Source organism: Diceros bicornis, chromosome 11 (genome assembly GCF_020826845.1).
Source record: "Diceros bicornis minor isolate mBicDic1 chromosome 11, mDicBic1.mat.cur, whole genome shotgun sequence".
Classification (NCBI taxonomy): Eukaryota; Metazoa; Chordata; class Mammalia; order Perissodactyla; family Rhinocerotidae; genus Diceros; species Diceros bicornis.
The window spans coordinates 65,263,803-65,335,891 of NC_080750.1; positions in this window are offsets into that span (position 1 = coordinate 65,263,803).

Below are 72,089 nucleotides of genomic sequence, written 5' to 3' on the forward strand. Positions count from 1 at the left end.
TTGGGGACATTAAATTCTACATGACCAAGGTTCCACCACCACCACCACAGGATAGCCACATAATGGGATTTCAGGGGGTATTTATTTTTGTTTTTGTCTTCAGGTAAATGAATTTACTCGTTTTTGTTTTTTATCTATTTATTTATTTTATAATTTTATTTATTTATTCCACTCCCCCCCCAAAGCCCCAGTAGATAGTTGTATGTCATAGTTGCACACCCTTCTAGTTGCTGTATGTGCGACATGGCCTCAGCATGGTGGGAGGAGCGGTGCATCGGTGTGCGCCTGGATCCGAACCCGGGCCGCCAGCAGCGGAGCGCCTGCACTCAACTGCTAAGCCATGGAGCCGGCCCAATATACTCGTTTTTAAAGGCAAACAGCATAGTTCTGAATTTTAACCTCTTACGAAAGCTTCGTCTTCTCCATATTTTTCTCTTTTGTGATTAGCAAGAGAATATTCAATATTGAAGAGCCATCCCAAAACAGCCACAGTGTCCTCTCCACCACCTTCATGTGCCTTGACCTCAACATCCCACAAGCAAGTCTTCTTCATCCCACGTGCAAGAGCCGTGTCTCTTCCCTCTCTTTTCTTTCCTCTGTTTCTTTTCTTTTACAATCTCCTGTCAGTTTACTCCTTATGTCCCACTTCCCACCCTCTGGCAACATACTAGGTCTTCTAAAAACTACAGATAAGAATCTCTATGGCGGATTCTTCTCTCTCCAAGGCACTTTGGATTAAAGTAACTGGGGGTTTGGTACCTACTAAAGCTAAACATACCCTCTGACTCAGTAATCCCATCCTGGGTACATGCAGTAGAGAAATGAGTGTCTGTGTCCACCAAGACAGGTACAAGAATGTTCACAGCAGCTTTACTCATAATAACAAAAAGCTCGAAACAACCAAATGCCCATCAACAACAAAATGGATGAATTGTGATTTATTCACACTGTGGAATGATATACAGCAGAAAAAGAGAATGAATTATTGCCATATACAACACCACATGTGGATGAATCTCAAAGACGATGAGAGAAAGAAGTCAAACACAAATATCTATTTATTTATCTATCTGTCTCTCCATGTGTATAAATCAAACAGACAAAGCTAATTTATAATGAGACTGGAAAAATGGTTACCTTTGGGGGGATACTGATGGGGAGGGGGCATAAGGGATCCTACTGGAGTCCAGAAACATCCTGTATCTTAATCTGGTTTGTGGTTACATGGTCGTAATATACCTGTAAAAAGTTGTCATGACGTGGAAGCAACCCAAGTGCCCATCAACCGATGAACGGATAAAGAAAATGTGGTGTATATATTCAATGGAATTAGTACACTTTACTCTATGTAAGTTATGCCTCAATTAAAAAGAAAATATATTGGGGCCGGCCCGGTGGCGCAAGCGGTTAAGTGCGCGCGCTCCGCTGCGGCGGCCTGGGGTTCGCTGGTTCGGATCCCGGGCGCGCACCGACGCACTGCTTGGTAAGCCACGCTGTGGCGGCGTCCCATATAAAGTGGAGGAGGATGGGCACGGATGTTAGCCCAGGGCCGTCTTCCTCAGCAAAAAAAGAGGAGGATTGGCGGATGTTAGCTCAGGGCTGATCTCCTCACAAAAAAAAAAAAAAAAAAAAAAGAAAATATATTAAAATTAAAAAAATAAAGTAACCCATGTATTATCATGAATTCCAAAACAGAAAACAAGCTGTGCTCTGTCCCTCTTCCCCACGTTCAAATTTAGCTGCCTGCTTTTGTCTTTGTGCCAGGATGGCATATGACGGCGCCGTTAGCATATGACGGGGCGGAATGTGCAGAGCAAGCAGACCGCACGGCAGATGGAAGCATGCTCACCTCGTGAGAGGAATAGACCTGGAACCTTCCTTCTGCAATCTCCTCAGCTGTGGATATACAAGATAAGCATATGCCTTGAGAAAGGTGGTGGAATAAGCAGTTTCTCTACGATTGTTTTCTCCCTGATTTCGTCCTCATGATCTGCCTCCTAGTCAAGAAAAACTCTCTCAAAGCACCAACACCCATGCTCTAATTTCTACCCATTTCACGCACTATGGACATGTGGGACAGTACTCATCACGCCTGTTTTCTCTCCCTTTACCTCTTCACTACCTATTTTATCCTCTTTTCCTCACACCGTTCTCCATGCCTTCCTCCCCCGTGTCCTTCTTTATCTTCCTACTCCTTTTTCTTCCCCCACCCCTCTCTGTGATTCCCTCTCTCTTCTCAATCCTCCCACTCATTTCTCTCCTCTAGAATGTGGAAGAAAGATCTTACAATTTTCTACAGCATTCTGAATTATTTAATTTTAAAAAAGAATTTGGGAAAAGATAGATTTTGTTTTACAAAACACCTTTGCTGTTAATTTAGACTCATGTGTACATTATTACATGGAAATCTGATTTTTAAACTACATAGCTGTCACTCTAAAAGTTAAAAAAACAAAAACAAAGCCTGTTGGAACTGCAGTGTGGTGGGCTTGCTGTTTTCTCCTCGGGAAAACAATTTCCAGCAACACTGTTATTAAGTACTGAAAAGATTTACTCAAAGTGAAAGTCACATAAAATTTCTAAATGACCTCAATTTATATACACAATAACTTACAAAATGCCTAGTGGTAGAAAAGCAGTAACGGGATATAGTTGTTTCATTCATACTTTACGACCCACAGAGAGAGGAGTGGGAGGGGGCGTCGTGTGGAGGGAGGAGTGAAGCCTCCCCGGGAGAGGGCTGGACTGGAGACATGAAGGGATGTGTGTGGAGACCGGGCAGGTGAGAGACGCAGGTGGAGCCAGGGCGGGACTGCCCCTGCCTCCGGAGGCTCACGGTTCCCCCGGCCTGCAGACCCGCGGTCTTCACCGGCTCAACATTGGGAAGGGAGGGAAGCGCTGCACGGTGTGGACGGGGCGGGCTGCAGGGAGGAAAGGAGGGCGCTCTCTGGTGGCAGCCGCTCAGCCTTTCCTCTGCCGTCCTGAGGACGGGCTCTAACCTTGCACACCAACTTAGCAAACCGAAACCCTGCGTTAACCCGACCCTCCCCGCACTCCGGACGGCCGTCTAGTAACCAGGGGTTATACCTCTACCCCATCCCCAGCAGCCTATCAACTATTACAGCTATTTACTCTACCTTCCCCAAGAGAAGTACTGAAAATAACCCGTTCTCTATCTCCTTACATTTCCAGGGAGGGAAGGGGGCATCTCTTTAGAGACTGACGTCTGAGCAGCTACCACGGGCCCCGCCTTCGATTCAGCTCTGCAGGGAGTTATCGTGGGACCATTTAGAAAATCCACAGTACGAATACGGAAAAATCACGTCATTTAACCTGATTCTTGGTTCCCAAATCTTCAGAATTAGGGATGATAATACCTACCATCCATGGCTGTTTTGAGGGCTAAATGAGACGCAGTGCCGGGCATATAGTAGGTGCTCAGAAAATGTTGGTTCCTTCCCACTCCCATCCCACTCCATTCCATCCCATGTCCCTTAAAAAAGATGAGTTGGTAGTTTATTTCCTCCATGCTCCTAGGCCTGCGATCAAGATACACTGCCCCCACGTGGGCAGTGCCAGCTTATTCTGGCCTGATGGTCTCTCTGAACTAGTGGTCTATTAGGGTTGTGACGGTTTGGTGCAGCTGCTGTGACGTAGGGGCATTGAGATACAGCCTAAAACGCCATCATTGTTTTTTACCTTAAGAAATATTACCAAATAACGTGAGAAACAGACATCCTCCCTCCTTCCTTTAGACTCCCATTGAGGACTTCCATCTGCCATCCCCAGGCGGATATCAGTTCTGCATATTACCCGGTAACAAAACAGACAGACAAGCAAACAGCAGCAATTTGACATTTGGACGCTGCTGAATTATGTCACATAGCGCCTCAGTCAAACAGCAACACCAAACCAGCTGCAAAAATAGGTGGCGACCGAAGCGTTCTGCTTTATTACAGTCATATTCAGAAACTGACAGAGTGGTTACTGCTTCAGAAAATGGGAATCCTGTGTAGGGTGTATTTTAAAAACATCTTACCCACTTTTCAAGAAGAGTGGTCATGTTCAAAGGCATGTCCTTTTATTCTGCTGAGCTTCTGATGGTTCTGGCCACGCAAAGGTGGGCCTGGAGCTAAGCTCACCCACTAGGGCCAGAAAGTGTTTTACACACTTTTTTTTTTTTTTTTTACCAGAACGCTTATTATTTATATAGTATGATCAAAACAATTTCATAAAACAATAGTTATTTTTACCATGCACACATTCATATTTTCTATTCTATTTCATGTACAAGAAAATCTGACTGTGATTCTGTAAACTGATTCTACTGTCCACTAATAGGTTATGACACAGATCGAAAAACAGTGGGCTAGGATCTGAATTACTCTATAAAATAGAGAAAAATAAATGTGTAGTTCCCACAAATAACTGAGAAAAAGCATGTGAAGAAGAGAGAGGAAATGGAAGAGAGAGAACTGTGACGAGGAGGTGAAGACAGAGCAATATGGGGGTAAAATGACCAGGAGCCAGCAACCTGTCTCAGGGACTTTTAAAAAGAGAAATTTCTTTTTCTTCTCTCCATCTCTATCAAGATACAAGTAACATGTAACATTGTGTAAGTTTAAGGTGTACAATGCGATGGTTTGATACTTGTATGTATTCTGAAATGATCACCACAGAGTCAGGAATCACAGAATTGAGGGCAGACTTCTGGACTTCCCCCTGGGGCATGCATAGGCATTCAAACCAATCTCCCTTGGATCTTAAGGGCAGGATCCTGCCAGGATTTTCTAGGCCAAAGATCCCAAATCCTAAGTTCTCAGGAGCAGTTTCATACCTCAAATAGAATCTCTGTCAAAGAAAGAGAGATGGATGAGAAAGGCATAGGAAAGTGTGTGAGGAGGGAGAGGCCCATGAAAAGAGAAGGAAGGGCTAGTGGTTGGTAGACTCAGGAGCCTTATCCGGGAAAAGGAGGGAAGGGTTGAAATCGAGACTGGATGTCAATGCATGAGGACCGAAGAGCGAATGAGGGATGGAGAGGGTAGGAGAGAGATAGGGAAGACGTGAAGGTTAAGAGAAACCTAAGGAGGGAAGGATGTAACTTAGGGTGGAAGAAAGGGGGGAGTGTTTGGGGGCAGAGAATTGAAGGAGAAAACAGGATAATACTGGGAAAACCTATCTATGCCATAAAAATTGTCCTTAGACAAAGAAACAGGACGCATCCCAAACTGGGTTAGCACTCAGGCTCTGAATGTGGAGGTAACGTTCCGCCAATCACTAAAGGGAAAATAGAGAAAACGCTTCACTGGAGCCCACGTCCCTTGGAGCAGGCACAGCTTTCCCTCTTCTCTTCCCGTCCTCCCTGGACACGGTGACAGTGCACGTACTCAGCTCTCAGTTTTGCAGAAGGAAGATGATCAAGTACACATACACATCACCCAAGTGCCATCCTCAGATTTGACATCTTTGGCTCTGTGAGCTGCCCCTGGGGGTCATTTCTGCCAGGGATGGTAATCCCTTCATCAGAGGGTGGTTTGGGGAGTAAGTAAGATTTCTGCTGCTCTGCGTGCCCTTATCTCCTTGACTATAAAATCTGGAAGCAAATCTCTGACGTATTGAGCAGATGATCCATAAACTATATCTCACATGTATTTGAGAATTGGGAATTTGTGAAGCTTTTGGAATACATTTCTCTTGAATTGTTGATTACAATCCTGGTGCAAAATAAAATACAGATATTTATTTCATGTAATACTGAAGTACTAATGTTTCAGTTTTGGGAGAGGCAGTTGATGTAGTGTTTAGGATCATAGATTTTGGATCCAGACTGCATAGATCAAATCCTAGCTATACCAGTACTAGCTGTGTAACCTTGGGAAATTTAGTAAATCTTCCTCTACTTTCCCAATCTGTGAGATGGAGATGATAATAGAATTGTGAGGATTAAATGAGTCAATATGTGCCAAGCATTTAGAACAGTGCTTAGCGCATATTACATATATATTTTTTTAAAAGTTCAGAATTTATAAAACTAAATATCAGTGGAACAAAAGTTTAATACATTTCAAGTTAAAAAATTATGAACACACAAAACCATCAAGTAGAATGTATATATTTATAAATGGTATTGTATTATTCTAAAATAATAAAAATGAAAATAATCATGAAAAATTGAACATGAAATAATATAATCTCAGCTTTAAAACAAGTGAAACATTAAAAAGCAAAATACTCCAATAGTACTATTGGTCACTTACGAGAATATTTTGTGCAAATTTTCCCAGGTGCTGAAAAAGCGTTTTCTAACTCTACCTTAGTTGAGGGAAGAGTAAGTAAACAATAGTTATAAGCTATTTCCAAATATTTCCCTCTGAATGCATCTTCAAATTATACAAATTTTTTGTTAAGTTTTATAACCTAGAAAAAAATCTTTTAGGACAACTTTTTTGTGCTCTTTTTTTCAGGGACTGCAATCATTTTATTGAGTCTGGGTTATAGTTTTTGTCTGGATTGTTTTTATCTTTGCTTTTCTCATGTATAGTTGGAGATTTTAACACAGAGTTATCTACATCAATTTCAATACTGTCATGTTCATAGTTTGCTTGTTCAAAGTCTTTGAAAACTAAGACTTACTCTTGCGAGAGAGTCTTCATCAATAATTTTTCTTTCTCTTCTTGAAGATTATAGAGGCATAAAAGAACACTTCCCAGATGAGTATACCTTTATTCCATTTGAAAGTTAATGTAGTACTTAACTTTCTAAATACATTTCAACGTGTAAATGGTTCAGATTTTAAAAATACCATGATGGCAGCCTTATGCCAACAAAAAAACTGGAATATGAATACAGCAAAATGTCAAAACACCAAAATGTGGGATTGCAATCCATACTCTTTTTTGTGTGTGTGTGAGGAAGACCAGCCCTGAGCTAACATCCGATGCCAATCCTCCTCTTTTTGCTGAGGAAAATTGGCCGTGGGCTAACATCTGTGCCCATCTTCCTCCACTTTATATGGGATGCCGCCACAGCATGGCTTGACAAGCAGTGTGGCGGATCTCGGGCGTACCGAGATCCGAACCTGTGAACCCCAGGCCTCCGAAGCGGAGCGTGCAAACTTAACCGCTGTGCCACCGGGCTGGCCCTCATACTCTTTTTTTTTCAATTATTTTATTGAGGTCATATTGGTTTATAACATTGTGTAATTTCAGGTGTATATTATTATATATCAGGTTCTATTACCACCCCCTTCCCCTCTGGTAACCGCTAATCTCTTCTCTTTATCTATGTGTTTGTTTATCTTCCACGTATGAGTGAAATCATACAGTGTTTGACTTTCTCTCTCTGGCTTATTTCTCTGAACACCATACCCTCAAGGTCTACCCATGTTGTTGCAAATGGGGGGATGATGTTGTCTTTTTTTTATAGCTGAGTAGTGTTCCATTGTGTGTGTGTGTGTGTATGTGTGTGTGTGTATGCCACATCTTTTTCCTTTCATCCATTGATGGGCACTTGTGTTGCCTCCACTTCTTGGCTGTTGTGAATAATGCTGTGATGAACATAGGGTGCATAAATCTGTTTGAATTGTTGATTTCGTGTTCTTTGGATAAATACCCGGTAGTGGGATAGCTGGATTGTACAGTATTTCTATTTTTAATTTTATGAGAAATCTCCAGACTGTTTTCCATAGTGGCTGCACCAGTTTGCATTCTCACGAGCAGTGTATGAGGGTTCCCTTTTCTCCACATCCTCTCCAACAGTTGTTATTTTTTGTCTTGGCAATTACAGCCATTCTGACAGGTATAAGATGATATCTTATTGTACTTTTGATTTGCATTTCCCTAATGATTAGTGACGTTGAACATGTTTTCATGTGCCTGTTGGCCATCTGTATATCTTCTTTGGAAAAATGTCTGTCCCTATCCTCTGCCTATTTTTTGATTGGCTTGTTTGTTTTTTTGTTGTTGAGTTATACGAGTTCTTTATATATTTTGGAGATTCACTGCTTGTCAGATATATGATTTGTAAATATTTTCTCCCAGTTGGCAGGTTGTCTTTTTGTTTTGTTCCTGGTTTCCTTTGTCTTGTAGAAGATTTTTAGTCTGATGTAGTCTTGTTTGTTTATTTTTTCTTTTGTTTCCCTTGCCTAAGTAGACATGGTATTTGAAAAGATCCTTCTAAGACTGATGTCAAAGAGTGTACTGCCTATATTTTCTTCTAGGAGTTTTACGGTTTCAAGTCTTACCTTCAGGTCTTTAATCTATTTTGAGTTAATTGTTGTGTATGGCAAAAGGTAATGGTCTACATTCATTCTTCTTCATATGGCTGTTCCGTTTTCCCAACACCATTTATTGAAGAGAGTTTCTTTTCTCCATTGTATGTTGTTGGCTCCTTTGTGGAAGATTAGCTGTCCATAGATGTGTGGTTTTATTTCTGGGCTTTCAGTTCTGTTCCATTGATCTGTGTGTCTCTTTTTCTGCCAGTACCATGCTGTTTCAATTACTATAGCTTTGTAGTATATTTCGAAGTCGGGGATTGTGATGCCTCCAGCTTTGTTCTTTTTTCTCAGGATTTCTTTGACTATTCAGGGTCTTCTGTTGTTGCATATAAATTTTAGGATTCTTTGTTCTATTTCTGTGAGAAATGTCATTGGGATTCTGATTGGGATTGCATTGAATCTGTAGATTGCTTAAGGTAATATGAACATTTTAACTATGTTTATTCTTCCAATCCATGAGCATGGAATATCTTTCCATTCCTTTATGTCATCTTTGATTTCTTTCAATAATGTCTTGTAGTTTTCAGTGTATAGGTCTTTCACTTCCTTGGTTAAATATATTCCTAGATATTTTACTCTTTTTTTATTGATGTTTTAATAGTTTATAACATTGTGAAATTTTGGGTTGTACATTTTTGTTTGTCCATCACCATATATATGTCTCCCTTCACCCCTTGTGCCCACCCCTGACCCCCATTGCCCCTGGTAACCACAATACAGTTTTCTCTGTCCATGTGTTGGTTTATATTCCACATATGAGTGAGGTCATACAGTGTTTGTCTTTCTCTTTCTGGCTTATTTCACTTAACATAATACCCTCCAGGCCCATCCATGTTGTTGCAAATGGGGCAATTTTGTCTTTTTTTATGGCTGAGTAGTATTCCATTGTATATATATATACCACATTTTCTTGATCCAATCATCAGTCGAGGGACACTTAGGTTGCTCCACTTCTTGGCTATAGTGAATAATGCTCCAATGAACATAGGGGTGCATAAGCCTCTTTGGATTGTTGATTTCAGGTGCGTTGGATAGATTCCCAGCAGTGGGATAGCTGGATCATAGGGTATTTCTATTTTTAATTCTTTGAGGAATCTCCATACCGTTTCCCATAGAGGTTGTACCAGTTTTCATTCCCACCAGCTGTGTATGAGGGTTCCTGTTTCTCCACATCCTCTCCAACATTTGTTGTTTTTCGTCTTGGTGATTATAGCCATTCTGATGGGTGTGAGGTGATATCTTAGTCTAGATATTTTACTCTTTTTGTTGTGATTGTAAATGGGATTGTATTCTTGACTTTTCTTTCTGCTAGTTCATTATTAGTGTATAGAAATGCAACTGATTTTTTTAAGTTGATTTTGTACTCTGCAACTTTGCTGTAGTTGTTGATTATTTCTCATAGTTTTCTGGTGGATTCTTTAGGGTTTTCTATATATGGAATCATGTCATTCACAAACAGCGAGAGTTGCACTTCTTCCTTTACAATTTGGATGCCTTTTATTTCTTTTTCTTGCCTAATTGCTCTGGCCAAAACCTCCAGTACTATGTTGAATAGGAGTGGTGAGAGTGGGCACCCTTGTCTTGTTCCTGTTCTCAGAGGGATGGCTTTCAGTTTTTCACATTGAGTATGATGTTGGCAGTGGGTTTATCATATACAACCTTTATTATGCTGAGGTGCTTTCCTTCTATACCCATTTTATTGAGAGTTTTTTAAATCATAAATGGATGTTGGATCTTGTCAAATGTTTTCTCTGCATCTATTGAGACAATCATGTGCTTCTTATTCTTCATTTTGTTAGTGTGGTGTATCACTTTCATTGATTTGTAGATGTCGAACCATCTCTGCATCCCCGGTATAAATCCCACTTGATCGTGGTGTATGATCCTCTTAATGTATTGCTGTATTCAGTTTGCCAATTTTTTTTTTCTTAGGGAAGATTAGCCCTGAGCTAACATCTGTGCCAGTCTTCCTCTATTTTGTATGTGGGTCGCTGCCACAGTGTGGCTGATGAATGGTGTTGGTACATGCCCAGGATCTGAACCCATGAACACGGGTTGCTGAAGCAGAGTGCACCAATCTTAACCACTACGCCACAGGGCCTGCCCCCAGTTTGCCAATATTTTTTTTTTAGGATTTTTATTGGCGATATTGGCCTGTAATTTTCCTTTTTTGTGTTGTCCTTGTCTAGCTTTGGTATCAGGGTAACATTGACCTCACAGAATTAGTTAGGAAGCATTCTGTTTTCTTCAATTTTTTCGGAATAGTTTGAGAAGGATAGGTATTAAATCTTCTTTGAATGTTTGGTAGAATTCTCCAGAGAAGCCATCTGGTCCTGGACTTTACTTTACTTGTGATTGGTCTATTCAGATTCTCTATTTCTTCTTCATTCAGTTTTGGGAGGTTGTATGAGTCTAAGAATTTACCCATTTCTTCTAGGTTATCCAATTTGTTGGCATATAGGTTTTCATATTATTCTCTTATAATCCTTTGTATTTCTGTGGTATACATTGTAATTTCTCCTCTTTAATTTCTAATTTTATTTATTTGATCCTTCTCTCTTGTTTTCTTAGTGAGTCTAGCTAAGGCTTTCTCAATTTTGTTTATCTTCTTGAAGAACCAGCTCTTAGTTTCAATGATCCTTTCTACTGTTTTTTAGTCTCTATTTCATTTATTTCTGCTCTATTTTTTATTATTTCCCTCCTTCTGCTGACTTTGAGCTTTGTTTGTTCTTCTTTATCTAGTTCTGCTAGGTGTAGTTTAAGATTACTTACTTGAGATTTTTCTTGTTTGTCGAGGTGGGCCTATATTGCTATAAATTTCCCGTCTAGAACCACTTTTGCTGCATCCCATGAGAATTGGTATGTTGTATTTTCGTTTTCATTTGTCTCAAGGTATTTAAAAAAATTTTTTTTTCCTTCCCAAAGCCCCAGTGTGTAGTTGTGTATCCTAGTTGTATGTCTTTCAAAGCTCTTCTATGTGGGACACCACCACAGCATGGCTTGATGAGCAGTGCGTAAGTCTGTGTCCAGGATCCTAACCAGTGAACTCTGGGCAGCCAAAGCAGTGAACCTAACTGCTATGCCACTGGGCCAGCCCCTCCAGGTATTTTTTGATTTCTCCTTTGATTTCTTCATTGATCCAATGGTTATTCAGTAGCATGTTGTTTAGTCTCCACGTATTTGTGGCTTTCCCAGCTTTTTCCTTGTAGTTGATTTCTAGTTTCATGGCATTGTGGTTGGAGAAGATGCTTGACATGATTTCAGTCTTCTTAAATTTATTGAGGCTTGCCTTGTTTCCCAACATATGGTCTATCTTTGAGAATGTTTCATGTGCACTTGAGAAGAATGTGTATTCTGTTGTTTTTGGGTGGAATGTTCTATATATTTCTATTAAGTCCATCTGGTCTAGTGTTTCACTTAAGGCCACTGTTCCTTTTTGACTTTCTGTCTGGATGATCTATCCATTGATGTAAGTGGGGTGTTGAGGTCCCCTACTATTATTGTGTTGCTGTCAATTTCTCCCTTTTGGTCTATTAATAGGTGCTTTATATACTTTGGTGCTCCTATGTTAGGTGCATGTATATCCGTAAGTGTTATGTCCTCTCGGTGGAAAGTCTCTTTCATCAGTATATACTGCCCCTCTTTGTCTCTTATTGTCTTTTTTTATCTTGAAGTCTGCTATGTCTGACATAAGTATCACAACACCTGCTTTCTTTTGCTTGCCATTAGCTTGGAGTATCGTCTTCCATTCCTTCACTCTACGCCTATGTTTGTCTTTAGAGCTGAGATTTGTCTCTTGGACACAACATATTGTTGGGTCTTGTTTTTTAATCCATCCAGCTACTATGTGTCTTTTGGTTGGAGAATTCAATCCATTTACATCTAGAGTGATTATTGATATACGAATGCTTAATACTGTCATTTTATCTCTTGTTTTCTGGTTGTTCTATATTTCCATTGTTTCTCTTCCCTTGTATTTCTGACTGCCGTTTCAGTTTGCTGGTTTTCTGTGACGGTTTTCTCAGTTTTCTCTTTATTTAGGATTTGTGGCTCTGCTCTGATTTTTTGCTTAGTGGTTACCATGAGGTTTGTATAAAAGATCTCATAGGTGAGATGGTCCATTTTCTGATAGCCTCTTATTTCTATTAGCCTAAACAAGTTCCACCCCCTTCCTTTCCCCATCTGAATTATTGTTGTTGCAAATTATTCTTTTTTATGTTATGAGTTTGTGACTAAATTGAGGTGTTTATAGTTATTTTTGATGCTTTCCTTCTCTTTATCTTTTATGTTGTAATCGTTTGCTAACTTGTTCTGGCAGAGAGCTGCAATTTTCTGATTTTGTCTGTCTATTTATATCCTTGTTCAAAGCTTTGTAAATCTTTGCCTTTTTGTTTCAGATAGGAGGGCTTCCTTCATCATTTCTTGTTAGGGAAGTCTAGTGGTGATGAACTCCCTCAGCTTTTGTTTATCTGGGAAAGTTTTTATTTCTCGATCATATCTGAAGGATAGTTTTGCTGGATAGAATATTCTTGGCTGAAAGTTTTTGTCTTTCAATATTTTGAATACAGAATTCCATTCTCTCCTAGCCTGTCAGGTTTCTGCCATGAAGTCTGCTGAAAGCCTGATAGGGGTTCCTATGTAGGTTATTTTCTTCTGCCTTGCTGCCCTTAATATTTCTTCTTTGTCATTGACTTTTGCCAGTTTTAATATTATATGCCTTGGAGAAGGTCTTTTTGTGTTGATCTAATTAGGAGTTCTATTGGCTTCATGTACTTGTAAACCCAGTTTTTTCCCCAGGTTTGCGAAGTTCTCAGCTATTATTTCTTTGGACAAGCTCTCTGCTCCTTTCTCCTTCACTTCTCCCTCTGGAATACCTGTAATCCTTATATTGCTTTTCCTAATTGAGTTGGGTATTTCTTGAAGAATTTCTTCATTTTAAAAATCTTAGTTCTCTCTCCTTCTCTATGTGTAGCATTTCTATATTTCTGTTTTCTAATTCACTAATTCTGTCCTCCATAACATCAACTCTATTTTTTATGGTTTCTAAATTTTTTTATCTCATTAATTGTGCTCTTCATATCCAGAATATCTATTTGTTTATTTTTAGAGTTTCAATCTCTTTGGTAAAGTATTCATTCTGCTCATTAATTTTATTCCTGAGCTCATTGAACTGTCTGAGTTTTCTTGTAACTCATTGAGTTTCCTTATGACAACTAATTTGAATTATCTGTCATTTAGATTGTAAACTTCTGTGACTTCAGGATTGGTTTCTGGAGACTTGTCATTTTCTTTCTGCTCTGAAGTGTTATGTAGTTCTTCATGGTGTTTGACAAATTGATCCTTTGCTGGTGCATTTGTGGTATTATCAGGTCACAGATACCATGTGATACCATTGGGGGGAACAGGAACTGTGTTTTCTGATTCTGCCTTGTCTGTGGAAGCTGTGCAGGTAGAGCTACTCTGCATTTGTGTGGGCTGGCCACAGCCACTCTGCAGGTTGTTCTCATGTGGGCAGGACCTCTGCGCTGGGCAGGCAAGTCAGGCACCGTAGGTGAGGCCTCTGTGGTTGGCAGGGGACTGGCTGAGCTGCTGCACGCTAGGCGGGAGGGGCACCAACACAGGGCTGAATCACCATTCAGTGGGTTCTGTGAGATGCTGTTCTCCTTGGGCAGGATGCCTTCTGAGTGGGCAGGGCACCTTCTTGTCCGTGCTGTGCTGGGGGGAGGGGCACCCACATAGGGGCTGAGCCGCCACTCTGTAGGTCCTGTGGGCTGCTGTGCTCCTCTGGCAGGGCACATTCTGAGCAGGCAGCGTGCCTTCTCACCTGCACTGTGCTAAGGGTGAAGGGTACCCATGCAGAAGCTGAGCTGCCTCTCAGTGGGTTCTGTGGGCTCTGTGTTCCACGGGCAGTGTGCCTTCTGAGTGGGCAGGGCACTTTCTCACCTGCATCATGCTCAGTGGGCAGGTGACTTCATGGGGGCTAAGCCACCACACCTTGGTGTAGAGCATTCCCACTCTACTTGTTGGGGCTGCCACGGCATGATGGGCACTCCTGCAGGCCAGGCTGCAACCCCAAAAGTGTTTGCACAGGCCAGGCTGTCCCTGCCTCCTCTTACAGTCATGCTGGCCACTGTGTGAGGATCTGTGACCTGGCTCACTGCTGCTAGGGAGGGGGAAGGCTGCGCTCACCTAGTTCCACTGCCTCCCGGGGATGCAGTCCACCCACCTGCAGATGTATAGCTGCGTGGATCTCTCAGAAGTCCTGTTGTGCTGTGCAGGGAATCCTCTGGTTAATGAATGTCCATGTAGTTGTAACTTAGAGGAAAGAGACTAAGGGAAGAACTCACTCCACCATGATGCTTGTCATCATCCTCATTGACTTTTTCCTCCAGTTTTTAGGTATGTGCTCCAGCCTGGCCAAATCCTTGTTTATCAAAGGCTTTGCCATCTCCAACATTACTTTCATCAATTTTATGTAAACATGTCACCTAACAGGAAACAAAGAGAGAGGAACAACCTGCGATCCATACTCTTGAACATCAAAGATCTGCTCTCATTGTTGAGGAAATCAAGGAGGGTCTCATATTGCTCAGATGACATAGTGTCAGACCTTCTTGTTTCCTCTGCTTCTCTGTAGCCACCTATCCTGACAGCCTAGCTTGCTGCTGAAAATGAATCCTGTGCATGGACTCAAATTCCATTAGGTTTCTTGCCTTTTGGCTTACCTTCCTCCTCCATGCGGCATGCACTCTGAAACTGTGACACTAGGGGGAGCGATTATGCTCCAGATGTCAAACTGTCAATCAGGAAGCTGTTCTCGTTCACAGCTGTAGGCTCATAGGGGGAAAATCAGTTGTCAGAGATAAGTGAAAAAGTAGCCAACAATGAACCCTCATGAAGATTTTTTAGAGAAAAATATAAAATATCCAACTCAGTGGCTTTTAAAATTAGGAACATAATTAGGGTACCTAAACCTTATTTACTGAACACATGACAATTATTAGTATTCAGTTTTGTATTCTGGCCAGTTTTTAGGGAATAAAAAGAAAGATAGCACGGGGCAAGAAACAAAAGACAGGAGAAAGAGAGAAGGCATGAGAGGAGAGACGGGAAAGACATTGGCGGGGGGAAAAATGGTGATAACAGTACAATAGCTGGAATCCTAAGGGGGCAGAAGGAAGGTCGGAAAGGAGGAAAAGGGGGCAAAGTCTAGAATAATGGTTCTTAATGTTTTTCTCATCACAGTGCACTTTGAGAATGTGAGCAACTGTGGGCTTTTTCCCATAAAATAGACATATGTGTATATATTCAAGGGATCCATGAACCATAGGTTAAGAATTTCTGATCTAAACAGGGCTCTAGAGAAGTGAAAGCAAAGAGGAATGTTCAGACAGGCAGAAAGACAGAGAGATGGATAGAAAGGGCCCCAAGGAAAGAGAGCAAGCAGCAGAGAGAAGTTTCTGCCTCCTCTCACATGCCGAGACTAACCCTGGGCTCACCTTTGAAGGTGGGCATTCCTCAGTGCTGTATAATCTCCTCATCCCATCTTCTCTCTCATCCAAACTTACTCCCCTCGTTAAAGGGGAGCACTATGGCCTAAGACTTATTGATGGGAGCCATTCTAGAGTAACATCAAAAGGAAGCCCACACTCCTGAGCAGGGTTATTTACAAGCAAGTCATTTACCTCTCAAGTCCCCTGTTTCTCATTTGTACAGTGAAGGGGTTCACATAGATGAAAATGGATATTTTTTAATCAATATGATGTCAGCTCAGAAGTCATCCAGGGGTCAGTAGGAGTCCTAGGTGTCAGGGACAGCAGGAGCAAAGGCTGCCAGAAAGACAAGCTAAGGCATCTCTCCCGTCCAGTACCTGGGGGCCACAGAAAGGGGGGCAAGAATGAAGAGAACCCCCCCATTTTGGGGGGAGGAAGAAACCTCCCTTTTTGCGCTTCTGTATAGTGTGGTCTTATGATTAAAGAAGGTGGCTGTCTATATTGAAACCATCAACCTAAAGCATCTAAATCTGACCTTTGCCCTTTCCTTGGCTTGTCAGCTGGGGATTGCCCAGGAAGGCATTTTGGAGTTGAGCTCCATAAATTCCAACTTAACTTTTTTGTGTGTGTGAGGAAGATCAGCCCTGAGCTAACATCCTTGCCAATCCTCCTCTTTTTGCTGAGGAAGACTAGCCCTGAGGTAACATCCGTCCCCATATTCCTCCACTTTATGTGGGACGTGGCCACAGCATGGCCTGACAAGCGGCGTGTCGGTGCGTGCCCGGGATCCAAACCCAGGCCGCCAGCAGCGGAGTGCGCACACTTAACCGCTACGCCACGGGGCCGGCCCCTCAACTTAACTTTCAACTTCAAATATATACACTTGGCCCTGGGGTTTTTGTTCTAGAGTTCTTACCAAGAGATGAAGAGCTATAAGAAAAAGGTACTGTATGGGGTTTGAAGCAGGGATAATACAAGAAATGAAGTTTCTGGATTAGGTCAGCCTCTTTACAGGAACAGGGACTCCTGACAATATTCTTAACTTCATGTTGTTTTCTTAGGGGTTATTTTCCCTAAGCATCTGGGAGTTGGGGGGCAGGAATTGCTTAAAAGAACAGGGGCTTTGTTTTGGACGACTTGAAGCAGACAATATCCCATTCAAGAGATCAAGGTGGGCTGGGCAGGGGTAATGGGTTGAGGAAGAAAGGAAGAGATCAAGTGTGAACATTCTGTGCCAAACAGCCTCCACAAGCTTTCTTCCAGCTAATCTGACCCTTTTCAATGAGAAGTGTGAACTAAATTATTGCTTTGATGATCTTTCCACTTTTTTCCACTGAGGTGAACATGGAAACCATATGGCATCCCTTCATTTGCAATCCTACAAGAGAAGGCTCTGGGCCAAAAGTGAATAATGAGCTCCTCCCCTCAAGTCAGTCAACAGTGATGCTCATTAGGAAAGCTGACTAAAACTGCCCCGTCGCTTCCCTAGAGTTGTCCTTCACCCACTAGTCTGGCTGGCAGGCGTCTGCATACTTCCCACATGGTCCACCCCGTGGCACAGGCAAGCTGCTGCAGAGCAAGGGATTCTGGGGCAAGGGGGAAGGAAAAAAATCTAAAGAAGTATTCAAAACCCCTCATCATCCCCTGCTTATTTGTCCATCTGTGATACAGAGGATTTACTTGTTACCTAGGGGATTCAAGAATCCACGATGCGGAGAAATGTTTTTCAAAGTGTGGCCCTTCGGCTGTGGGCATGACTCTGATCTGAATCTTAAATTCAGATTCCTGGGTCCTACTCCAGACCTACAGAATGTAAGTCTCTGAGGAGTGGGCTTGAGAATCTGCTTTTTTGTCATTTTCTTTCTTTCCTCCCCCAGGTGATGTTTATGCAAAGTAAAAATTTGAGACTCTCTGTTCTAGTAGGATGAGCTCTTCTCTGAGACTCAGGGGAAGTAGGTTCCTAGTTCCGGCTTTTCTTCAAGCTAACCAGGCCTCAGTTTTGTCACCTCTTGGGCTGGATCAGGGGTCAGCAAACTACAGCCCTTGGACCAAATCTGGCCCAGTGCCTGTTTTTGTAAATAAAGTTTTATTGGAAAACAACCCCATCCATTTATTTATGTGGAGTCTCTGGCTGCTTTTGTGCTACAACAGCAGAGTTAAGAGACCTTTGCAATTAGAGAGCCTAATATACTTATTGTCTGGCCTTTACAGAACAAATTTGCCTGTCCCCAGGTTAGACGATTTTTAAGGACTTTTCCAACCCTGCGATTCTTTAAAAGAAAGTTAATTGCCCCCACCATAAACATATTGTTTCTGTATCAATAATTTCTTTTATCTTAGACATGGCTAGGGAAGGTGAGGGAAGCCAGAGACGGAAGAGGGTGCAGACAACCTTTGGAGACTGAGAACTAGGTGATTAGTATCACTGAAAAGACAAACAAAGGGGAATTCCAGAGAAGGCAAGGTTCCCTGCTCAGAGGAACCCCGTCTGTTTGTTTTAAGCTGGTGAAGTGTGGTCTAGTCTAAAACTATGAAGTAGGGCCGGCCCCGTGGCTTAGCGGTTAAGTGCGCACACTCCGCTGCTGGCGGCCCCGGTTCGGATCCCGGGTGCGCACTGACACACCGCTTCTCCTGCCATGCTGAGGCCGCGTCTCACATACAGCAACTAGAAGGATGTGCAGCTATGACATACGACTATCTACTGGGGCTTTGGGGGGAAAAAATAAATAAATAAAATCTTTAAAACTACGAAGTAGATGAAATTGGTTTTTGATGCTTACAACCTTTGGCATTGAATGGTACCCTCATTCAAAGCATTTTCCCATAGAGTTTACATCCTGAGGGTTAAACCATTACATTTCCACTTTACAAAATCTCCTATCTTTATCTCAGCCATTCAGAAATAAAGTTGTTAATCTATAAGTGAATCCATGCTGATAAGCTAATGAATGAGAGAAAAAAAGCAAAGGATATTTTAGCTGCATCTCTCTGTTTTCTAATGGTTAGACTCCAACCTATTAATAACTCTCAGTTACCTCATCTCCAATGACTATCTCCCAGTGCTCCACCTTGGTGACGTACTCCCCAGAGACATACCCCTGGACTTCTTATCTCCATTCTATCTTTGTCCCACCCTAAAAGGTTTTCTTCCTCACCACTCCAAAAATCAATGGCCATTTCTCAGTCCTCATCTTATTTGACTTAGCAGCAGTTGACAACAGGGAGAGTTGATCATGCAATTCCCCTTGAAAAAACTTTCTTCACTTGCCTTCCAGGAGAATACATTGCCCACCTTTATGGCCACTTCCTCAATCCTCCTGCTGGTTTCCTCTCATTTTCCCATCTGCTAAATGTTGGAGTGTCACAGGTCCTTGGACCTCTTCTTTATCTATACTCACTCTTTATGTGATCTCATCCAGTCTCATCGCTTTAAATATGATCTACATGCTGATATGTCACAAATTTATATCTCTAGCTCAGACCCCTTCCCTAAACTTCAGACCCATATCCAACTGCCTACTTAAGATCTCCACTTAGATATCCAGTGGGCATCTCATACTCAGCACATGTAAAAACTAACCTCCTGATATTCTTCTAAAACCAGCTTTTCCTGAAGTCTTCTCCATTTCATTTAAGGGCAATTTCATTCTTCCGGTTTTTTCAGGCCAAAAACTTTGATCATTCATGACTTCTTTTTCTTCACACTCCACATCCAATTTGTCGGCAAATTTTGTCTGTTTCTACCTTCAAATGTATCCAGAATCAGGCCACTTCTCACCATCTCCACTGATACCATCACCTCTTTCCCGGATTATTGCAATGCAGTTCTAATTGGTCTCCTTGCTTTTGCCTTGTCTCTTCTGTAGTGTATTCTCATAACAGCATCTAGAGTGGTCAGCTAAAATACAAGTCAACTAGAGCCAAGGAAGCAGCCGAAGCCAGTGAGGCCTCCAGTGCTGTGGCCAAGGGAGTTGTCAGGAGCAAGGAGGTGACTGGCAATTTGAGAGATTGATTACATACAAAGGAATGAGTAAATGATTGAGGATAATCAGAGCCATGTTTCTCACTGTCAGAAAAAGGAATAACAACTATGAGAAGAGTGAAAGCTAGAATGAACTGTGTCGTGTTGGATTAGAATTGGAGGCCATGTTTTCGATAGATAGATAGAGTGATATAAAATAGATATAGATACGTGTTTGTGTGTATATGTATCATACATTTCCTAGCTCAGTCCACTGAGAGAGCATAGAAGCAATGACACGCCATTAGTAATGAATAAACCAAGTGCCTGTAACTTGGTTTCTAAAACATTCTCCGTGAAAAGAAATCAGGGATCCCTGGAGAAATGACTGACTCCAGGGCGGGTGCAATGAAACTTCAAGATGAACTTGGGAAATCTGGTGCCAGAGAGTAAGGAAGGGCTCAAAATTATGGGAATACGACAAAAGGAAACAGGAACCATCCTGAACTGGCCAAATGTGGGATAATTCGAGTAACAATATAGAAATGATTGTAATGGATTATAGTCTGACTAAAATAAGAATTCTTGAGTCTCTATTGGTATAAATAAATAAATGGGTAAGAAGAAAAAGCTCTTCTTACAGTAAAAGCCAACTAATGAAAGTATAGGAATGATGTAAATTAGCAAAATCACAATTTAACAATCATCATAGTAATACTTTGCTTCCATTTATTTGGGCAAAAATCATCAAAGGATGTGGGTAAAAAGCAAGTGGGTAAAAATTTGTTGAGGAAACAGAATATACACATGGACTCAAAGTATCTGCTTACAATTTGAATGGGGTTTAAGGATTGGATGGTAAGACTGTAGCAATGTCAATTTCCTGATAGTGATTGTTGTACTGTAGTGTATAGGGGAGAAATGTTCTTATCTCTTAGGGTATACACTCTGAAGCATGTGGGAATAATGGTCATCTTGTCTGCACTTTTAACAGATTTAGAAAATGATAATAATTATTGTTATCTGTCAAGAAAGAATAATAAAGCAAATGTAAAATGTTAATTGGGCAAAAGTGGGTGAAGGATACATAGGAATTGTGACTTTTCTGTAAGTTTGAAATATTTCAAAATAAAAATAATTAAATAGTATATATGTGTGCATATATATGTTTATGTACATAGTGACTCTCAAACAGATATAAAGTGAGCACATATCTAATATTTTATTCAACTCATTAATTAATGAGGAAATCACTAGATGTTACAACCGTCTTTCGCGTCCTTTGATGATTTTTGCCTGAATAAGTGGGAGTAAAGTATTACTATGATGATTGCCAAATGGTGATTATGTGAATTCCATTACTCCTGCCTTCATTAGTTGACTTCTATTATAGAGAAAAGCTTCCTCTTCTCCATTTATTTTTTTTCTTTCCCCCCAGTTTTACTGAGATATAATTGACATATAACTTTGTATTAGTTTTAGATGTACAACATAGTGATTTGATATACACATGTGATATTGTGATTTATAACAAGAAATGTATATTTGGTCTTTGTCCCTGTTTCTGACACAGAGCTCCTAAACCCTTGGAATTTCCTAAGTGATGAGAGCAATAAAGTTATCTTTTGTTAGGTGAATGAGGTGACTTTTGGGAGCACCTAAGGATGGGGGGCTGGTTGCCAGGAGAACCAACCATGTGATTAGAGGGTTGGAACATTCAGTCCCACTCCCAACCTCCTGGGAGAGGAGAGGGGCTGGAGGTTGAGATCAATTGCCAATGGCCACTTGTTTAATTAATCATGCCTATGGAATAAAACCCTCTGTTAAAAACCAAAAGGAGAGAGTTTGAAGAGCTTCTGGGTTGGGTGAACACATGGAGGTACTGGCAGAGTGGTGTGCCCAGAGAGGACATGGAAGCTCCGTGCCCCTTCCCACATACCTTGCCCTAGCCATCTCTTCCGTCTGGATATTCATCTATATCCTTTATCATATCTTTTTATAATAAACTGGAAAAGGTAAGTAAGTGTTTCCCTGAGTTCTGTGAGCCACTCTAGGAAATTAATCGAACCCAAGGTGGGGGTCGTTGGAACCTATGATCTGTAGCCAGTTGGTCAGAAGTACAGGTAACAATCTGGACTTGCAGCTGGTATTTGAAGTGGGCTGAGGGGTAGCAGACATGTGGGGACTGAGCCCTTAAACGCTGGGATCTGATGCTATCTCCAGGTAGATAGTGTCAGAATTGAGTTGAATTGTAGGACACCCGGTTGGTGTCATGGAAAATTGCTTGGTGGTGTGGGGGACTCCCCCTCCCACACACACACCCACACACACACTTGAATTGGTGATCAGGAACAAAAGAGTGTATATATTGGGAAATGATTATCACAATAAGTTTAGTCAACATCCATCACCTCATATAGTTTACAAATGATTTTTTTCTTGTGATGAAAACTTTTGAAATTTACTGTCTTAGCAACTTTCAAATATGCACTAAAGTATTGTTAACTATAGTCCACCATGCTGTACATTACCTCCCCAAAATTTCCATTTGTTTATCTTTAATGAACAAGGACTTAAGTTGTCAGTGATGACTTTGTAGGCATTGACTCCACAAAGTCAATCTGTTTTTTCTTACCTTTATTGAGTTATAATTTGCCTCAAAAAGTCACCTGTTTAGTAATTCAAAGATTTATAGTAAAGTTATAGTTGTGCAACCATCACCACAATACAATTTTAGAGCATTTCCATCATGGTCAAAAACTCTCATGCCCATTTGTGATAACTCCCCATTTTCACCCTCAATACTGGGCAACTGCTAATCTGCCTTCTCTCTCTGTAGATTTGTTGTTTCTGGACATTTCATATAAATGGAATCATACAAAATGTAGCCTTTTGCGTCTGGCTTTTTCTGCTCAACATAATGTCTGTATTACGTTATAATATATATCAGTAGTTCCTTCTTTTTTATTGCTCAATAGAATCTCATTGTATGGCTATGCCACATTTTGTTTACCCATTAACCAGTTGATGGACATTTGGATTGTTTCCATTATTTGGCTATTGTGAATAATGCTGCTATAAACATTTGTGTGCAAGTCTTTGTGTGGACATAGTGTTTTAATTTTTCCTGTGCAAACACCTAGGAGTGGAATTGCTGGGTTGTATGATATGTTTATATTTATCTTTTTAAGAAACTCCCAAAGTGTCCTCCAAAGTGTATGTACCATTTTATATCCCCACTAGCAGTGTGTGTGGTTTCCAGTTTCTCCACAGCTACACCAACACTTGCTATTATCTGTCTTTTTGAATATAGCCATTTTGCTGGGATGTGGTTTACTTTGTAGTTTAATTTGAATTTCTCTAATAACTAATGAGATTGAGCATCTTTTATGTGCTATTAGACAAGTGCATATTTTCTGTGGGGAAATGTCTATTCCAGTCTTTTGCCCTTTTAAAAATTGGGTTGTTTGTTTCTTTGTTACTGGATTGTGAGAGCTCTTTATATGTTCTCTATATAAGACCTTTATATGATCTTTGAATACTTTCTCACAGTCCGTGGCTTGTCTTTTAATTTTCTTAGTGGTGTCTTTTGAAACACAAAAGTTTTTAATTGTGGCAAGGCCAATTTATCAATTTTTCTTTTATGGATTGGGCCTTTGGTGTCATATCTAAGAACTCTTTGCCCAACCTAAGGTCATGAAGATTTACACCTGGGAGCTTTTTAGTTTTTGCTCTTACATATTGGTGGACACTGTATTTTAGCTGAATGTTTGTGTATAGTATGAGGTTAGGGTCTAATCTAAGCTCGTTTTTTTTTGCATGTGGATATCTACTTGTCCCAACACAATTTGTTGAAAAAATTATTCTTACCCCTCTTGAATTGACTTGGAACCATTGTTGAAAATTGATCAACCATAAGTTAAGGATTTTTTTCTGGACTCTCAATTCTGTTCCATTTCTATCTGCCTATCTTTGTGGCGTACAAATAAACAAAATAAAAATAAACAATACCATATGGTCTTGTTTATTGAGGCTTTATAAGTTTTGAAATTCAGTAGTGTTAAGTCCTTCAACTTTATTCTTCTTTTCAAAATTGTTTTGGTTATTCTCAAGCCATTATATTTCCATATAAATTTGAAGATCAACTTGTCAAGTCTTACAAAAAGGCCTGCTGAAATTTTGACAGGGATTACATTAAATTTCTAGGTCAATTTGGAAGAATTTCTATCTTGATAATATTGAGTCTTCCAAACCATGAAGATGGAATGTCTATTTAGATATTCTTTAATTTCTTTCAACAATGGTTTGTAGTTTTCAGTGTAGTTTCACATTCCTTTTGTTAAATTTATTTATATTTCATTCTTTTTGATGCTATTGTGAATGGACTTTTAAAATTTTTATTTGCAAATTGTTGATTGCTAGTATATTAAGAAAATCAATGATTTTTAAATATTGATCTTGCATTCAGTGGCATTGCTAACTCATTTATTCATTCTAGTAGGTTGTTTTTGAGTATGGATTTTTTGGGATTTTCTACATACAGTATTGTCATATGCAGACAAAGACAGTTTTATTTCCTTCTTTCCAACCTGAATCCATTTAGCCATTTTCTGGCCTTTTGCACTGGCTACAACCTTGTATAGTATTGAATAGAAGAGGCAAGAATGGACGTTTTTGCCTTACTCCTGAATACTACTGGAGCTTTGAATGAGTTGGCTTGAGTCCCTCCTAACTCATATGTTATTGCTGTCAAGTATTTTAGTTCTATCATTTGTTTTCAATACTCAGTTTAAGTTGTTTGCTTTTGTGGGAAGTAATTTTTTAAAAATTTTTGTGGTAAGAACACTTTACATAAGGTCTACCCTCTTAACACATTTTTAAGTGTCCAATACTGTATTGTTATGTATAGGCACAATGTTGTATAGTGATCTCTAGAATTTATTATTATATATTATTGCATAACTATAATTTTATACCCATTGATTAGCATATCCCCATTTCCACTTCCCCCCAGCCTCTGGCAATCCCTGTTCTACTCTCTGTTTCTATGAGTATGACTATTTTAGATTCCTCTTAGAAGTAGAATCATGCAATATTTGTCCTTTTGTGACTGGCTTATTTCACTTAGCATAATCTCTTCCAGGTTCACTCATGCTGTTGCATATGACAGGATTTCCTTGTTTTCTAAGGCTGAATATATAATACTTCATTGTATGTATACATCACATTTTTAAAAATTCATTCATCCATTGATGGACATTTGGGTTGTTTCTACCTCTTGCCTATCGTGAATAATGCTGAAATGAACATGGGAGTGCTAATATCTTTTCAAGATCCTGATTTCAATTTTTTAAAGATGAATACCCACAGATGAGATTGCTGGATCTTCCCTCCCGCACCCCAAATCTTCAGTGAGAGTCTACCGTACACACGCTAGGCTTAGGCTGGGTGCACTTAAGGGAGTTGCAGGACATGGGGCTGGTCCTTCATGTATATGGGAGAAGCTTGGAGAGAAGAGAAGAGCTGCAGGAGGTGAGAGGCAAGTGACGTGCAGAGATCACTGGGAGCAAGAGATCAAAATGAGGTGTGACCACGGCAATATGTTCCCTCTGGGGTCTGAAGACAGCCTGAGGAGGGCCCAACCAGTGAAAAAATTAAATACGCAAAAGGGAAGGGCAGAGCCATTTAGGTAACAGGAGACAGATGGAGTTGGACAGAGGAAACACCCACCCAGACATTTCTGCAAGATACAGAGAACCTCGAAAAAGGGAATCCTTTCTCCTTCTCCCTGTCTCTTTGTCCACGTGAGGAGTGCCATTGCCTGACCAGCCAGAGAGTCAGGCAGGCTGTCCCTTGTCCACAGGTGCTGATCAGGGGGTGGCCTGGGTCCTAGCATAATTCTTGCCATCTTTATACATCCAGAGTCTCCGGAGTTCTGAAGGAGATGCAGGAAATGCAGAAAAAGCAGTGGGGTGGGGCCTGGCCTTGGCACGTTGCATTGAATTGTCTCCACAGGAAAAGGCAAGCAGGGCCAGAGACAGACACATCTGGGTTAACATGGTTCTTCAACATGAGGGAGAGTAACTCGCAAGACATGGCCAGTGTGTGTTGGCTTTCCCCTCAAAGCCAAGAACAAAATAAAGATGACTGGTACACACTGCTATCAATATAACCTTGTTCATGAAAGTTCTCTATCACTCAACCAAGAAAGTGAGGGAAGTATAGTTGTGAGGAAGGAGAAGGAAAAATTATCATGACTTACTTACAGGGAATACAATTGTCAACCTAGAAAACAGAGAAGAAATTGAAAAACTGAAAGAACTAATATAAAGTACCTGGCTACAAAATAAATATTCAAAAATCCATAATTGTCCTAGTAATAATTAGATAGAAAATATAACGAACTCCATGAACAAATAGCAGTATAATTTATAAAATACTTAGGAGCAAACTTAACAAGAAATTGGCTGGATTTTTATTTTTAACAATGGTATGTTTTTTACTGAGGGACATTAAAAACAACTTGAATAATGACGAGATAAGCCTAGGCAATGAAACAGTTATTGCCAAGATATCAATTCTCCCAAAACTAATTTATATTGAATGATTCTAATGAAAATACAAGAAGATCACTTTTGAACTTGTTGAGTAGATTTAAGTTCACCTGAAAGAATAAATGCTTGCAAAGAGCTAAGAAATTTTTGAGGAAATAAAAATAATTATGCTAGCACTTATGTTACGAGTATTGGCTGAAAGCTACAATAATTAAACCAGTTTGGTCATGGTTCAGGAATAGACAGATAAACAGAAAAGAAACTAGATATTTTAAAGAAATTAGTATGTGATAAATGTGACATTTCATGGCAGTAGGTAAAATAATATTAATTTTTAAAAATTGAAAAAAAAAAGCTAGAACCTCAGACATATACATCAAAATTAGTTCCAGATGGATAAAATACTTACATATGAAAATAAATAAAAATGTTAAAAATGAAACCATAGAAGTACTATGAGGAAATGATGCTATTTGTATGACTGAGTGATCACCAGAATGCAGGTTTTATTGTTCCCTGCTCTGGCCCAGTGCCTAGAGCAGCACCTGACTCAAGAGGACCAGCAATACATACTTGTTGAAAGAATAAATGAATAAACTTCAGTGCACACAATTCTAGTGCTTTTGCTGCATTTAAACAACAACAAAATGTAAAAACTCAAGTGACCAATGGAAAAGATATTTGCAGCACGTGCAATAAAGAAATAATATTTTTAGTTTATGAAGAGTACTTCCATATCAATAAGGAATGATAATCCTCCCCCAATAAAAATGAGCAATTCACAAAGAAGCATTAAAATGGTCAATAATAGGAGAGTGTGCTCACACTTCTTGGAAATACAAATTTAAACAACAAAATACCAATGGGAAGATATTGACTGTTGGTGAGGTAGGAGGAACATAGACTCTTTCAAATGCTGGGTAGCGATGGGAGACACATTTCCTGGAAGGTAATCTGGTATTCTGTAAAATGTCACTGAAATCGATGTATGTGCAAATCATTTGACTCAGCATTTCTTCTCTTAGGAATTTTATCTGCTCTCATAGATGTGCTCAAAGATTTAACTATTAGAATGTTCATGGAAATGGGCCAGCAATAAAAAATTGACTATATACACTATGGTAAATCCATATAAGGAAAGAACACAATGTTCTAGAAAAATGGTCAAGATAACTCTCTAAGTATAAGATGGAGCTCAGTGTACATGCTGTCTTATCCCATTGTTGTAAAAATTTCAGTTATATACGTATTAAAATAGACTGAACAGATGGGTTCTTCATCTATGCATAGCAGGATTATGGATTATTTTTACTTTCTTCTTTTTGCTCTTCTGTAAATTTCTAAATTTCCTATGATTTGTGCAATAAGACTTATGTGATTAGAAAAAAATAATTATGTGATTAAAAAAAGAAAAGTTGAGGTGCCTGGCCAGAGGAGCTCATCATATAAAGGAAGGGGAGACACATGATGCCTGGGAGTGAGGCTGTGAGTGAGGCCATACGAGGAGGAAGGGCCCAACGCCATCAGCAGAAGGGCCAAGGCATCCCAACTGAGGTCTTGCTCAGCAGTGGTAGTCCTGGCCCGGTGCCTTCCTTAGCCTGCCTCCCCCAACAGCCCTTGGTCCTGAGGCCTATTTACAAGAAATCCCAGAGCCTGAGCCTGGATGGTTCTCCAGAACCTTCCTACCACCACCCACACATCATTCCTCCTGCCCTAGGACTTCTGACCGCTGAGACTAGTTTAACTTCATGCCAGGCTGAATTATTCTTCAATCCCTACTTTTAAAAGGAGAACAAATTTGTCATTTAGCAAGAGAATTAAAAAATGCACTGTACAAAATATTTTCTTCTCCATGAAGATTTACCTGGTTCTCCCAAAATGTATTTGCACCTCTGATAGCATTGGTCTCTGATAAACTTCTTTAGTGCTGTTTTCTTTCATTCATTCATTTTTTTCAAACAATGGAGAATGAGATTTCCATGTGACATGACAGAGACCCATATACCTTGGGTGCTGGAGGGCATCTGAGAGCCCATGTGGATCAACTCCTATCCTCAGTGCCTGTTTTACATAGGAGCACATTGAATCCCAGAGACTTAAGTTAATTTCTTATTGTCCCAGTCAGTTGGTGGCTGAATCAGTGTGACCCCCAGGCTAGGGTTTTTCCATTGTTTTCCCTGAACTTGGTATGTTCCTGTCCTCCTATCTCTTTTCCACCTCCGCTCTTCTTTTCCACCTTAAGTTGCTCCTTGGCTATGATGTCCCACCAGCCTGCCTCCCTGACAGGTCTTCTAAACAGTTAGCATCTCGGGTTCTATATCTTTTCTCCTCCTATGAGAAATCTTTCCTGTGATCCTGACAGAAAACTAGATAAAATGAGCATTGACTCTGAGTTTTAAATTACTTTAAATCACAGTATGTAAGAAGTCAAGATTGTCTAGTGCAGCATCGCATTTCCCGAACCCCTTAACATACTCAGAGAGGGTGAAGAAGTGACTTGTTCAAAGTCACACGATGTCAAGACTGGATCTCATGTCTCCCATTTCACTGATCTTCCTCCTTATTTTCTCCTGTCATTGGCACTATCTTGTGGTTTCTAAAAACAAAAGAAAAATATTGCTCCTCTGTGTCTTTAAATAATTATGTATTGTAATGTCATTTATGATGAGATGGCATCTTTTGGAATATATTTGTGTGTGTGTGCTTGACCAAAGAAGGCATTCCTTTGCCTTCTTGCTGAATCCTCTTTATGTGCAATAAACTTGATTTAATTCCAATATGTCATTTTGACAATCTCGATGTGTTCTAAGTCCCTATCATTTATAATACGGTTCTCATGGCTGCCATCTTTATTATTTTATATGTCATCATTCTTTTATATTCTACATAAAACAAGCTCAAGAAATCCAAGGTTTTGGATAGGGAGGATATAAGTTACATATCTGCGGGTAAGCATATGGCTTTCCACCTTTCTAGTGACCTTCGATTATTCATTCAACAAATATTGATTAGATTCCAGAAAGTAGAATGACTAGGACTTCATGAGCAATTAGATACAAGGTGTGGGGATATGACAGTGATTAATGCTGGGTCTCTCAGGTTTCTGTTGGTGTGAAATATTGACACTGGGAAGAGAGATGAGGGAGCAGGTGGAGGTGTGGGAGGAGATTTAGAGTTCAGGTTTGGACATGTTCAGTTTGAGGCATCTATGGCATCTCCAAGGGAACATATAGGGTTGGCAATTGCGTAAGTGAGTTACGAATTCAGAACAGGGAAAATGCGGGATCACTAGTACACAGATGACAGTGGAGGATGAGAATGAAGGGGAATGGAGAGAGAGAGACATGGGAGGGCCCAGGGAAACTCCAGACTTTAAAGGTTCATCAGAGGGAGCCACCAAAGGAATGTGCAGAGGGAATAAGAAGAAAGCACATGGTGTGTGAATTCAGGGAAATCAAGGAATGGAGGGATTCAGGGTGAGGTCAAGGATGCTCAAGACTTAGGATGCTTGGTTAATAAGCGTTGGAGGTGAACAGTTTCAGAGGAGTTTTGGGAGTAGAAACCACAAGCCAAATCTGATCAGCCATCCATAACTGAAAATAGTTTTACTGGAACAGAGCCACATCCATTCATTCACATATTGTCTGTGGTTGCTGCCCTGCAACAATAAGAGAATTGAGTAGTTGTCATAGAGACTGTAAGGCCCGCAAAGCTTAAAATATGTACTATGTAGCCTTTACAGAAAAGTTTTCCCACCCCCTGAGCTAGTGGGTTGAGAAGCGAAGGGATGGAAAGGGATGCAGACTGTGAATGTAGACAATTCTTTAAAGAGCTTTAAGAAAAAGAGAGAAATAAGGTAGTAGTTTTTGGAGAACATGAGATGAGCGAGAGGATTTTTAAATTTTCTCTTTGCTTTTTAGATTTGAGTATGTTTAAATGTTAATAGAATGAAGATGGAAGAGTGGGAGATATTGAAGATACACCTGAGAGTAAAGAAACTGAGAAGGCGAGACTGGAGGGCATCCCAGACACAGGTGGAAGGGAGTGGATAGAAGAGAGACACGTCCTTCCTGGCAGTGGTAGGAAGGGCGTAAAGGTGAATGCCAGGGCTGGGATGTTTAAGGATTTGGGGGCGGGATGTTGAGGTAATTTCTTTTTGAATGTCTCTATTTTCTCTGGAAGTTAGGGCATAAGGGAGATGAGATCATGTGTTAAGAGTGGAGAGGGAGTAGGCGGGGAGAATTTGAACCTTTGTCCATACTCACCTCCATTCCTGATCTCCACCGAGCACAACTCTGTTCACATCACTTAACAACCCACGTCCCAGGATGAGATGGAGCTGATATCAAGAAAGGCAGAGGTGGCCCTTGGAGTGTGCCTGGAGTCCACTCATCCAGCGAGTGACAAAAGTGAGACTCAAATCCAGGTGCACAGGAGAGCTGACCTGGGCTTCATGCAATTCTTTTTTATTTTTCCCTCTCCAGCTGGTTATAGATTTTGGTGTATATATTTTTTCTCCTAATTTTAATTATTTTTAAACTCTTCATCTCTTTCCAGAAATTATGAGTTTCTAATTCTTTGAAATTCATAATAGGAAAGTTCCTATTAGGGACTTCCTGGAACTTCCTACTATCCTGGAGGGTTGCCTCTTTTCTGATGGCTCAGCCTGTTTTCATCTCTGTGCTCCCACTACCTCCTGCCCAGCATTTTTTGTAGTGATACTCCTGGCAAATATCTTTTTTGCCTTAATCTGATCATTTTATGCAATGTTTTTTCCTTTGGTAACAGCTTTATTGAGATATAATTCACATACCATACAATTCACCCATTTAAAGTCTTCAATTCAATGGGTGCTAGTACAGTCACAGTTAAGCAACTATCACCACAAGTCAATTTCAGGACATTTTCATCACCCATCAGGAAAAAACCTCCACCTATTAGCAGTCATACCCCATTTCCCCTCAAACCTCCCAGTCCTAGGCAATAAGTTATCTATGTTCTGTGTCTATAGATTTGCCTATTCTGGGCATTTCAGATAAAAGGAATCATATAATACGTGGTCTTTTGTGACTGACTTCTTTCACTTAGTGTAATGTTTTCAGGGTTCATCCGTGTTCTGTCAGTACTTTATTCCTTTTATTACAGAAAAATGCTCCATTGTGTGGATACACCACATTTTCTTTATCCATTCACCAGTTGATGGACATTTGGATTGTTTCCATTTTTTTGGCTATTATGAATAGTGCTGCTATAAACATTGTAGCATAAGTATTTTTGTGGACAAAAACTAAGAGTGGAATTGCTGGGTCATATGGTAACTCTATGTCTAACCTTTCGAGGACCCGACACTGTTTTCCATAGCGGCTGCACTGTTTTACACTCCCATCAGGAAGGCATGAGGATTCCAATTGCTCCACATCCTCATCAAGACTTATTATCTGTCTTTTTTATCATAACCATCGTAGTGAGTGTGAAGTCTTTCTCATTGCGGTTTTGATTTGCATTCCCCTGAAAGCTAATGGGGTTGAGCATCTTTTCATGTACTTATTGGCCATTTGTATATATTCTTTGGAGAAATGTCTATTCGGATTCTTTGCCCGTTATTCAATTGGGTTACTTGTCTTTTTATTATTGAGTGTTAAGTGTTCTTTATGTATTCTATACATAAGTCCTTTATCAGATATATGATTTGCAAATATTTTCTCCTATGCTGTGGGTTGCCTTTTCACTTTATAGATGGTGTCCTTTGAAGCACACAGTTTTTAATTTTGATGAAGTCCAATTTATCTTTTTTTCCTTTTGTTGCTTGTGCTTTTTGTGTCACATCTAAGAAATCACCTTCGAATCCAAGTCACGAAGATTAACGCTTATGTCACCGTGTACGAGTGTTGTAGTTTAGCTCTTACATTTAGGTCTTTAATTCATTTTGAGTTAATTTTTGTATATGGTGTGAGGAAGAGGTCCAACTTCATTCTTCTGCATGTGAATATAAGCAGTCCCAGCACTGTTTGTTGAAAAGAATATCCTTTTCTCATTAAATTGTTTTGCCAAAAATCAACTGACTGTAAATGTGAGGATTTGTTTCTGGACTCTCAGTTCTAGTCCATATGTCTGTTCTTATGCCAGTACCACACTTTCCTAATTACTGTAGTTTTTTAGTAAGTTTTAAAATCAAGAAATGTGATTCCTCTGATTTTATTCTTCTTTTTCAAGATTGTTTTGGCTACTCTGGGTCCCTTGCAATTCTATATAAATTTTAGGATGAGCTTGTCAATTTCTGCAAAGAAGTCAGCTGGAATTTTGGTAGGGATTGCATTGAAGCTGTAGTTCAATTTGAGGTGTATTGCCATTTTAACAATATTAGATCTTCCAATCATAAACATGGATTGTCTTTCCATTTACGTATATCTTCTTTAATTCATTTCACCAATTTTTTGTAATTTTTAGTGTATAGGTTTTACACCTCTTTTGACAAATTTATTCCTTAGTATTTTGCTCTTTTTAATGTTATTGTAAATGGAATTGTTTTCTTAATTTCATTGTCAGAATTTGTGTATAGAAATACCATTGAATTTTACATCTTGCAATTATTTATTGCTGAACTTGTTTATTAGTCCTTGTAATGCTTTTTGATTTGCGTTTCCTAGTCTACTTCGTCTACTGTTATGAGATCCTCTCTTTCATTCTTCGTCTACTATTTCTCTAAAGAAAAATCATTACATTCCAGTCAAATATACCTCTACTTCAACAGAGAGATAAAGTCAAATAAACAGGCCAATATGCAAACTAAACTTTTGAAACGAGCTCAAGTATTGAAATATTTACAGAGACAGAAACAGCCCCACATTGCCCAGCTACTTACTGGCAACGTCAGGACTGTGGTTGCCATATGCTGTAGTCTAAATGTTTGTGTCCCCCAAATTCATACCCTAAACACGATTGGAAGAAAATACAGAAGGGCTACAGTGCTTTTCATTCCAATGAAATATTTATTTCTGATAAATGGGCAGTTACAACAAAACAAATCATGGGTCATTTCTGAAATCATTGCTTATTTTCACTCAGGAGACCAATTTCCTCTACTTCAGCACATGTCCTGGTGGATTCTTTGCAAGACCCTAATAATAAATCTGCATTCTTCAGAAATCTCCTCCTCCAAAGGACCACCTCTGTCCTTCAGGCAGAGATGCAACTGCGACCAGTGCTGTATTTACTTTCAGTCACGTATAGCCAAGCACTTGACTTTATATGATCTGACTCTTTCCAGTGTCTTTTCCCTCATATGCCTTACTTCTCTTTGTGGCAACATCTGAAGTCTGTGGCAACTCCATCCTGCCCCCACATAGGTACAGATAAAATGCAATTAGCCTTAGCCAGCTGGAATAGCTGAGAGACAACAGTGAAAAATCTTTCTGAACTATGCAATGAATTATCAGTAATGGGTGATTACATGTCACACTCATCTAAAGAGAATACTGATTCTACTGTATTATGAGAAGCAATTGCTGGTGTCCAATGAGGTGGAGAATGAATGTGAGTTTTCCCAAACTTTTCCCTATACTTTCCACTTTTTGTACTGAGCTCATCAGAACTGATTTATAGGAAGTCACTGGAGACATTTCCAAGTTTATGAAAGGAAGGTTAAATTCATTTGTCAGAACGACAGACTGAATGGATTCTTAATTAAAAATATAAACTCAAGGGGCCAGCCCGGTGGCGCAAGCGGTTAAGTGCGCGCGCTCTGCTGCGGCGGCCCGGGGTTCGCTGGTTCGGATCCCGGGCGCGCACCGACGCACTGCTTGGCAAGCCATGCTGTGGCGGCGTCCCATATAAAGTGGAGGAAGATGAGCACAGATGTTAGCCCAGGGCCGTCTTCCTCAGCAAAAAAAAAAAAAAGAGGAGGATTGGCGGATGTTAGCACAGGGCTGATCGCCTCACAAGAAAAAAAAAAAATATATAAACTCAACAGATAAAAATGCACAGCCACATTTATCTGTGCCATGTAGTCAGTATGGCAAAGCAACTCTATGCTGAAAGTTGTTAAACTACTAATATACAGGCCCCTCCTTTGATTTGGTAGAATGTGTAATGTCTTGCAAAGAGAAAGCCTGAGTGTAAGTTATTTAAGTGGCTCATGTCAGGAAGATCCGAGGATGCCAATTTCTCAAGGGAAAGACTAGTGGACTTCCTCTGGAAAGCTCCAAGTTCAAGTCGGATCCCTTGAGCACCAAAACAGTAGACCAAATGCTGAGTTGAATTCTTTTTATTTTTTCCCTCCCTCCCTCCTTCCCTTTCTCCTCTGTTTCAGACATTGTGCTAAGCACCAGCCCTGGTTGTAACTTCAGCCTAGGGGTCCTACTTTTGCCCTTTGGAGACACACTGAACAAGTGTGAAGTGGATAGCCTTGCATAGATATGAAGATATCTCATATGTCTCCTCTGACACTTCTTTTTTTGAATCTCTCTCTCTCCACTCTTCCATGCACCCACCTCTCTATTTATCTCCTCACCCCCATGTCCACTGTCATTAATTACTGACATATCTCTTCAGAGTGAATTTAGTTCTCCCTCCTTTATACAAAAGGTACCATATTATTCACACTATTCTGCACTTTGTAGTTGTTTTTAACTATCTAATTCAGAAAGAAGAGAGATTTAGTTTTCTTCCCCCAGTGGCAGACTATTCCGTCATCTGGACACTGTTTTCAATATTGTTTTTTTTTTTAACCAGTTTTCTTGTGATGGACATTTGGGTCATTTTCAATCTTTTAAACTTAAAACTACATTGAATAACTTGGCATATATGTTATTTTGTACATGTACTAGGGTATCTGTGGGATAATTTCCAGAAGTGGAATTGCTGGATGAAAGAGTGAATGCATTTATAACTTGGACAGATAGTGCCACAATCTTCCATATGGGGTGTTGTACCAATTTCTGCTCCCTCTTTGTGGCATCCTGAGGGGGGGGAGGTGGAGAAAGTCAGCCCCTGGTGAAGGCAACAAGGGATGCATTGTCTGTACAAAACTTAAAAGCCAATAATAAAACCAACTAAAAATTGGTGTGCTTCTTTTTGACACCATGAACTGGAAATTCTGTAATTAGTGATAAAATATTTCACCCCCTTCCACCCTCTTTGATTGGTCTAAATTCTAAATAACTGCTGTGGTACTATTGATTTTTAATAATCTCCATGGAATCATCGGATGTTAATTTGGAGGATTCACAGTTGTACATTCGGCCCCCTCCAGACTTGGCTATTAGTGTTGTTGAGTAAGAGGGGGAGGGTTCTGGAATCGGAGTGGACAGGTCCACGGGGCTCAGTTCGAGGATAGTTGTGTCTCCAGCAGCCGAGGTCTTGCACATGCCTGCATCTCAACAGTAGATTCAAAAAGAAACTAGGAGAGTGCAGGGACCGTAAAGAGGAAGGCACAGAACTCGAGTTACTTCAATTCTGTCCTATGTGATCACTTAAAGCTTCTATTTGCATCTAAAACTTAAAAATTTGCAGAAATTAGTCTTAAAAACAGAAATTACAATGTTATTATTTGTTACTGTGACAGACCAATATGTAGATTTTTAAAAATGTTAATGAAATTAAAAAGCATTAAACCATTATTTTTTGTACTATAATGTTTCTTTTATGTTTTCTTTTTGCCTTTTTTACTGATATGATTCATTATATATGTGAAGTTTAAGAAAAGAAAAAAACTGCATTTATTTTCTGAGCATAACGGTAACTCTTTGTTTCATTCCATTTTTACTGAAAATAATTCATATATATATAGAAGAGGAGGTATTAAAAAAATGATCTGCTCTGGGTGTCAAAATATGCCTGATATCTACTCCGACCCTAGCAATGTGTAAGGGGGACCCTGGTAACCATATCAATGGACTCTGTCATTACACTGCAGGGTATCTGCCAAGCTGGACACTGGATAATGGCCCCTCAGTGTTGCCTTTTTTTGGGTTCCTCTTATCATGGGTGAGGGTGGGCATTCTATTCCTATGTTTAAGAGCCCTTTACATTTCCTCTAGTTTTCTGAACTTGGGACACTAACTCTTCAGTTCTTTTACTTGTTCTCTCTCCTTGTTTTCTTCTGGGAAATTTCCGCTTAATCAATATCCTTCAAAGCGTGGTACCCAGAACAACGAGATAACTTCCAGTGGCTGATCCTTGAGTGATGACCAAGACCATCTGCTCCCTTGTTCTGGACACTCTGCTTCTATTAACACAGCCTCAGCATCCATTTTTAGAAGCTTCCCCAACTACTGACTGATGTTAAATTTAGAGTCAACCTAACCTCTTAGTTGCTCTGGACAATGACCTCGCTCAGCTGTAACATCCGTATTTCTGTACGTGTGCACTTAGCTGTTTGAACCCAGTCAAGAGCACATTGTTTCATGGGTGCATTTTGCTTCGTTAGATTCATGCCGTCATTCCAGCTTGTTGAGATTGTTTTGACTTTTGCCTCTGGCACCTGCGGTAGCCTCTAAGGCTTTCAGCATCACATTAATGGCAAATTTGAATCGTCAGAATCATCTGTCCTTCTTCTGATCACTTAAAAAATGGGGCAGTGAATGCCAAGGCCAGAGCCTTGGGGCAGATTGGGAGATATTTCCCATCAGCGGGCATTGTCCCATTAATGAGCGTTCTACAGGAATGGCCTTGACACACTTTTACTACTTTGTCATTATTTAGGAAGGAATATATGCTCATTATGGAAAATTTAGAAGATTCAGGAAAATACAAAGGAGAAAATAAAATCCCCTCTCCAGAAAAGACACTGTTAACATTTTATAACGTTAACATTTCTTTATAATATATACCTGTGCTAATAGAGTAACTCCCAGCCACGTGTGACTATTAAACACTGAAAAATATGCTTGTCTAAACTGAGGTGTGCTGTCAGTGTAAAATACACACTGGAGTTTGAAGACTTAGCATGAAAAACTGTAAAATGTGAAAATCTCATTAATAATTATTTATATTGGTTACATGTTGAAATAATACTATTTTTGATATATTGGGTTAAATTATACCATTAAGTTAACTTGAGTTGTTTCTTTTACTTTTCTAATTTGGCTGCTAGGAAGTTTAAAGTTATACATGCGGCTCATTGTCTTTCTGTTGGGCACTGCTATGTATTTCCTGTACATTGGACCTTCATAATTTGAACATATCTAAGTGATCCCAAAGGTCCGTGACACGGTGGGTCATCCATGTTCTCGTTTAGTATGTGTTTGATCACATGCACTAGAGGAAGTAACTTAAAGAAACGTCCAGTACCTCACCACCATCTTAGTCCACGTGACTTTGGTGGAGCTAAGTCCACACCCACTCAGAGATGCACAGTCGTCCAGGCCAAGCCAATTGGCAGATTCCACTTTCATCACTGGGCATGTGAATCAAGCCAGGGCAATCACAGCCAGTTCCTGGACTTCTGCAACTGCTGGGGAAGAGACATACTCTTTCCATTGAGGTGGCCCATAGGATAGCAGTCTGCACCTGCTAGTGACTATTGCTAAGCACACACAGAGAATGGCTGCCTAAGAAAGAAGGCAACAAAAAAGGAAGCAGTGCAAGAAGTAGAGGGGGACAGACCACCTTGTTTGGGCGCCTGGATACAACCATGTCTGAAGCTGGAAACCTCTGGACTTTTCAGTTACAAGAGTCAATACATTCTACTTCCCACTTTTTCCCCCCTTAATTCTGTTTCAATTAGGTTTCTATCAATTGCAACCTGAAGAGCCCTGACTAGTGCATGTGCTGTGAGTCTTTTGTGTGGGATCAAATGTTTTAGCTGGTAAGAGTCTGGCACTGGTCCAGCATCTGTAACTCATTGGCATTGCCTCTCTTTACTCATTTTACCTATGCTGTTAGCTGGTCTGAAGTAACAAAAACATTATTTCTTGGGAATTGCACCCTCACCCCCAACACCACGTCCCAAGCCAACTGCTATACTGATGATGTAAGTGAGGAAAAAGCGTTGTCATATTTTATTGTATTTTCACGCAGTTGTTAAATGTTATCAGCAAAGCTAGAAGCTGTTGAAGATATCAGGACCTATCTCTCCACCCTGCCAAGGGTCCATTTTTGTCTTTACCTGCCCCTATCCATACACATTTCACTCAGATCTGGGCCTATTTGAGATCATGCTGTCTGTAAAGAATGTTTATGATTATTTCGCTCACAGTTGTATCACGAACATTTTCCCATGTCAAAAACATTTGAAAATGTAATTTGTAACGACTGATGATACTCAATTATATTAACATGGTATCATTTCTCTCTCCTTTATCATGTAGAACTTGGGGGACTGTTTCTCAATATCCAGTTGGGTTTTTGGTTTTACATTTTATAGTTTCATTGCTTCATGAGTGTTAAATAGGGTTCCTGCAATTCCTTCTTTTTGGATCTTCAAATTTAAGATCAATTTTTGTAAATGATTAATTGTAACTTGAAAGTATGGTATGTTATCCTGAAGGGTACAAACTCTGATATGTATAGTAGCATGTTCACACATATATATACATGCAGTTCTATTGATTCAATAATTATTCAACCCCTCAAGTCTCTCATTTAGTCTGTTTTATCTGTAATGCATTGATAGTGTTGTGTTAAAAACTCCCGGTACTAAGGGCAATGCCAATGGACTTGGTAAAGGCTTTTATTTCCGCACATCCTCTATCAGCCACCAACTTCTAAAATCATTCCTAAGAAACATACAATATAAATAAAATCTTCCTTTCTGTCCACATGCAGCTTCCGGATAAGTCCCCAAGGCCCTTTTTGCAACCAGAGTGCTACTGCCAAAATCAATCTAAATGGGGAATTTAAAGCAGATTGCAGTTGTGATTCTGGCAAATCACGTAAAAATCAGTCAAGAAATATTCGGTGAACGCCCATTATATTTTAGGCAGTGTGCAAGATTTTAGTTCCTCCTTGTATACCAAATTAATGTTGCTTTATATATTTTTATGTTATCATTTTGTGTATAGTTTCATGGCCGTTATACCTTTTATTGTCAATCATCCCTCTCAATTTAAAAGACTTCTTCCCCCAATCCACCCAGCATACCAGTTATCAATTTATTTCCTCTCAACTCCTGATATCTCCTTCATTGCTCTGCTTTGTATTACTGAAGCTAGACCCTGTAAACACTGTATGTAATATGTATTTGCTGTTGCTGCTTGATTGAAGAATTTTTCTTTCTATCTTTGTAATTTAAACATTATGCCTCCAACCCTGTGACTGCTTTCTGTCAGCACAGTCAATATTACCTGACTCCATACAATATCCGTGCTGTCAGTATAACAACCTTGGTATACACTATCTGGGGTCATCTATTTAATAAAGAACCAACAAATATTTATTGAAGCCCTTATATGTGCACAGCACTATTTTGGGAAAGTATTGAAAATTCATTCATTCTAAAGTATTTATTGTTTGCCGGATTCCAGCCTGGGCATTGAAGACACAGGGTGAAGGCGGTGTACTGCTTCGACCCTCTGATGGGGAGGTCGGGGGGACCGAAGGCTCTCTAAGCTCTCTCGTAGCCATGAGAACAAAGAACCAGCAGGGACAGAAAAGAGGAGAAGGGAAGGCTTCCCTGTAGGAGGCAGCTCAGAGGGGGCCTTTGGCCCTCATGGGCAGGGGCTGTTCCTCATCTTTGGAGTTCTTGGCGGCCAGCATGGAGCCCAGCAGAGAGCAGGTCCTCAGTACTGTCAATAAATCAATGTATGAGTGGAGTACAAAATCAGGGCAGAAATAAAATCATAACAGTGTCACACTGTGAATCTCATGCCACTTGCCAGGGCAGTGGAACCTGGGCCCTTCCACAGAGGGGCGCAAGGGCCCCCAGATTGGGACACACCTGGTTATGTTCCCGGGGGTGCACTGCTCCATTCCATTCTTTGGAAACCTTTCCATGACCAAGAAAGGCAGATTCGACAGGCATACCATGACAGATGGTGACCAGTCAAAGCTAGTGGGATAATTGGGGCTTTACAGCCGTTCAGTCTTTTAGATCTGTGATTTCAAAATCAGAGAGTAATACTCGAAAAGTGATTGAAACAGAAAATGGAAAATGGAAAAGAAATGATTTGTTCCCAAATAAGAGTGATTCATAGGCTACTATTTAGTTTTTGATTTCCAGCAAGCTTGCCTGAGCTCAGTGCCTGTGCCATCAGCTGAAATGTTGTGTGATTTGATCACATTTATTCCTAGTGATATTAAATAAAACTGAGAGCTCGACAGCACATTAATATGCACCCAGAGCATGGTCTGCAGCTTAATAAACCTAATTTAAAAGAACAGAGCCAGCCCTGATGGCTTAGCGGTTCACGTTTGGCACGCTCCGCTTTGTTGGCCCGGGGTTGGTTCCTGGGTGTGGAAACACACCACTCATCTGTCAGTAGCCAGGCTGTGGCAGCGGCTCACAGAGAAGAACCAGAAGAACTTATAGCTGTACACAACTATGTACTGGGGCTTTGTGGGGGAAAAAGGAAGAAAAAAGGAGGGGGATTGGCAACAAATGTTAGCTCAGGGCAAATCTTTCCCTGCAAAAAAAAAAAAAATCCTTTAAAAAAATAATAAAAGAACTCAGGCTGTGACATTTATCTTTTAATCAAGTAGAAGAAGAACTTGGATGTATCCTCTTGAGCAAACACATCTCCTTCTTTAAATAAACCTGCATGCTTCACTCCAGCTGTATACTATAAAAATGCATACGTCCTAAAGCTTATACTTTAGTTTCTAATTCTGTGATCAGTGAAAAACAAACATAAGACTTAGAGACTGTCTAGATGGAAAATCACAGCATCCCTAAATGTCAGCAATTGAGACATTTCATTCGTCCCTTATTTCACAGATGAAAGATCGGGCCTGAGTGTGAGAAGCGACTGACCCACAGCAGACAGTTTCCAGCTCTCCACGGCCCAGAGAAAACGAAAAGAAAGAAAAAAAGTGATTTGGAGAACAACAAGACAGTTCAAACAAAAGCAAGAACAAAATAGAGCTTCTAATTAAAACTCTGAAATGGTTGGAAGACTAGATGTTAGAACAATTCAAAAGGAATTTTGAATTTGAACTCCTTTAGAAGGAGTTGATTTCATTTAAGGCCATTTGTCTTCCTTCTTCAACACTCTCAAGCATGAATTTATATCTTTACTCTAAAACAAATAGCTCCTCTGAGGCTTGAAGGACAAGAAGGATATTGCAGTCTACCAAGTCCAGTAAGATCATTAGTTATTTTGCTGACTGGTAAGCACTGGTTCTCTGAGTTGATTGAGAAATTATAGGCTAAACGATGCACTTTTCAGCATGTCCTATGTTCTAAGAACCAGTACCAATGTGCTAGGTGGATCACTGGTCCTCACTGGACCCTCTGCCCACCTGTTTCTCCATGCCATCTCGGAACATCTTTCCTTTGGCCTTTCTAGGGGCTCAGCCCTCAGGATTTGTCTATATTTCCAGGCTCTTGACAAATCTCTCCCTAATCTGCAGTCTGGCTCCTACCTCTTGGTCTGATACTCATTTCAGACTGCCTCAAACAAATCCACCAGCCCAGGCCCCAGATGACCTTTTCCTGGGAACTCTGTGAACACCCTAGAAGGGGAAGTTCTGTCTCTCTGAGCTCCACACCCGCCTCCCTAGCTCTGTTCCCAAACAACTGTTCTAGACACACATGGTTTCCACAGAGAATCAGCAGAGAGGGGATCTTGTTTCCCTTTTCCTGCAGTGCAGGTGCTACCAACTGCAGCCCTGAGATGCCTGATGGCCCTAGAATAGCCCACAGCGGCAGCTCGAACACTTACAACTCGGCAAGAAGTCCCTAATGCAATCTCAAGGCATTTTTTTAGAAAAGAGTAAGAGAGAACCAGAGGAGAAAGGATGTCTGAATGATCACATGGATTCTTCCAGGAAGAACTCACCCCACAAAGGCTCTTTTTCTTCTTTAAATCAGATAGGAGGACCCCCTTCCACCACCACGGCAGGCACGAACCAAGTGACGTCCTCATTGCACTGACTCGTGAAGTGCTAGAGCAAGAGCAGTGCAGGCAGGGAACTGCACAGTGAAGGCCGGGAGTTTCTGCTCCTGGGATCATGCTTAGGGCACGTGCCGACTGAAAGGCTGACAATGTTCTGGAACCAGATTGCCGGTTCTGACACCACCAGCACGTATCAGCTTGGGAAGTAGGAGCAGATCACACAGGTGGAAGAAGAATAATGCAGAAGAAGGATGATGAAATAAGCCGAGGGCCAGGGCACAACCAGAACATAGCTGTTGTCTGAACTTCTGGCTGAGAGGAAATTAATTCCCAAAGGAGGAGGGACTGTGAGACCAACACTGCAGTGGTCTGACAGCAGGGCCTCAAATGAATTCCAAGTCACCTGGAATAGGTTTGAGCTCAGACTTTATTTTGGGAAGGAGGAACTTGTAAAGGTAGGTTCATGGAGGGAAAAGGTTGAGGGTCTCCCGTGCTCCCCTGGCTCCCATGGTGCTGGGCAGGGCGCTCTGCCTGTGGGTGGTGCTGCAGAACGGTGCTGGCCCCTCTCGTCAGGCAGACGAGCAGCCTTACCAGCGGAGGGCACACAAACCACGTGGACCAGCAGTGTGGATTTGGGTGCAGCTGCTAGAGCAGGTGTCTGATAATGTGGCTCCAACAAGCTGGAAATCTTAGGTCCTAAGGGAAGCTGAAGCCATCTATCCTGGTCCCGGTTAGCTCATTGCATGAGCAATCAGAGTGAGCCCCACGGTCACTTTCTGATCTTCCCTGTCCCTCGTACTATGGTAAATCAGGGTAGCCACTTACAGTCATGGCAGATGCCAGGCAGGTGACATGAGGAAGGGCCAGGGGGGAGCTGGAGAGCATGAGTCCCAGCCAGAGGGGACAGCCACCACCAGGATCTGCATGTTTTTCTCACGCGAGAATGTGGGCCCACTGTTGCCAGGAGTCTGGGTTTTGTAAAAGAAATCTGACTTCCAGATTTAAAAAAATCTCCTGATTTTGTATGTTGTTAACTAACTCATTTTTTTAAACATTGTCTGAGCCTAATAAAATCATTCATGAGCTGGATGCAGCCCGTGGCTGTCAGTTTTAGCTTGTCCTATAAATTATAATTTTCAATGTGTTTTAATTCAACAAAAATTTTGCTCGTTATTCACTTTTGCAAATCTCGGTTTTTCCTGTAGAGGTATCAATCTATTCTTCTGGAATTTCATGGGCTTGAGGGTGGGGGAGGAAGGCAGTATTGTCTACAGTAGTGTTTTGCAGAACTGTTTTCAAATAAAACCTTCTGTAGAACTATAATATATAAAGCTGATAAAGGGATAAATAGGTTCTTACATTTCCATGGTGAAAATAGATTTTTTGCCCCCCCCACCAGATTATATAAATAATACATGTTTGTTGGGGGAAAAATCTTTAAAAAGACAAACAGTATAAAGAAACAAATGAAAGTCTTTGAAATCAGACCTCCTGAGAAAGTCACTATTACCTTTTCTGTCATCATCCTTTTGTACATCTTATACACACACAAACATAAAGTTTACACAAATGGGATTATGCTGCATTTCCTGAGGACACCATTTTAAAACCTCATTTAAATTCTGATTTTGTTTTGCCCCCCTCCCCTTCTCTGGTCTCTCCCCTGGCTCTGCCTGCACCCTATCCCTAACTTATGTTAAGAATTTGATTTCTCTCTCTCTCCTTTTCTGTCTCTCCCTCTCTCTCTCTCTCATGTGTGTGAGTGACATTGGATTGGGGTCATTGTTTTCTACGGACGAGGTTGCATCACTCATGCTTCCCTGCGCCTCTGTTCTCACTCAACGTGGAACTGACACACAAACTCAGTTAACTGTGCAGGATGCTGGGTCATGGATGCCCCGGCCTAATTCAACGTCTCCTTTACTGACAAGCAGTTCACACTGTTTCTGGGTTTGGCCAGTATAATACACAGCAGTAACCTTCCTCGTACATGAAGTTTTGTGTTTTGATGCTTTTATTCCTTATAGGTAGAATCCCAGGAGTGAGATTATAGGAGCAAAGAGTATGTTTTTAATTCTAGAACTAAACAATCTGCCAGATTGTTTTCTAATGGTCTAAAATGATTCTCATTTCTATCAGTGGCATGTCAGAGTCTTCTTTTTCCCTGAAAGCTTACCAGAAGGAGAGTTTACAATTCATTTTAATTTTGTCATGGGGCCTAACATGATAACGCATTATTTATTTTGCAATTTTCAGACTTCAAGGGGTTTTCAGCATCTTTCCATAGGCCCATTGGCCGGTTGGCTATGCTTTTCTGTGAACTGCCTATTCTTATCCTTTTAAAATTAATTTGTACATTATAGATAACTAATTCTTTATCATGTGGTGATTTTTTCTCAGTCTACCATTTGTCTGTTGAATTTATAATATAGTTTCCTCTGTAAAATAGAAGTTACTTTGAATTTTATATCTTTTGCCATATAAAATTAAAACAGCATTATTTTTAAAACAAATATGTTTATCTTTTCTCTTATAACTTCTGATTTATTGTCTTATTTACAAAAGTCTCCCCATGACTCTACGTGTAGAAGTGGTGAGATACGCTCAGAGCAATAGTGACTGTACTCTGTGGCTTAAAACAATAACATTAACTGTCTCATAGCTTCTGCAGGACAGAATTCTGGTTTAATTGGGTGCCCTGCTTCTGGGTCTCTCCCAAGGCTGCAATCCAGCTGTCGGGCGGGCTCCCGTCATCTCCTGGTAGACCGGGGGAGGGTCTGCTCCAAACTTACCTGGCCGGTCGGCAGGATTCAGTTCCTTGCTGGCTGTTTGGCCACAGGCCACCCTCAGGTCCTTGCCCCTGGGCCTCTCCATGGGGCAGCTCACCATGTGGCTGCTGGCTTCATCAGAGCAAGCGAGCAAGAAAGATCAGAGAGAGTGCCAACCAAGGGGGAAGTCATGGTCTTTACTTTTGCCTATTCTATTCTATTCTATTCTATTCTATTCTATTCTATTCTATTCTGCTCTACTCTAGTCCATTCATTAGAAACAAGTCACCAGATGCAGCCCACACTCAGGAGAGGGCATCACAGAAAGGTGTGAACACCAGGAGGTGGAGACATTGGGGACCACCTGAGAAACCTGTCTGCCAGAGGGACAGAGAAATGCATCAGTGTATGTGCTTCTATTTTTCAAGGAAAACAATTTTGTCCTAAAGTAGTGATTTATGCTTGATTTTGTGTTTGTTTATTTGTTTGTTTTGACCTCTAGACTTTAAATTGTCAGTTTATTTTTATGAAAAATTACTGTACTGACTTCTGTCTCTCTCTTTATTAATAAACATATCTTCAAGGACCAACATTAATCCAAAGGCTGAACTGGGGAACCATTAGACTAGAATGGTTTTCAAACTCCTTGTTGCTTTTCCAGCCAGAAATCAACTTTCACATACAGCACTGCTCAACAAAGTGCATTCTATCCATTACAAATGTGTCTTTTTTTTTTTTTTGGGGAGGAAGATCAGCCCTGAGCTAACATCCATGCTAATCCTCCTCTTTTTGCTGAGGAAGACCGGCTCTGAGCTAACAGCTATTGCCAATCCTCCTCCTTTTTTCCCCAAAGCCCCAGTAGATAGTTGTATGTCATAGCTGCACATCCTTCTAGTTGCTGTACGTGGGACGTGGCCTCAGCATGGCCGGAGAAGCAGTGCGTTGGTGCGCGCCAGGGATCCTAACCCGGGCCGCCAGTAGCAGAGCGCGCGCACCCAACCGCTAAGCCACGGGCCGGCCCACAAATGTGCCTTTATCGTCTAAGGAAGCTGCTTAGGACGTGGCGAGCAGAGAACCCGTGACTGTGCCCTCTCTCCTCTCATTATGCAGATGCTGCTTGATGTGCCTTTTGAAGCTGACACCCTGACTTTTTATATTTTCATTTCAAAAAGAAAACCTTTAGCCGTGTGCAAACTACAGCAAAATGAAAACCCAGCTTAGCAATAGGCACAGAGACGAGGGCCTTAATCAAGCACCAATGAAATCAGGGATTATGCTCACACCCATATTTTCTCGGAAATTAAAGTTTATTCCAAGCACAAAACTAAAACAGAAGGGCATTATTATGCATCTATAATTTTATTTAGCTGTCCATGTTTGTCTCTGTTTACTTGCTGGAGTTACAATAACCAGGATAGAATGTTGTTTGGAAGCTGCCTAGAGAACCAAGCAGTAGAGAAAAGAGGATTTATTTTTACATGAGGAAAATATACATACTTGGGATGGTTTATGCTATCTTTAAATGCAAAATAAAAGTCATGAAACATATGGTGAGAAATTTTTATCACCCGAAGTAGCCTTTGTTTGTTGAAATCAATTATGCTATTTAAAAATCATTTCAAGAATATATCCATTTGCATAATTAACCTAGTAGTATAGACATCAGATAAACATAGGGGTGACAGATATATTTCAGAATTAATCAGGAGCTAAGAAGATATGTTAGCATTTTTTAGAATGTGTATTTTCTTGGTATTCACAGAATATCTGACCAATCGATGTGGTCAAATGCATATACTCTCTATTTATCCTTATTTAATTTAAATTTTTACAATTTTATTGAGGTATAACGGACACACAATAAATTGCATATTTTAAAGTGTATAATTAGATGAGTCTTGACATGTACACATACATGAAACCATGAGCACAGTCAAGATAACAAACTTTTACATCAACCTCCAAAAGTTTCTTTGTGCCCTTGGATTCATCCTCTGTCAGTTACCCTCAGCCCCTCCCTCCCACCATTCCCAGACTAACCTCTGACCTGCTTTTCTGCCACTATAGATTGGTTTGCATTTTCTAGAATTTTTATGAATAGAATTATCCAATATGTACTGTTTTTCTGGCTTCTTTCACCAGCATAATCATTTTGAGACTCAATCATGTTACTGAGTGTATCAATAGCTGTTCCTTTTCATTGCTGAGTAGTAGTCTGTAGCAGGCAGCTCTGGTGATCTAGTGGTTAAAATCCGGCACTCTCACCACAGCAGCCCAGGTTCATTTTCCTGTCAGGGAACCACACCACACCACCCATCTATCGGTTGTCATACTGTGTCAGCTGCATGTTGCTGTGATGCTGAAAGCTATGCCACAGAGATTTCAAATACGAGCAGTGTCACCCATGGGGACATGTTTCGGCAGAGCTTCCAGACTAGACAGACTAGGAAGAAGGACATGGCCACCCACTTCCCAAAATAATTGGTCATGAAAACCCTATGAATAGCAGCGGAGCATTGTCTGATACAGTGCCAGAAGTGAGAGGATGGCACAAGAGGACCAGGCAAGACACAGAGTTTCTAGGAGTCAGAATCGACTTGACAACTAACAACAAAGTAGTCTATAGCATGAATATGTCAAAATTTGTTTATCCATTCACCTGTTGATGAGCATTTGGGCTGTTTCTGGCTTTTGGCTATAAATAAATAGAGCTGCCATAAACATTCATATACAAGTGCTTTGTGGACATATGCTTTTATTTCTTTTGGGTAAGTAGTTAGCAGTACAATAGGTGGGTTTTATGGTAGGTGCAGTTTTAACTTTTTTCTAAACACCCAAACCTTTTTCCAAAGTGGCCATACTATTTTGCTTTCCCACCAGCACTTTAGGAGAGTTCCAGTTCCTCCACATCTTTGCCAACACTTGTGGAATGAATTTCATAAATGTAGATTTCTTGGTTCATATAGACTATCTTACCAACCAATGTTGTCAAATATACACAGTCTCCATTTATTTTTTATTTTATTATTTTTTTTTATTTTGATGAAGTCCAATTTATCAATTTTTTCTTTCTTTTTATCTGCCTCTTTTTGCTTGAGGAAGACTGTCCCTGAGCTAACATCTGCGTAATCCTCCTTTATTTTTTGTATGTGGATGCCACCACAGCATGGCTTGACGAGCGGTGCGTGTCAATGCCCGGGATCTGAATCCGCAAACCCCGGGCTACTGAAGTGGAGCACGTGAACTCAACCACTATGCCACCAAGCTGGCCCCTACACAGTCCCCATTTATTTTTAATTCAGTGAGGCTCAAAAGGATCCTATTTTAATTTGAAGAGTTTTCTTTTAAACTAGCCCTATACATTTAGTCGGTGTGGGGGGGTTGCACTAAGAGTGTGGGCTCAGAAATCAGATTGCCTAGACTGTCTCAGTTCTGTCACTAATTGTGACTAATTGTGTCTTCTCGTTTTACTCAGCTGTAAAATGCAGTTAATAACAGTCTCTACCTTGTGGGGTTGTTGGGGAGATAAATACTTTAATGCATGTGAGCCACCATGGGCTGAGCACAGGGCAGTTAGTAAATATTACTTAGACATAATGCAGATGAGCTACAGTCTCTTCAGTTCCTGTGAAAAAAATAGTCCTTCAGCATTCATCCTAAATATTATGAAAGGCATTATTTGTAAAGTAAATAACTTCTTACTGACTTTAAAATTAATATATATTCATTACAGAGAATTTGGAAAACAGGGTTTGGCCACATGTCAAGCTGAGCTACATGGAAATGGTGGATAAAATATAACAAAACAATTTTGGAAAATACATAGCTGAACCTCTGGTAATGGTGAGCTAGGAAATTTTGATCAATATACTTGCTGAGGACACCATGAAAGCTTAACAAAATACTAAAATCAAAACAAAAACATCTACTTGAGACTTCATATTGCTAAGAAGATAAAGAAGAATTACTGGACCACAATACAGGGAGATGGAACCCTGGTAAGCACCTCTTGCTTGGGCGTGGGGTCTTCAGGAACTGTGAGTTAGGAGTGAGTGACAGCTGGAAGCAGACAGGCTGTCATGGGGACTGAGGCTCAGCTCCAAATCATTTCAGCTCTTGCAACTGGTTTGAAGGGATCCTGGATTGGTATGGATCCTAGGGGACTGGCAGAAACAAAAAAAATTTTCTCTGGGAGACAGAAGAAGCTTTTCAAATTATTTCTGGAAACATTTTTGCAAAAAACCCTTCTGGCATCAATACATCATAACTAGGCTAGGAGGAGACACAGCAACATAGTCAAAAAACAGCAGAAACAGTAGACAGTGGAAACAGACTCACAGAGGTTCAGTTATTAGTATGATCAGATATGACTTTAAAATTCCTGTGTTTGTTATATATAAGAAGAAAAAAGACAAGATGGAGAATTTTTGCAGAGAACTTGAAACTGCAAAATAGAAAAAAATTGTGAATTCTAACATGTAAGATATAATCAAAATAAGAAATCATCAATGGATGGGTCTAACAGTGGATTAAACACAACTGAAGGGAGAATTAGTGATTTAGAAGGAGGTCCTTGGGCCGGCCCCGTGGCTTAGCGGTTAAGTGCACGCGCTCTGATGCTGGCGGCCTGGGTTCGGATCCCAGGCGCGCACCGACGCACCACTTCTCCAGCCATGCTGAGGCCGAGTCCCACATACAGCAACTAGAAGGGTGTGCAACTATGACGTACAACTATCTACTGGGGCTTTGGGGGGATAAATAAATAAATAAACTTAAAAAAAATAGAAGGAGGTCCAAAGAAAACACCCAAAATGAAGCATGGAGAGACAAAGGATGGTGAACACAAAAGAGAAGATAAAAACCATAGCGGATATAGTACTAATATATGTGTACTTGGGTTCCAGTAGGAAAGAAGAGAGAAAGGAGCAGAAGACATATTTGAAGAGAAAATGGCTGAGAAATTTCAAAAGCTTATGAAAGACATCAAGACACAGATTCAAATCTCTTCGAACCCCAAGCCCAAAAATTGAAAACAAAAACAAAACAACAGTATCAAAATAAAACACCTAATGTGCTGTTTGAAGAAAACCAAAGTCAAAAAGAAAAATTTTAAAGCAACCAGATTAAAAAGATAAACGTTCTTGTAATAAGTAACAAGTAGACTTAACAGCTGAACTCCTAACAGAAGCTGTGGAAGACTCCTAAACTGCAATTTAGTAGTGAGAATGAAATAAAAACATTTTCAGACAATGACTGAGACTGTTTATTAGCAGACGAGCATCACTTAAAGCAATATTAACCTGTAATAAGAAAATCGAACCCAGAAGGAAGGTAGGGGTGACAAGTGACAATAGTAAGGAAAGAAATGCCTAAACATGTTGGTAAATCTAAATGAGATTTGATGATTAAAAACAAATCACTACAACTACCACTAATTAATTACAGGAACTTTAAATATAACAGTGTCCAAAATACAGTCTTTATCCTATTTGTGGGGAGAACACAGATATGAACTTTATAAAGTATTAAATCAGATACATGTGTTAAAAAATTCTAAGAGTAAGTAGTTAAACTACTACTAACTACTAAACCACTAAACTACCAACTTTCAAACCATTAGAAGGAAAAAAAGGAATAGGGAAAATTTAAGCACTCCAACAAGAAGTTGGAAAAGTAGAAAAACGAAAAAATATAAACACAGAACAGAAAATGTAATGTTAGAATTAAGCCTAAATGTATCAGTAATAAGAAAACAAGGTAAAAAGATTAAAAACCTCGGTAAAAAAAACATAGACTTTCAGATTAGACTCTCAAACCCAGCCATATTCTGTGTTTTAAGAAATGCCATTAAAACATAATGGCAGAATGTTTTATAGTAAAGAAATGCAAAATTTTCTACCTGGAAACTACTAGGAAAAAGAAAACTGGGGCCAGTCCCAGTGGCCTAGTGGCTAAGTTCAGCGTGCTCCACTTCAGAGGCCCATGTTCGGTTCCCGGGTGTGGACCTGCACATGTCTGTTAGCGGCCATGCTGTGCTGGCAGCCCACATACAAAAAAACAGAGGAAGATTGGCACGGATGTTAGCTCAGGGTGAATCTTCCTCAGGAAAAAAAGCAAAAGAAAAAGAAAAAGAAAGCTGTTGGAGCAATAAACAGCCATTCAACTCACATATGTTGAACACTGTTGAGTTGGACCAGACCTTATTCTGGCTCTAGGGAGGTGGAAGGAGAGCTCCATTTGGGGCATGAGCGGCTGCCCAGAGCTCTGCAGACTTCTGTGGTCACGTGATCCAGAAGAGAGGAGCTGCCTGTTGAATTCTCTGGCGGCAAGCACAGAGCCCCACGCTGGGCCACGAGCAGAGCCAAGCCGCTGGACAGACTGGTACAGCTATTCTCCCTCATCACTGACGCTGGGTCCTTCAGCTCTGCTCTGCCCTCCTGGAGGTCCTCCTCTAGGCTCAAGCTGGAGGCTTACAGAGAAGCAGCATCTTGGAGGAACAAGCCACACCTCCTGGAGGGATCACGTGAGGAAATTTGAGTTCATGCCTTGGGTTCCTGCGAGTGGGAATCCATGCTCTAAGTGGAATCTGGACTTCTTTCACTCAAGCCTGAATCTTCAGTAAATTTCTTAGCCTCGTGGCATGTTGTCAGGGCAGGAGCATGAGTGAGGAATCATGAGAACTAACTAATGTGGCCTGAGGCAAAATATGTGGCAAATATGAGGCGGCAGGACTAATTAATTCCCAGAGTCTCTTCTGGATAAGTTGGTGGCATAGTGACACTGATGAAGGTGGGAAAGTTTGGAAGATTGCAATGATTAATTTGTGGCCTTGAACAAGTCATCTAACCTGTCTAAGTCATAGTCTGCTGTTCTCTAAATCAAGAGAGAAAATCACCCTTACTTCGAAGAGTGATGTGGAGAATAAATTGAATATACAGAAAAAGGACTTTGTCTGACATATTGTCAGTAGGGCACTACATACAGTTGTGAAGGCTGTGCACTGAACAGCCCCAGGAAGTGTTATTGCATGAATGGTGATGTAAACGGCAATCCCTGGAGTAGTGCAACATGGTGGCCTACATCATGAACATTCAATCAACAACAGTAGAAAGTAAAAATGTTTGCCCTCTCTTTAGCTATTACAGATCAGCTCAATTTTTGAAACACTACGTCTGCCTCCCAGGCTCCCCTCTTTTCCAAAATTGGAAGTAAGAAAATAAAGAGATTATACTGCTTGCAGATATTCTTTGTTTACTCACTTTAAAAATTTCTGGACGTTAATGCTTGAACTGGAGCAGGATTTCTTTTTTGATTGAATGACTCTGTGCATTTCTACACAAAATCAGGCCAATGGATCTCAGGGCTTTCACATCCTACAATGTGTGTGCAAGACGCAGAGTCTCTCCCTCCAGAGCAAAGTGACAAGAGACACATTCAATTAGTGCAGACAGAAAATCTTATTTTTTTCTATCACGTCATTATACAAGCTCTCTTCTCATCTTATATAATTCTGAATTGTATGAATAATAATCTCTATTTTTTATCTCTGTTTTCACTGATGTAAATAAAGAGAGAAATGCAAAGTTAACAAACCCACCAACACTCATTCGTTCATTCAACACATATTTTTGGACATTTCCAACCTAGGTGCCAGGCACTGTCCTGAGCACCAGAGATAGACGGACAACAGAAGAGGCAAGCTCCTGTCCTTACCAACCGTCCATTTATGTACAGAAGGCAGATGATACCCAAGCAACACAACACATTTATACCATAACAGCAGCGAGGGATTTATTATTTTTAAGATGTCTTCTCTTCACTGTGAACCTGTGCAAAGCGAACTATCTCAAAGGGACTCTGTGAACTCAAAAATATGAAAAAGAGATTTCAGTTTCATTTTATTGGTTTTACCTGCTGCCCTATCGGATATCTTTTTTGTGTGTGTGTGTGAGGAAGATCAGACCTGTGCTAACATCTGCCAATCCTCCTCTTTTTTTTTTTTGCTTATATGGCATGCCGCCACAGCATGGCTTGCCAAGCGGTGCGTTGGTGTGAGTCTAGGATCCAAACCGGCGAACCCGGGGCCACTGCAGTGGAGTGCGTGCAGTTAACCAATTGCGCCACCAGGCTGGCCCCCAGATATCTTTTTTTGTGTGTGAGGAAGATAAGCCCTGTGCTAACATCTGCCAATCTTCCTCTTTTTGCTGAGGAAGACTGGCCCTGGGCTAACATCTGTGCCCATCTTCCTCCACTTTATATGGGACGCCGCCACAGCATGGTTTGACAAGCCTTGCATCGGTGCGTGCCTGGGATCCGAACCGGTGAACCAGGGGCCGGTGCAGCGGAGCGTGCACACTTAACTGCTTGCGCCACCTGGCCGGCCCCAGATATCTTTTTTTTAACACTTAATTATGCAATTGACACTGGACATAAAGCATTTACTGCTTGGGGGATCTGAAAGACGCTCTTTGGAGAGATGTGAAGGACTAACTAATGCTTCTAGTGACTTCCAGGGATTGGGGATGTGTGCTTGTGAAGATGCCAGGAGAGATGAATGGGGGCTAATCCAGGAGCTTCACTGGTGCCACCGCTGCGCTTTGCATCCCACTCGCAGATATTGACACAATTAAAAACTCTCTTTCCATCATCCTGCAACTTGAAAAAGGCCTGAAGAGATTTTTCTGTAGGGCCCACTGAACATGCAGGGAAAGATAATTCACTGAAAACATTAAATTGCATGTAAAATCTTCCTCTATTTACCTTGTTTTCATGCTTCATTTCAAGGAGGTAGTGGGCCCTGCAGGGCAGATGCTACCGAAAGCACATGGCTCTGAGGGTCTGCTGCAAAAAACCTCAGCTCACCAAAGTGGTGACACCCAGCCAACTGGAGGCTGAGGGGGAGGTGAGGCAGTGGGAGAGGAGAGTTCTAGACATTGCACAGGGTGGGCCTTACTCAAAGGCAAAGAAAAACCCTCTATAATCTCTTTATCAAGAGCAGACCAAAGGTTCAAAAAGATCATCCTCTCAAGAGAGAAAGCCAAATTCTAATTTTGCACTGGCTTAACCTTGATACTGAAACTCATTCATTCAATTGAATTCATTTAAATCTCAGCCAATCTGACCATGCACAAAACTCCTCAGGGTTTTACTTCTACAAACCTTCTGTCACTTACTTTTTATATTCAGAATTTCTCCAATGTTTTCTTTCCTTTTTTCTTTCCTAGTACTTTAGGAGAAATTTATCTTTTTTTTTTTTTTTTAAAAAACAAAAATATCTCTATTATGTATACCCTCTTTACTGAAAACATATATTTTACTTTCCTTGCATACAGAAACATGTACTTTCTCGCAGGAAATTCCCCAGCATACGCAAAACACGTTTATCAACAAACCTAAGCATCTCTCAGTTTCTCTGAGCTAAGAAACCAAAGGCAGACAAATCCATGCTTAGTAATCCATTTCTAATATTTTATCATACGTGGAAATGATCTAGATACTCAACAAATTTCTATCATTTAACTTAATTTAGCACAAATCTAAAGTTTCAAGTTACCAAAAATATTTTGGAAGCTGTTTTTCAAGTCTACAGACCATAAAGCATAACAATTGCACTCAAAAACTTTTACCCATTTTCATTGATCTAAATCATTTGTTCCCAACTATTAGGTTTAGATTACTCACAAAAGCTTCATGTGACATTAAAGCAGTTAGACACCATCTTAAGTTGTTTTCAGTACGTACACCACAACACACAGTTATTGTTAAAAGTTCCCGCCAAAACTTTCATCATTTTAATTTACTCTTCTCAACAATTATAGTTAGATTTCCTACAACAACCTCACGAGACAATAAATAAAATCAGATGTTATTCTCAGTTATTATTTTTTGCTGACGTATTTTGAAACACAGATAACATGTTTGTATCATATCCAATGTTGATAAATCTACAAACATGTTTATTTCAATTAAACCAACAAACTTAAACAAGTTCTTATTTACCCAAGATCATTTTACACCATGTTAACTTGAAAGAGCTCTGGGCTACTTTCTATTACATTTAGAAATAATTTATATAAGTGCTTACTTCAAGCCAGTTAAACAGAGCTCCTTTAGAAATTATACCCTCCAGAGGCAAGCAAATACATAGAGATATTTACATAAATAAACATATAGATAGACACAAACAGAGATCTTCAAAAGTTTAGCCATGTCTCAGATACAAAACTCAAAAGAACAGTAGGATCCAAACTGTTCCTCTGGCAGAATCTATTCAGATGGCCAAAGGTTTTTACTAAAGATTCTTTTCTTTTCGCTGTTAGGATCCTTTTTAGAGCCATTTTTGAAGTCATTTTGTCTTTTAGAAGCTTCTACATATTAATCAAAGAATGCATTCTATTCTGAGAGGTTTTGAATTCTCTTTCTTAATGGGGACCCTTAAAGTGAACTTATCTGAAACAGAGGTTCCCCAGAGTGGCTGTTTTAAACTGAGATCTCCTTGGGTGTGTTTAACTAACATTGCCTGAAGGGTGGATTTATATGCTTTTACCATACCAGGAAGGGGAAACGTTCCCCAGTGAGACACAATGTTTATCCTCACAACATAATCTATAATACAATCAGGCAAAACAGATGCAATCATTTCACATTAAGCCCATTTAAATATATCAAATTGTTTTACAAAGTTTTATCTCAATTTTATCAACTCTCATACCTCTAATCATAGCTTCCATTAAGACTCCATTAATGGGCTGGCCTGGTGGCATAGTGGTTAAGTTTGGCATGCTCCACTTCGGTGGCCCAGGTTCACGGGTTTGGATCCTGGGCGTGGACCTAAACCACTCATCAAGCCATGCTGGGGCAGCGACCCACAGACAAAATAGAGGAAAGACTGGCATAGATGTTAGCTCAGCAACAATCTTCCTCAAGCAAAAAGAGGAAGATTGGCAACAGATGTTAGCTCAGGGCCAATCTCCCTTGCAAAAAAAAAAAAAACAGAGAGAGAGACTCCATTAACAAGTCTAGGTCTTATAATGCTGTGTAGGGGAAGCATTCCCAGCTAGACATAGCATACATTCCCAAAAAACACCCAGGCAAAGTTGACATAACCTCTTTATATAATAGGAGCTCAAACATTTTAATCTTTATAATCTTATCGACCTCAGAGGCCTGACTGTTGCCCCAAATGATTGTTGGTCAGGTTTCTCATTGTGACCTCCACCTTCTGGCTTCTTTTCCCAAATTGGAGTAAACAGAATGGGCTTGTTTGAGGGCCTTTAATGTTGGGGGCCAGTAGGGGGTCCCTTTGGCCTGCCCAATCCTAGGCACTGTCCTATCAAAACCTTTTTTTTAACCCCATTAATGTCCATTTTATTCAGTAGATTTTTCTTTTTCATAGGTTCATAACTGAAAACATTCCAATTTAGCAATATGTAACCTAGAGGGCTGCCACTGGAAACCTAATCTGAGTTTCCCATTGTGGCACTGTACACACACACACGTATCACAACAACTGGGGCCAAAGAGTTCCTCTGTGAGTGAAAAGTCTTTAGTCCTTTCAATAAATTTGCCCCCCACCCCCCGGCCGAACAAACTGCAGTAACCTGGAACAAAACCCCCGAAACAGAGGCAAACAAATGAAAGGAAAAATAAGATTTCAGTCAGTTAACAAGGAAACTCAACAAAAGGATGTCCACGGCAAACCAAAAGAAATGGAGCCCAGAGGGCTGCCAGGTGTCATAGAGCTCTGATTACCCACTACTTCTGGCCGGTCCTGTTGGAAAACGTTAGCACAAAGACAAAAGCAAAAACTGCCAGCCACTCAAGAGACGTCTTCTCAAGTCCCAAGCCTAGTTTCTTCTACCACCAAAAGCAAAAGCACCATGGGCCAACGACGTCTGGTCAGCAGCCAGTCGCTTGGGGCTGTCCCTGAGATGAGTGAGCGGCTCAGGCAGCTGCAGGACAGCTTCCAAGAGAGGCTCTCAGCCCGAGGCCGGTGTGCCACAGGCGAGATGGCCACTTGGGACTAGGTCCCATCTGGGTCACCAAATTTGATATCGAACTTGGAGTTCACTCACCTGTCGTCCGCAAGCCAATATCTGAGACCAGGTGTAGCCCAAGAAAGTAGGAATTTTATTGCAAAGTGCTGAGCGAGGAGGACGGGCAGCTAGTGCCGTAATCCCAAACTCCCTGGAAAGCTACATGCAAGGGGTTTTATTTGGGGCTTTAGGTAGGGGAGGGGGAGCACATGGCCTTGGGGGCTAAAGTTCAGAGAGTCCTCCGCACAGGCATGACTGCCTGTTCTGCGTGTTGCACGTGGTGGATGTTTAGTCTTTGACGTCTAGGGTTCACAATCAGTCATTTTAGCTTCTCAACATTCGTGCAAGGTGCTTAGTCAGGCAGGGGGCTGTCAGCAAGTGGCTGTCTTATCAGTGGTCTTCCTGCTGTTCTGCATGGCAAGCTCAGAAACTTTGGTTCTTTTGTTTCCCATGTTAGCCTTGTGGGTACAAGGCACAGTTTCACCCTAGACCAGGGAAATTTTAACTCCTTCATCCTCAGTTTCAGCTGGAGTCAGCTCTCTGCACCACTGTGCCTCACCATGGGAGGGTGGACGCAGGAGGGAGGAGAGGGACAGTCTCCTGGTCAGAGGGAGCAGCCTTTGAGAAGGCTCAGAGGCAAACTGGGCCTGAGAGGGCTCCAGAGCAGACACTGGGTGACCAGGGCTGGAGAGAGGAGTTTCAAACAGAGACACAAGAGAGGTCTGGGGGAAAGATATAGCTCATCCCTGTCTATTCTCATTTTCTGCATTCCTATCCTCTCTCCAAATGTTTGGGTACCTCCTTAAGGGCAGGGAACAGTCTCAAGTCCCTTTATTATAGAATCATTATATATCATCTTCCCCCACCTGCCCTCCTCACCCCTGCTTCAACAGTTGCCATGATCTCTTGTTGCCATGTTTAGGTTCAAACTGGGCCCTCGGAACTGAGCTATGTCAGCGATGACATCACATAGAACTTACTGGAAGACTTGGAGCTCACTCAGATCCCAACTGCTCTCAGAGAGGTTGTAGATCCGAGATCTTCCTGTGGGACAGTGCCTGAAGCTGCTGAGTCACAGAAATTTGGGACTAAATCGGAGTCTTCAATCCAAGAGAGGTTGAGACACCACCTAAGATCAGGAGGAGGGAGAGAAATCCCTCCGGAGACCATCCTTTTAGTTGGCCTTCGCCCTAACAGGATGAATCAACGGCCATCCGGGAGGAAGAGGCCTTTCTCTAAGACTGCAGGTAAGCGGGGAGGAAAATGGTCTGATGGAGGGGCATTGTACAGCCAGGGCCCTGATTTCCCTGGACAGATGGCCAGGAGAGTGAAGATGAAGGATTTGGCCTGAGGGCTGAGGCTCATTGAGGCTTTCACGGAGAAGGTACTGTCACTCAGTACACAGTGCACACAGTGTGTAACGAGAATGAATAAACGAAGAAATGAGGGAGTGAACCTCAGAATCCCCTACTGTGAGCCTGAGGGTCTTTCCTCAACTGGCTCAGACTGGAAACTCGAACGGCCAGGCCTAAGCCCTAGGAAGGGCTTTATGTCCAAGCGAAGGAAGGAAGCAAGCGAGCACCTGGGGTGGAGGGTGCAGGACTGGGGACAAGGGGTGAGCAGACTTGTCTTTCGTTGTTATCCCATTTTCTACTGAGAGTGAGTTAATACAGCATGTGAGGCAGTAAGAACACGAATCAAGAAGTTATGGGAGGCGGGTGAGTGGTTGGCCCAGTACTCCATGATGACCCCAGAGGTCTCCCTCATTATGAGATCCAGGTGCCAGCCTGGGTTGGGGCAGAAGGAAGTCTGGGCAGACAGCACTACCCTCAGGCCAGGCCCTTCCCTTCTCCTCCTCTGTCTCCCGTCCACCTCTCCCTCGGGCGCTACGATGCGGCAGAGCAAAGCTTCACTTCAGAATTGCATTTTAAATCTCTCCTTAACCTGTGTTTCCGCTATAAATCCTGTCAATCCTAGCTCAGAACCCTTTCCGCAGTCAGTTCCTTTTCCCACTTCCCCCTCTCCAACTTCCTTACAACTCCGAGGAGCTGCCCTCCACAGTCCAGCTTCCTGTTCCCTCCGTGTCTTCTGCCTGCAGATTCTGTCCACGGTCCCCTGAGGTCTTCTCTATCTCTGTCCTACCTAATGCTTCCCTCTCTCCCCGCTCCCCCTACATACCCAAAACTTGCTTCCATCTCTTCCTTTCTGCATCCTGAACTCTCCAAACTGCCCTCATCCTCAGAAACAGGCACAGACCCCGATGCTGACCCACAACCCCGCAGATGCACTCAGTGAGATTTCCATGTATTGACCATGGAGGTTAGGGACCAGGGTGCTCAGACACGGACATCTCTTTTCTGCCTTCACACTGAAGGAGCTCATCTCACAAGTCCGTGCTAAGGAGTCTTTTCAGAGAAAGCCTTTTTCAAGTTCCAGTGTTGCTTGGTTCAGAAGGATGCAAGGAAGAAGTAAACTTGCAAGAGCTTTAACAAAGTAGATAAATTATGATGTCTGTCAGTGGAATTCCTTCTTACCAGTGCCCCTCTGAAAAGAGGCGGACATTTCTCCCTCCAAATGTTCTAGAAAATCACTTCATAGAGTACCTCTCTCAGAGAAGTAACATACTACTATGAAGGTTGAGGGGAAATAAGTCATACCCATGTGCCAAAGGACCAAATTCAATTGGCATTCAACAAACAAATGTTGAAAAGAAATTAACCCGAAGATCCTACCATCACAAACAGAAGATCCCAAAGGGTATTGTACTGTCTCCCATGAGTGACCTTTGACACGGGGTACCACCGTCATTACTACCATCGTGCTCAGGAGACTGTGTCACCCCCAGCAGTGCAACCAACACTTGAAGGCACAGGACAGGGGCCGCCCCCCTTGGGCAAGATGAAGATGTGATGAGGTTTCCCGGAGGTGGAGGAGGGTAGGGATTGAGAGGGCCCCAGGGATCCTTGACCCCAGAGCCTGGGCTCAGAGACCAGGACCAAGGACCCAGAGCTCATGTACTTCACACTCTGTTCTCAGAGGCCTCAACCCAAGAGGACAGAGCCACACAGCCTGCAGCATCGGAAAAGAGAAGCCCGAGCTCCAGGCCCAGGAAGACTCTCCGACTGTCAGAGCGGTCTCCCTCCTCTGCTTCCTCGGAGCGGACCTCCCACTCCTCCAGCTACGGGCGGCCCAAAGAGAAGCCATGGGTGCGGTGCGCCTACTACACCCAAGTGCGCACCGTGAAGGGGGTGGCCGTGGCGTGGCAAACCGAAAGCACGTTTGCACCCCTGGACGAGATGCCCCGCGTCTTCGAGGCCGAGCTCTCCCAAGAGAGCACCATCGGCTCTCCCCCGAGCCCGGCTGACACCGAGTCCCCGCTCAGTGACACGGAGCCCTGTGCCCAGGAGCCCGAGGCGCGCACCCGTGCGCCCGCCGTCCAGGAGCAGGAGGGGCCGCCCCGCGCGACCACCCCGGAGTGGCTGGTGACCAGCGAGCTCGGCTTCCGCTGCGTGGCCTGCTGCCGCGTGTTCCCGTCCCGGGAGGCCGTGGTGGCGCACGCCGAGCGCGGCGTCAAGGAGGGCTTTAGTTGCCGCGTCTTCTATGAGGAGATGCTGGAGCGCCGGCGGTCCCCGTCCGCGCCGCGCCGGCCCCGACGCTGCCACCTGCTGGACCAGAAGCTCCTGGTGGCGGCCAAGAGCAGGGAGGTGCGAGCCAAGGAGGAAGCCTGCCGGCGCCTGCAGGAAAGACTGCAAGCACGGAACCAGGAGCTGCGGCGGCTGCGGCGCGAGCTGGCGCGGCTGCAGAGGCAGGAGCGCAGGGCGCGGCTCCAAGGACCGCGGGGCACGCGCTGGAAGGGCCGCGCTCAGGCCCTGTGACTGCAGAGCATGGCTGAGGGGGGGCGGGGGGGGATGGGACCTGTCTGGAAAGCTCTCGGGTCAGACCGCTTATCCACCCCGGCAGACCCTTCACCCCAGGCTCCGTGGTCCTCATCGCCAACCAAGGGCTTGGGGAGCACCACCCGGAAGGGGTGGATGAAGCCGCCTCTGGACAGCTGACTCTGTACCCTAGGTCAGCACAGATCAGAGGCTCACCCAGCCAGGAGAAGAGAGCCTCATCTAGATGCTGAGGAATTCGGGACCCTGAAGTTGGCCACAGTGTGGGTCGGGAAAGAGAATGGGACTTCAGTGGGCTCTGGGGGGCTGGGAGAGGGCCTCAGCCAAGGGCAGCCCTAAAGGCAGTGTGGCTGTGAAGGGGTGTAGCTGAGTTCTTTGCAGGAGGAGGAACCAGAAGGACTCCAGGATGTGGGGAAACAGCCTGTAGGAGAGCAATGGGAGAAAACCCTTCAACCCAGGACCCGGTGGCTCCCCTCCCAGCCACGTCCAGGGAGAGAAAGGAGGGCATGCAAGAGGAGAGGTGGGCTCTCAAGTAAGGGGAGCTCACCATCCAAGTCCTCTGGCCTCTCTGGGAGAAGTGGGGTTGGAGGGATGTGTTGTTCCCTCTGGGGGGGGGGGGAGTGGAGGTGGCAGCTGACCCGTCCTTTTCTGCATACCAGGAGATCCTGTAACTGGGAGTGAAGTCCTGCAGAGCATCTCCTAGGGTGCAAGGGAAGCAGCTTGGAAACTTGGTCGTCCCTTTAGAACAGGTTTTACCCTCTGGTCGTGACACATCCTTGACACTTGCCTGTTCTTTCTTCCTTTCTTCTGTTGTATAACCTGACCTGAGATCAGAGAACTGTAAGAAAATACCTGGCTGAGGATAAAGCAGCTAAAGAGAGGACGTTGCCTGTGAACCTGGAATTATAACGAAGGCCCAGGTGATCCGAGGTGAGGATGGGAAGGGTCAGGTTCATGCCCAGACCCTGGTGCATGCCTGGAATGCACCAGGATGAGTTTTCCATTAGAACGATTTGAGGAGGAAGATGGGAGCACATATCAGAGAAAGAGAATCTTGCAGCGTCCACGTGTTACTTAATGAAGTGCACGTGGTATCCAGCCTTCTTCCTTACCAGTAGACATGTACATTCAGTCCATGTTTGAGGAAGCATGCTCTAACCCTCACAGAATACTTTGGTCATTTCTAGGTGTAGAGAGCAGAAGAGGTCATTGTCTCCAACTAGCAAGCAAGAGCTCTGCTGGGTCTGACATCTGTACAGCTGTAGAAGCGTCTTCATTCAACGGTTCGAATCTTTGAATCTGACTTTAAAGATAGGCTTATCCCTATTCGTAAAAATGCAAAGTTTTTTAAAAATATGTCTCTGTGATGTTCTAACCTAGAAAGGTCTTATATTCTTAATTATAACACATACACCTACAAAATGTTATCACTTGAAAGTATAATCAGAATCATCCTCTTATATGTAAATTGCACTCCTCTCCCAAAGTGTCCAATGTTAAAAGACAGACATATGTGTATCCTTCATACATTTCTCTGTGCTCAGAGACTGCTATTCTCTTAATGTTTCTGTCCCCCCAAAATTCACTGTTGGAATCCTAACCCCCAATGTGATGGATTTAGGAGGTGCGGCTTTGGGAGGTGATTGGGTCCTGAGGGTGGTGCCCCCAGGAATGGGATTAGTGCCCCTCTAAACGAGACCCCACAGAGTTCCCTAATCCCTTCCACCATGTGAGGATACAAGAGTGTGACCCCGATAGGGCCCTCAGGTGTCCATGCTGGCACCCTGATCTTGGACTTTCAGCCTCCAGGACCACGAAAAGTAAGTCTATTGTGTATCAGCCACCTAGGCTGTGGTATTTGGTTCCGGCAGCCCCAATGGAGTAAGACAGACACATACATACAGTCCCAGGTACACAGGGAGATCTGTTGGTTTCTTGGCTTTTTTAGAAATTGGGTTACACTCTACCCACAATGCTCTGCACCATTTTTTACTTGACAATCTATGATGGATTCCTGTGAGTCAGCAGATACAGCTACTACTATCTTTTGGGTTCTTCTTATTTCAACTCCTATTTACACTTAATGATTTTGAATAATTGGTGAAATTATAGTATGCATTATAGATACTAATATACAACTGCAGAATGGAAATGCATTTCATCACTTGAAACACTGTCCTTTCTGCATGTTCTCACTGTCCACTCATTGTCATAGTTGCAGAAGTGTGTCAAGATAATTCTAACAGTCTCATGAGTAGTCTACCTTATTATCCTGGCTTAAGCAATCATACACATACAAACACACACATCTACTCCTTGATGCACATGTATACAGGTAATCTAATATATTCAGATGTTGTAATTGTTTCACCAAAATGGGCTCCTTTCATACATTCTAATTTGCACCTTGCTCTGCTCCTTCCCCCTCCTCCAGTGCAACACACGGGGTTCTAGGCCCTCCATCGGCCAATGCCTCAAGGACAAAGCTGAAGAGAAAGCAAAGCATTTCCCACCAGCTCCTTACCTGAGAGCGTCTTTGTGAGAATTCATGGCCCACACGTCACTGGACACAGGAGATGCTGCCTTCTTTCCCTCGTCGCTCCTCAGGAAGCAGGGGCTGATGCTAAGAGGTCCAGGCTCCTGCCTCTGTACTCCTCATTCCTCTCATGGTCGCATTTCTCACCTGAGTCATAAAACTGGGAATCACGCAACCAGCTGTGAGAATGTGAACCCAGGAAGCATTTCTAGGATGGGATGACCTTGAGGCCCAATGATCCAAGTCATAAGATCGGCTGATGAGCGGGATGCTAGAGTGATTGGCCATCTGTCCGCAGGAAGAACAGAGTGGGGTGAGGCAAGTCCTCCTTGACCCATTGGGCACCCCAAGAGGCTTTGGAGGCTCCTTCACATTCTAAGTCAAAAGGCGCTTCCAATCCAGTGGGAAAAGTTGGGGCAAAAGACTTTCTCCTTTGAAAGTAGAAACCGGCCCAGGACTCCCAAGTTGAACGCACTTCACCTCGGGCCAGCTTTGGGAGTTCGCGTTGTCGGTCTGTCCCTGGCCGCCTTCCCAACACGGCCTTCCTAACCTTTCACCTCTCTCCTCCCCAGTGTTCTGTGGCTTCTGCCAGTCTTAAGGTGGTAGTTTAAACAGCTGCTTGCCCACCTCCGAGGTGGCAGATCTTCAGAGTGCTAAGCACAAACCAACAGTGCCCCTAGGAGCCCTTGAACTGAAAAGCTGCTAGAAAGGACACAATGCCCAGAATAATCCTGAGACCCCCGATGAGGAGAAAGCGGGGTGGGGGTGCTCTTTGACTATCAGAAGTTCTCAGGGGTCAGGGGCTCAAGGTCACCAGGGTCATGCCGTTGCTGGAAATCCTTAGTGGGCCTGCAACTCTGTGTGTTGAATGTCTAGTATAGAGGCCCAGGCAGCCCAAGAGGACTCCTCAGACCTATGCCTTCACCCAGCAGTGGGGGAAATCTTCACCAGGTGACCAAGTAATATTGCTGGCGATCTTTAGTCCAAAGATCTCAGCTTGTAGACGCTTGAGCAGTAGGAGATGAGAAAGCTGGGACCACAGAGGCTGCCAAAAGGAGGAGGCTCATTTCACAACCTTTGGTGTTGTTTCAGCACCACCCCCCCACCTTTTTAAAGCAAGTAATGCTCCAAGCAGACATCTGTTGGTAAGGTGAATCTCCTTAGTTTCTTCCTTACCTGGAAGTCACAGAGGGAGAGTCTGTTTTGAGTTCATTGGACAGGTCTTCTTTGGTCTGGGCAGAGCAGACTCTGTTCACAGCTAGTGATGGTGGTGGGGATACTGAAACACATTAGGCCAGACCCGGCAGGCTTAGCTGCAGAAATCCTTGCCATTTAGCTCCATCTTCTTCCTAAGTCTCCCATGTAGACCAAGCAGGGCAGTGGAGCTCATGGGAAACCAGAGGGGCCGGATCTCACAGTGGACCTGTAAAATGCAAAGTCCCCCACTTTATCGGCGTCAGAATTATCTGAAGATTTTGTAAAAAATGCAGATCCTCAGGACCAACACCCCAAGCAGCTGTTGCCACATGAACCAGATTCCAGCATCTTTCATGAGGTTCCTACAGACTGGGTATCCAGGGCCTCAGAGTCATGTGGGGGTAGGGACAAAGGAGAACTGATGGATTCTTCTGAGGGAATGACATGGCGGTGGGAAGGGGAAGAATAAAGGAATAGAGCTGAAACAAGATCTCAGAAAGCATGTCATTGGAAAGGATCCATAAATTATAAACGTGGCTCACGAGCTGGCAGGAACAGCAGTGGACAGGTACTGGGAAATGCGGCACATTGGTACTCGCCTTCGTGACCCAGAGCTCTTTGGAGTTTCTGCTTCCAAAGGCCAGGCAGGCCAGAAAAGAGTCTCAGAATTTCCCAGGATGTCCACATGGGCCAACAGGCAGCAAGAACTGCTGCCAGGGAGGTGGCCAGGCCCAGCCCTGCGACCCACCTCCTGCTGTGCAAGCAGCAGCTCTGGGAATCTCCAGATGAGCGAGGTGTGGTTGTGCCCTGCCCCCTGAGCTGGGGATGAGTGCCCAGCAAGACCCTTGGAGGGCAGTGCAGGCGGTACCTCCAGCCTGGAGAGAGCGTGTCCTGGTGGGCTCTGTCTTCTCTTCTGGATATACAACCGCAGGGCTCTTGCATGGGCGGATCCAGGCACATGTATGCCTGTTCTCCACCTTTCCTGGGTCATCCTCCGGATGCAGGATGGCTACGGACACTCCGCTTGCCGCCGCCTCTCTCAGCGCAAGCGCTGCCTGAGGGGCTGTCAGCCCAGGGGTCCTGGTGGCCTGGGTCTGGGCCTAGCCTTCCAACGCTGCCAGCTTGGCGTCCAGCCTGATGATCCCAGCAGGAGCCGGGCGGGGACGGGCCAGGCGGCTGGGCGATCCCGGGTGTGCCTGAGTGGCCCGGGGGCGCTCTGAAGCGGAGCGCGAGGCCCAGGTCTAGTGCTGCCTCCCGCAGGGCTTGCGGCAGGGCCGCCTGGGACCCCGCGCCGCCCTCGGCCGCGCTTCCCGCGTGGCCCCTGCGCCCCAACCGCTCCAACCGCCGCCCTCCCCGCCGCTTCATTCCAGTAGTGCGTTCTCTTGTGACGGGCAGATGCAGCAGGTCACCCGCTCCACACCATGCACTGAATAAAGCCAGCCAGTTTAGAGACCTGATGGGAATAGCAAAAGTTGAAACTAGTACACGGGGGCGGGGCGGGGGCGGGGGGAGGAAAAAATAATTTAAAAAATTAGAAAGCACTGGAATAATATATCTTCTCTGAATTCTGCACTCAAGGAGGTTGCAGACACAAAACTACTTGCATCTGCTACTGTGCATTTCTTTGAAGCAAATCATGTGTTTGAGATAAGGGAATAAGTAACCAGAGACGACGACCAATCTGGGATGGAGTAATTGGTCTGGATGGCCTGAAAACAGTGAACATCCACCGTATTTAAGATGGGGTTTAGCAGGCTAGAGCACGCAGAGGCCAGCTTTTAATTATTACCAGTAGGGTCCGTTAATCAATTTAAAAAATGGAACAAAAGTTTAAAATCTTCTACAAAGAAAATAAGAGGCCAGTTCTCTGGCAGGTTCCACCAAACATGCAGGTACCAGATCATTTTAATCTTATACAAAGAATACAAATAGAGAAAACACTCCCCGACTGTCCTATGAGGCTACATACCATAGTAGTCAGCAAAGTGGATGTATTAGTTATCTACCGGTGCATAACCCATCATCGCCAAGCTTAGCTGGTGTGGGATCAATTGCAAAATATTCAACACATTTTAAGAGAATTTGGAGCTAGATGGAGTTACCTCTTACTACTTTCATCTCAATGTAGGCTTGAAGATGAACGAAGAAGCCAGAAAATTTTAACAGGTATAAATACCAAGATTTTTAAAAACTCTTACAATTATGTAATTGCATACCTTGAAAAGAAAAATAAAAATTTTGGTAAAGTGGCTCGATTTAAGACAAATATGCCAAAATCGATGGCTTGTCTCCAAACTAGAAATAAGCACCCTGAAAATGGAAATGGGGGTGGGAGGTATAGACCATTATCTTGCCCTTGTAATCTCATTGTGCCAAATAGAGTCAAAAATAGAAAATATTAGGAAAACATTTCAGTAGGAACAACAAGGAACTTATGAAGAAACTAAGCTATTGACCCATTAAAATAAAAGCTGATTGAATGTATGAAAATTCATAAAGGAAACTTCAACTAAAATTGGAGCTGGGAAGGCCTGTACAGGGAGCTCTCAAGCCCTACCCCCCCATGGTCGATTACCCCAGCCGGGGAGGGACCAGTGCCTTGCATCTCCAGCAGGAAGTTGGCTACTACTTGACTATCCCAGCAGGAGGAGGGGAGAATTTCCTCTTTCCAGACAACACGCCCAGCCAGTGGAAAGTGCTACATGAGGAGTCATCTCCACCCCGAACGTTTATTCTCCTCCAATGAACTTTCACTTAGAACATCTGCCCTAACTTGCCCTTTGTCTCTATAAAAGCAAGCTCCCCTCCTTTGTTCTCTTTACTTGAGTTACTGTCTGGTGTCACTTCCTTTTGGCCTAACGGACGTCCTTTAGTATGCTTTATATGGCAGGTGTGTAAGCAACAAATTCTCTCCTTTTGTTTTTGTTTCATGATGAACTTATTTTGCTTTCATTTTCTAAAACAGCTTTATTGAAAAATAATCTACATACTATAAAATTCACCAATTTTATGGGTACACTTTAATGCTTTTTAGTAAATTTACAGAGTTATGGAATGATCATCACAACCCAATTTTAGAATGTCTCCATCACTCCAAAAGAATCCCTCATATGCATCTGCAACCCCTGTTCTCACCCTCAGTCCACCTTTAATCTATATATTTGCCTTTTCTGGACCTCATAGGACTAGAAAAATACAGCATGTAGTCTTTTGCGTACGGTGTCTTCCACTTAACAACTTGTTTTTTCAAGCTCAGTCACGTTTTAGCATGTATCAGTAGTTTGCTCCTTTTTTAAAAATAGCTTTATTGAGGGGCCAGCCCCGTGACGCAGTGGTTAAGTTCCCCGTGTTCCTCTCCGGCAGCCTGGGTTCGCATGTTCGGATCCCGGGTGCGGACCTGCCACTTGTCAGCCATGCTGAGGTGGTGACCCGCATACAAAATAGAGGAAGATTGGCACAGATGTTAGCTCAGGGCTAATGTTCCTCAAGCAAAAAAAAAAAAAAAAAAATAGAGGAAGTTTTGCAATGGATGTTAGTTTTTAGTTCAAGGTAAATCCTCCTCAGCAAAAAAAAAAAAAAAAAAAAGAATGCTTTAGTGAGGTATGGTTTACATACCATAAAATTCACCTGTTTTAAGTGTGCAATTCAATGATTTTTAGTAAATGTACAGAATTGTGCAATCACCACAATCCAGTTTTTGGTTATTTTCATTGCCTTAAAGTGAAGATTTGTGCCCATTTGCGGTCAATCATCATTCCCACTCCCCACAGCGGGCAACCACTAATCTGCTTTCTATCCTCATAAATTTGCCTTTTACGGCTTATTTCACTTAGCATAATCTTTGTGAGGTTCATCTTTATTGTAGCATTTAGTCATAGTTTATCCTTTTGTATGGCTGAATAGTATCCCATTGTATGGATATACCACCTGTTGTTTATCTATTCACCAGTTGATGGACGATTGCATTGTTTTCCTTCTTTCGTTCTTATGAATAATGCTGCTATGAACATTCACTTGCAAGTCTTTGTGTGAACATATGTTTTCATTTCTCATGTACAAACACCTACGAGTAGAATTACTGAGTTGTATGACAAATTTATGTTAAACTTTCAAGAAACTGCCAAACTGTTTTCCAAAGTGGCTTCACCATTTGTCATCCCCACTTTACCTTCAATATTGAAGGATAATTTTTTTGGTTTAAAATTCTTGGTTTTCTGTCTTTTGACTGACATTTTTTTCAGATAGGAAATCAGCTGTTGATCATATTGAAGTCCCCTTGTATGCATCCATCTTGTTGCTTAAAAAACTTTTTTCTTTGTCCTTGCATTTCACAGTTTAACTATCATGTATGTAGGCATGGATCTCTCTTTTTTTTTTTTCCTGAGGAAGATTCACAATGAGCTAACATCTGTGCCAGTCTTCCTCTATTTTCTATGTGGGTTGCTGCCACAGCATGGCCGCTGATGAGTGGTGGAGGTCCACGCCTGGGAACCAAACCGGGGCTGCCAAATCGGAGCATGCCAAATTTAATGATGAGGTCATGGGGCCAACCCTGGCACAGATCTCTTAGAATTTATCCAACTGGGGTTCACTGAGTTTCTTGGATGTGTAGATTAGTGTTTGTCATCAAATTTGGGAAGTTTTTGGCCTTTATTTCTTCAGTTATTTTTTCTGCCCCCTTCTCTCTGCTTCTTCTGAGACTCCCATTATCCATATTCTGGTATCTCAGATATGCCCACATATGCTTGATGTTGTCCCACAGATTTCGGAGGTTCTGTTCATTATTCTTCAGTCTTTTGTCTCCCTGTTCTTTAAATTGTTTAATTTCTATTGATCTATTTTCAAGTTCACTAATTCTTTCTCCTATCACCTTGAAACTTTTATTGAACCTGTGGGAGATCAAGATTTGGCCATCCTAAAACATACCTCTTTACCTTGATTGTTTTCTCTGAGGGACATTTGACCTCCCCCACTAACTGCCTAAAGAATTTGACATGGTGGCTCCTTCCTGGAACAGATCTTCTAACATGATGCCTATAAAGATAATGTAGGATAGAGGTTATAATAGGAAAGGCACCAAGCCTCTTTTATCAAAAACTTTGTCTCTCCCTGACCACATTATCTATAGATGACCTCAAAAAGAATTGTCCTCCTGCCCTCTGAAGTCCCAGGCCACTACCCACCCCCAACACGCTCCTCGCCTTTAGCTGCAACACTTAAGCAAGCAGCTTAGACAGAGGGGCGAGTTGCTCATTTCTGAGTTTCTCCCATGTATACATGTTATTAAACTTGGTATTATTTTCTCCTGCTAACCTGTCTTGTTGATTATTTGGCCAGCCATAAGAACCTTAAAGAAAAGGGCAGAGGGAGATTCACCCTCTTCCCCCGATTCTGTGGTGAATTTTTCATTTCAGTTATTTTACTTTTTAATTCCTGAATTTCCCTTTGGTTCTTTTTATAGTTTCTGTCTCCTTATTGAGATTCTCTATTTGTTGATGCGTTGTTGTCTTACTTTCCTTTGATTTTTAAAAAAGTTTATTTTAGTTCTTTGAACATGTCTATAATCGATTCTTTGAAATCTTTGTCTGCCAAATTAAACATTTAGGGGCTCTTGCAGACTGTTTTTATCGATCACGTTTCTTTCTGAATATGCATCCCACTTTCCCACTTCTTTGTAGAACTTTTTGTTGAAAAATGGACGTTTTAGGTAGTATACTATAGCAACTCTGAATTCTAATCTAATGTTGTTGGCCTACTGTTTTTTGTTTGTTTCTTCTTTTCTTTGTTTAATAACTTGCCTCGGCTAAATAGATAGTCTGCCTCCTTCGCAGTGTTTTGCCACTGATGTCTGTGCTCACTTTCCCTCTTGTTTTTATTCTTAAGTCTGGTTTCTTAGGAGCTACCGTAGTGTCTGTGTAGCTTAGTCAGCCAATGTTTGGTAGAGGTTGTACTCAAACACTTTGAGCAAGTAAGGCTTCTATTCTATGTCTATTCTATTCTGCGTGTGACTCGGGGGGTATATGCAAAGTTCAGGATCTTTACAAGTCAGCCTTGGCATTTACTTTCCCCTGAGCCCTTTTGCATCTCCTCCATATGCACACAGCCTCAAAGTCGGTGGGGAGTGTGAGGTTAGTGCCTACTCTCTCTGATCCCTGCTACAATGTGCATAGCCTTAGCCAGGATGTGACTCATCCAACCACAACTACATCTGAAGCAAGAACCTTTGGCCTCTCCAGCTCGTCACTGAGATGGTCACTTCCACAGACAGCATCACAGGGAGCAGACGTTGCTCACCATTCCACATCAAGTGAACCACTTTCTGCCTTACAGGCCTGCCATACTCTGTCAGAACATCCGTCCTGGCTGGGCTGGGGATGGAAATGGTAGTAGCCCCAGGCAAGACTGCCAGAGACTCTCACCGTTCTTATCCAAAATCCAGTGGTGGTTTTTCAAGCAAAACTGCTTCTCAGATCACTGTTGATCTTTGCTCAGTTTCTCGAGGGCTGCAATGGTTGTTTTTGTCAAGCGTTACAGTTGCTCCTTGGAGAGAGGATTTGCTAGCCTCCTCACTCAGTCATAGCCAGAAGTCCTTGCGGATCTTTTCCTTTGTATGTTTGTTTTCTATGTCATTAATTTCTATTCTCTTACTTAAAAATTTTTTCTTTCTTTTACTTTCTTTGGATATATTCTGCTATTTTTTCTTGCTTTATACTTAGATCATTAATCTGGAGTCTTTTTTTCTCTTCTAATATAAACATTTCTGACTTTCAATTTCAGCTCCAACATGTAAAGAGCTTGGAAGGCATCATTCCCATTCTTAGAGCAAGAAAAATCTGGACAAACTGAAAATCAGCTTCTTGGACTCATGAGATAACTGAGATCACAGGGCAAATAGTCACCCCCAAATCTGGAGACGCAAGTGCATCCAGAGAGACAGAATTGAGTCGTTTTTTTCCTGGAGCAGAAGGTATGGAGCTGTACAATGGAAGGAAAACTTAAACGGTAATTTTGACAAATTGCTGGAGGCTGAGTGTGCTAGTGTGAGGGTGAGAAACTCCCAGGGCTACAACGTTAGGGAGAATCCCATAGTTTATAAGCTTTACTCCAGGAATACCACTAGGTTCTCCCAGTGAATAGTTGAGAAAGATAATCTCATGGCTCTGGTAAGTGGTGGGGAAGAGTAATCATTGTGAATTACACCCAAAACCTTCTCTATAACAAAGTCTTACTCTCCAGGAGAAAGGCCAGAGGCTTATCCCAGCTGGGGAAAGTTAATGTCTCCTCTTCCAGGCCTCTCTAGCCTTCTTGTCTCATTTGAGGGAAAATAAAACATAGTCAAAAGGGATCAGGGCTTCAAGAAAATAAACTGGAAACACTGCCACCAG